The sequence below is a fragment of the Syngnathus acus genome, chromosome 3 (genome assembly GCF_901709675.1).
Source record: "Syngnathus acus chromosome 3, fSynAcu1.2, whole genome shotgun sequence".
Classification (NCBI taxonomy): domain Eukaryota; kingdom Metazoa; phylum Chordata; class Actinopteri; order Syngnathiformes; family Syngnathidae; genus Syngnathus; species Syngnathus acus.
Genome location: NC_051089.1, coordinates 11,997,445 through 12,066,845, shown reverse-complemented (window position 1 = coordinate 12,066,845; position 69,401 = coordinate 11,997,445). Strand labels below are relative to the sequence as shown.

The 69,401-nt window shown below is 40.9% G+C and overlaps 5 protein-coding genes and 1 long non-coding RNA gene across 10 annotated transcripts; 2 read left to right on the top strand and 4 right to left on the bottom strand.

Moving 5' to 3' along the window:
- Window positions 1-3,956: 3,956 nt before the first annotated feature.
- mapk6 (mitogen-activated protein kinase 6) lies at window positions 3,957-16,802 on the bottom strand. The gene is given in 10 exon segments (XM_037247161.1): window positions 3,957-6,120; window positions 6,351-6,468; window positions 6,598-6,793; window positions 7,169-7,333; window positions 7,491-7,635; window positions 10,693-10,971; window positions 10,973-11,011; window positions 11,414-11,434; window positions 11,436-12,239; window positions 16,595-16,802. Coding segments are annotated over 9 exon segments (2,262 nt in total). The 5' UTR covers window positions 11,652-12,239; window positions 16,595-16,802; the 3' UTR covers window positions 3,957-5,037.
- Window positions 16,803-31,658: 14,856 nt separating this feature from the next.
- Window positions 31,659-37,849, bottom strand: leo1 (LEO1 homolog, Paf1/RNA polymerase II complex component). The gene is made up of 14 exons (XM_037246903.1): window positions 37,709-37,849; window positions 37,191-37,339; window positions 36,705-37,003; window positions 36,345-36,553; window positions 36,048-36,152; window positions 35,862-35,956; window positions 35,567-35,715; window positions 35,379-35,463; window positions 34,895-34,989; window positions 34,676-34,810; window positions 33,743-33,878; window positions 33,142-33,334; window positions 32,403-32,500; window positions 31,659-31,962 (listed from the first exon to the last, which is right to left on the bottom strand). The coding sequence occupies exons 1-14, from the start codon at window positions 37,764-37,766 to the stop codon at window positions 31,804-31,806; spliced, it is 1,965 nt and encodes a 654-aa protein (XP_037102798.1). The 5' UTR covers window positions 37,767-37,849; the 3' UTR covers window positions 31,659-31,803.
- A 714-nt stretch (window positions 37,850-38,563) lies between these two features.
- Window positions 38,564-50,084, top strand: tmod2 (tropomodulin 2). Of its 3 annotated transcripts, none has more exons than XM_037246904.1 (10): window positions 38,564-38,704; window positions 42,376-42,603; window positions 42,676-42,832; window positions 45,046-45,168; window positions 45,380-45,454; window positions 45,640-45,770; window positions 45,857-45,964; window positions 46,041-46,184; window positions 46,485-46,629; window positions 47,864-50,084. In XM_037246904.1, the coding sequence occupies exons 2-10, from the start codon at window positions 42,478-42,480 to the stop codon at window positions 47,893-47,895; spliced, it is 1,041 nt and encodes a 346-aa protein (XP_037102799.1). In that variant the 5' UTR covers window positions 38,564-38,704; window positions 42,376-42,477; the 3' UTR covers window positions 47,896-50,084. The 3 variants fall into 3 exon arrangements, with proteins under 3 accessions (XP_037102799.1, XP_037102801.1, XP_037102800.1); XM_037246906.1 differs by having other exon boundaries at window positions 38,595-38,702; window positions 42,373-42,603; XM_037246905.1 differs by having other exon boundaries at window positions 38,597-38,704; window positions 42,383-42,603.
- A 2,605-nt stretch (window positions 50,085-52,689) lies between these two features.
- LOC119120636 lies at window positions 52,690-53,663 on the bottom strand. The gene is made up of 2 exons (XR_005097556.1): window positions 53,550-53,663; window positions 52,690-53,399 (listed from the first exon to the last, which is right to left on the bottom strand). It is a non-coding gene; the product is annotated as an uncharacterized LOC119120636 (long non-coding RNA).
- Window positions 53,339-57,488, top strand: lysmd2 (LysM, putative peptidoglycan-binding, domain containing 2). The gene is made up of 3 exons (XM_037247704.1): window positions 53,339-53,776; window positions 55,033-55,379; window positions 56,294-57,488. Exons 1-3 carry the CDS (start codon window positions 53,525-53,527, stop codon window positions 56,343-56,345), a joined length of 651 nt encoding a protein of 216 aa, XP_037103599.1. The 5' UTR covers window positions 53,339-53,524; the 3' UTR covers window positions 56,346-57,488.
- scg3 (secretogranin III) lies at window positions 57,013-69,139 on the bottom strand. 3 transcript variants are annotated; one of them, XM_037247701.1, is made up of 12 exons: window positions 68,731-69,138; window positions 68,109-68,167; window positions 67,996-68,038; window positions 67,247-67,450; window positions 65,576-65,718; window positions 64,826-64,972; window positions 64,544-64,754; window positions 64,034-64,150; window positions 61,951-62,034; window positions 61,258-61,365; window positions 60,318-60,407; window positions 57,013-57,716 (listed from the first exon to the last, which is right to left on the bottom strand). In XM_037247701.1, the coding sequence occupies exons 1-12, from the start codon at window positions 68,825-68,827 to the stop codon at window positions 57,598-57,600; spliced, it is 1,422 nt and encodes a 473-aa protein (XP_037103596.1). In that variant the 5' UTR covers window positions 68,828-69,138; the 3' UTR covers window positions 57,013-57,597. The 3 variants fall into 3 exon arrangements, with proteins under 3 accessions (XP_037103596.1, XP_037103597.1, XP_037103598.1); XM_037247702.1 differs by having other exon boundaries at window positions 64,544-64,751; XM_037247703.1 differs by lacking the exon at window positions 61,258-61,365 and having other exon boundaries at window positions 68,731-69,139.
- Between the last annotated feature and the right edge of the window lie 262 nt (window positions 69,140-69,401).

The following is a 69,401-nucleotide window of genomic DNA, read 5'->3' as shown; positions in this document are numbered from 1 at the left end:
CACATCCTCCACTAGATGGCAATCCTCTGGCATCCAGTCACACTCCTTCACTGACAACGCTTTGGCCTTCATTGTCTTAGTGTGCGAAGAAAAATCAGGTCGTGATTGTGATGTGCTGTGCTTTCATCAAGAGCACGGTAGATGCAATGCCCAAAAGGGTGGGTGGGTTTGCTTGCCTCCCTCCTCCTATAGGATGACTGCCAAAGTGTGTCCTGTACAAAAACATACATAGTGTGTTTGGTGGCACATGGCGGGTGATCTCCTGGGACCCTTGTGTCCTGGCAACCAGTGAACATAACAACCTGTACGCCAGGGAGCTCCCATGGCACCATTTGGCACCATGGCTGACTCCTGGGTTTGTGTTCACTTTTAGAAAGACATTTTAAAGTCACACTCCTTTCCATATTTACATCAATGAAAAGTGAATGAAGTGTAATGAAAAATCAACAGTCACTCAGGTCAATGAATGTCTAGTTTTTCTGAAGTCGTTTATGGTCCAGTTGCAAAACATAAATCATTTCCACGGTTAATGTGACTTATAACTTGTAAAACTCAAATAGAGCTACAAACCTTGGTGATTTTGCATAAGTGTACACACCCTCTTATCGTTACAGCAAATATATGGCAAACATACAATCAATTGCCAGAACATTTGGTATGTTTGAAATCATATCTATGAAATAAAAATGTTCAACTTCTATGAACCCTTCTGCTTCTCTACCGAATTCTCCATCTGGTGGCACAGGTTGGACTAGTTTCAGGGTTGGACAGCCGAAACCAGGCTTCTCTGCCTCGTTGTTTTTTTCTGTTGACGGTTTAGAAAGGTCTTTAAGTATTCCTTAGATGTGTGACAGGCCGGTTTGTCTGTGATCATTCTCTTGCATAAATTAAGGTAATTAAGGGTTAAACAAGTAGGAATCTTTGTGAGTCAATTGATCTCACCGCTATGATTTTGCATACTTTCAATCATTTCCCACAACCCAGAGTGCACTTTTGTCAGCTTGGCTGCAAGGGAACAAATCTGTTTTTAAACAGGTCAATATCACTTTGACATCCTCACCAGTCGTCATTAAAATTTAGCACAATAATAAAAATCTAAGGTCTGCAAGATAGACATTTGCTGTTTACTTCCTTGTTTTTTTTGCCCCGGCCGACACGCATCTTAATTTGGCTGTCCATGCGTCATTGCGGTGTCTATTGGTGTCTGCTGTCGTCTCGTGATTACATATGGACCAATTTCCGCCATCTCTTAGGGCCAACAGTCAGCAGCGACTTTCTTCCCAAAAATATATTATACTTTGTAGCCTATATTTAACTGGGTTACACAAAACACAGCAAAAACTAATCGAACAAATGAAATATAAAAGGTTTCTGGTTAATGAATGAGCTAAATTAATCCATTTATATGGGGGTTTTCACATTACAATAAATGTTTACAACACTGTCAACATAAAAGCCAACTACCAGGTCAAAGAGAAAGCACTACTTTACCTGCGTGGCCCAAATCTTATTGTACTCACTCTGCACACTACAATCACTTTTTGTCTGAAGACTCAGGTGTAAGTGTTAGGGCTAGACCTCTGGTCATTGATTCAACTCTTAAGTGAAAATGAAAAAGTTTTTTTAATGTATCCAATTGGTCAGCCTGCAGGTCACTGACAAATCAGACAGAACGATGAGAAGGTCTGAGCAACTCTGTGACCTTAACACTGGTCAAAGTCTGGTCAAATATGTGAGAACCGTTGTCTATTTATAAAAGCACTTTGTGTTCTAACTTTAGCATCCACGGCTGCTACCCTGCTCTCAATATGGACAGAGGCTCTTGACACGCTCGTGTGGCTGTAGTTTTATCGTCTCTTCGTCTCCTTGTTCATTCAATCATGCCACTGCACTTTGCATCCAGTTTATGGAAATGTGGGTACAATCATTTGTAGCATCTGAATTTGCATTGCACACTGAACTTCACAATTGTGTTTGTGTATTCGTGTGTGTAAAACACTTAAAACATGTAGATTTCCTTTTTATTATTCTATTATTCTTTTTTTATGTTCTTTTTTAATTTCTTAGATATATTGGAGTTTCAAACTTGGGTTCGGGTTTCAAAGTTGGGTTTCAAATTTGGTTTAGCGTTTTTGAGTAGGGTTTTAAAACAGGGTAAGTGTTTGAAATAGGGTTTCAAATTAGGGCGTCAAGATCTGTCACAGTTCGTTTCCTTGTTTTACTGTTGTCATAGTTTCGGTTTGCGTGTCTGTGTGCTCGCCCCTCCCCTCCTGTGCCCTGATCAGTGTGATCACCTTCGCCTGCCTCTCGTTACCTGTCTTGTATTTAAGTCCTGTCTGCCCCTCACTCCTGTCGGATTGTTTGCGTCTCATGTCTTCTTGTTTCTCTAGTTGCTTGTCTGTTTTCGTCTTGTTTCGTCTTTCTGTTCAGTTATTCTCGTTCCTAGTCGAGCATCTATAGTCTGTCTTTTGAGTTAGTTCAGTAAACCCTGGTCCAAGCTCCATTCACGTCATGACATAGGGTTAGGACTCTGAAAGAAAGTTTCAAGATAGGGTTGGGGTTTTCTAAGTAGGTTTTCAAACTACGGTTAAGGTTTCAAACTAGGTCTAGGATTTCGAATGAGGTTTTCAAATTAGGGCCAATAGTGCATGAGAGATTTCATCATTAGAAATTTGCTATATTATTCAGAATTAAATATAGCTATTTCTGCTACTATTGCATTTGCACCCGATGATGCATGGTGGTGTACATGTGGTGCTCTGAAGGAAAATTACATGTGGTTTATCAAAAAAACAGTATCTGTTGTACACTGGATTAAATTACCATGCATACTATTGTTTCATCCACCTGATAACTGAAAAACTCCAAAGCAACGTCAAACTTTGGACTGCGTTTCTGTCCTGAGGTCAGAGCGTCGTATAAAATACAACATACCATAAATGCGGACTGCATGTTTTCCAGCTAGTTGGCCTTGATATCAAACATTTTTATTTGTCCCACTAAGGCACATGTGTCAAACTCAAGGCCCAGGGGCCAGATACGGCCCGCGAAGACAAATTGTGCATCAAATTCGTGTGTCATTACTAGAATTGCAAATTGTCTTCACTTTTTTTAAAATATTTGACCAGTTTTTACTCCTCTGATTTGAAAATGAGTTATTTGTCAGTTTGTTTTGTTTTCCAAGATTCCCTCGTTAAGTGCACCTGTGTGAAAAGTTAGGCTCCTGCAGAACGTGAAAATGAACCGATCTTTTCACTCAGGTGTGTTTAACGAAGGTAACTTGGAAAACATATTGGAACGCGGCCCCCGAGTACTGGAGGTCGACACCCCTGGAAGCTAGGGTTAGGGTTTCAAACAACTCGTCTGATTTGAAAACGAGTTATTTGTCAGTTTTTGTAGTTTTGAGGTGCTCATACATTTATTTGGGTTGACAGTCATAATGGCCCTCCGAAAGAAGCTATGACTACAATGCGGCCCGCCCAAAAAAATGAGTTTGACACCCCTGCACTAAGGCAAGTCCTCTCATACATATAATTGGAGAAGATATAAAAACAATACTTTGATATTCATCTTCCAAAATAAGAGCAATATGTGTTATACACAAGTATATGTGAAGAGAACCAACAAATTCACTTTTCATTTAAATAAAAACCCTATTCAAGACTTGTCTTGAGGGGGCAAGCAGTTTCCACATTTTTCAAACACCATCTCAAGTGTAACCATCCAAGCAATTTGTAGTGTGTGTATCCCGTGTTTCTGTACTTGCCTGAGTGACAGACAAGCAACGCGACTGTTGCTTAAGAAACCTGTTAAATCTCAGGGTGAAAGGTTGTGCAATGCTAATGTAATCTTACTTGTTCCTCTGGTTTGAAGTCGAAAGTGTTGACCCATGTTAATATATTGACTAAAAAAATATCCAGAACATTACAGCACTTGGAGCAATGAAGAAGCCAGCAAAGTGTTTGCCTTTAAGTTTATTTTTGATATTTTGTAGAACAGGAGAACCGATGATTACAAAAAAGTCCATGTGTTCTACATGCTACACATTAACCTAACTAGCATGCTTGTCTGAAAAAAGTACATAGAAAAAAGAAAAAAAAGTCATACAATTAAAACTGACGTACAATATACTTACTATTTACTTTAAATGTACCTTTCCTCTTGCCTCCATGCACGCAATGTTTGATACATCACATTGATTTAAAAAACAAAAAATTAAGACTTTTAGGTGCTGCCCCCCTACTACAAACAGAATGCACCTATAAATAAAAAAAATTGATATCGATGGAAAAATGGAAAGCTTCAACACAGATGAATTTGCATCCTACCATAAAAACAAAAAGGAACACTTGGACGCCCAAATAGTGCTGAAATGAAAATGGTCTTACCGACTCCTCGCTCTTCAACAATCACATTGAAATGACAATTTTTCGATAAAATAAATATCGCACGTGCTAGAAATAAATAATGATCACTGAAAAACACCTCACTATGTTAAACGCTAACATGAGAGAGATTTCAACTATGAGACCACTTCGTTTCATGGTATGAGGATGGTCGTGGTGTGTAAAGCACTAGTGCGGCTTCGAGTGTCTCTCGCGGCTGTTACCTTGAGGTAGATAACACGATACATTACGCCTACGATAATGGTTGCTGCTGGCATCATGTGTCACATTTACAGTATGAAAGGGCTGTAAAGGAAGCTTTTGCTCTTTTGCCGTAAATCAAAAACCCATCAAATCTTTTTCTGTCACACCCCAACAGCCAAATTATAAAGCCGCCGAAACCTCGAGCGCCGTCCCGATGCCTATTTTCCGTTCGTCTACAGTACGTGAAGCCAGTTCAGCAATGAGGGTGTAGACATGAACCCATGAAGGCCTGGGCGTCAAGGCGACCGAAATTCTAAGAAATCATCCATCTGCACTCTTAAAATTGACTTTTAAAACAACAAGAAAAATTGGTATGAAATGATTCAAGTAGAAGAACAAAAACAAGACAAAAACTAAACAGGCTGTCATAGAGAGGACATTGCTTTTTCTAGTTAAGATGTTTGAAGATGCTGCTGTAGGTTTTGTGGGCGATCTGTGGCGAGCATTTGACAGCACAGGGGGTGAGTGACGCCTGGATGGATTTCAGAGGCAGCTCGTCCGGGCCCAGAGAGTCCAGCTGTACGTTTAGCACGATCTCGGCGCTCCGGGTGAGGAAGTCCTCGCCCGACTCTCTCTCCCTGGCCTCCGGGATCTCCATCTCCGGGTCGGACTCCGCGACGCGCTCCTCTGTCCGGCCAAACAGGTGGTCCAGGTAGCTGGTATACGTGCTTTCCTTCTGGAAGTGCCTGTCCCGGCATGCCTCGTCGATCTCGGCCACTCGTTCTCCTGAGCCAAAGCCCTCCCAGGGATGTGCAGGCCGGGGGACTTCGCTGCCGACCAGCGCCAAGCCGCTGCCTCCCCCCAGCTGGGCCAGGTTGACCAGGCACTTTTCCTCTTTCTCCTGACTTATAGATTTAGACATGGAGCCCGAGCGAGGGGCCTCCAGTTGGGAGACTGAAGAGTTCAGCTCGTTGAGGAGGCCCACCTTGCTGAGCAGGCCCACCTCGCTGAGCAGGCCAACCTCGTTGAGGAGGCCCACCTCCTGACAGGCCTCGGGCTGCAGGCTCAGCTTGATGGTACTGGCGATGAAGGAGTCAAAGTCGAAGCCTTGTTGGCCGGGTGGCTGCGTCTGGTGTTTCTCCTGCTCGTGGTCCTTTTCCGCCAAGCTCTGGGTCTTCTCAGCCTCCCGCATGGCAATCTGGGCCTTCACCAGCCCATTCTTCTCGCACTTGCTCTTGGCCTTGCGGTCAGCCTTCTCCTTGCTTTGCTGCTCCTTCCAGTTGGAGAGGTCGATGATGAGCTTGGGCTCGTAATAGTGGTTGACTTCGCTGTCCCGCCAGATGAGGTTGTCCAGGTAAGAGGGGGACACGGCCTTGTAGTTGCACGTGTGGCTACACTGCAGGTCGCAGTATTTGTTCTCGTGATGCTCGTCCGGCCACGACCGCTCCGACGAGAACGGAGTGGAGTAGTCGAAGGAAAGCTCGTCCAAGAGCTTTTCCCGATCTCCGTCGGCGTATTTCCGAGGGTCCACCTGAAACACGCAACAGGTACAACTCAGCTCGCAATTCTCTCCCCTTTGTTAGAACGGCGGCGTATCTCAGGCTCAGAAAGTAAGCAACAGCTCGTAACCGGCAAAGCCTGTAAATTGGCGCACGAGAAAGTCAAAGTCTGCAGTTAATCTTCATGCTATCTTTTGAACACTGTCACGATGGCACCAGTAAGAGAATGTTTGATAGGCAGTTAATCTTCAAACTCGCGTACCTGAACCACTTCCTCATCCGTGACATCAGAGAGGGCCCTCGGGTCCACTTGGACTTCTTCTGGGTCGTGAATGCTGTGCAAGTGCCAATCAGCCTCTGACAACTGGCTCTCGTGATACCTGATAAAGAAGGCCAGGGCACAGATAGTCAGAAAATAAGCACTGGTTCACAGGCAAGGTACCTGCTGAGCCTGCTAACCAACTAGCATTCAGCGAGTTAGAGAGAAAGGAAGTTTCACACACACGCACCTGTCCCATGTGTGGCTGTGGCTCTGGTCCATGAGCAGGATATCGTCGACTTCATCTTCAATGTGGAAAGGGTGCAAAGAGATGGGCTCGTCCAGGGGAAAGGAGTAGTCAGCCATGTAGGGGTGGGCCAGCGCTTCTTCCGCAGTTAAACGATCCATGGGGTTAAAGGTCAAGATCTTTTCTAGGAAGTCCAGGGCTGCACATGAAGACAAGAAAGAAAGAAAAGATAGGATACATTTGAAAGACGCTAACCGAATGGCAGTGTAACTCGTGAGTGTGAGCCTGCAGCTACATCGTAGCGCCCCCCCCCCGCTTTATCATGGATTTTAATTTAGGCCATTTTGACACAAGTCTGAATTTAAAACGGCATGTCCCAGGGTAGTACCACATTATGCCACAACAAGCCTGGCAGCACTGAGTTCAGCTGGAAGAGATGCTGTGTTTTTAAAAACAAGAAAAAGAGGCTGAGCAGGCCCACAATTACTGTGGTTCCCACACTGAAAGGAAAAAAGATGCCTGACGCATCCCCTGCGATAAATGGGGGTTCGCTGTATTTCCACTAGGTTGATACCTTGAGGACTGACGTCAGGCAGCAGCGTGGTGAGTGGTGTGTGAGGTTTGGACATGTCGTTGCGGATGAAGATGGGTATGACGCTGTGGAGCTCCTGGCGGTCTTCCTCTCGCAGTACCGGGATGGACTCCAGGATCAGCTGCATCTGCTCCAGTTCATGGGCCCCTGAGCAAGGAGGCGAACGTTATTCAGGAATATTCAACACTTGGCTGAATTTGCTCCGAGCGCAGCAGAGGTGTTGCTTTCTGCTCAGCCCAGGCTGCTTAAACAAACGACAGTGCCGCTTTGCAAATATGGCATGACGAACTACGTCAACGTTTACCCGCAAAGAGCGTTTTCCCAGTGAGCATCTCTGCAAAGATGCATCCGGCTGCCCACATGTCGATGGCTTTGGTATAGTTGTTTGGCGAGAGCAGCAGGCGGGGAGACCTGTACCACTTGGTGACAAGACCTTCAGACAGGTGACCCTGCAGCAGCAGCAGAGAGAGAGAGAGAGGGAACATTTAGGGCACTGAGTATGAAAGCAGCACACAGAGGGTAGAAACAACAACAACAATCGAGAGTTTCATAATGACAAAAGCTGGTCCTATGGTGTGTGCAGCGTTCGAGTGTACAGCTCATGCACGCGGCACAGCAACAGGACAAAGAGCGCATAGAGAAGAGACAGTTGAAAGGGTGGAGAGCCAGGACACGTGGAGGCCATGTCAGCACTCTGAGAGCAGGATAATCCCTCAGGGTCACACTCGCACCAATCTGCATCAAGGACCGTGAACACAAAAGGAAGTTGGCCTCTGAGGGAAAACGACACCTTCTCTGGCCTCATGCTTTGGTAGTGTGCGGCGAGGCCAAAATGAAATGCTCAGCTCACCGCTGAACAAGGCTCCTGTTTCTGCCCTAATTTAGTGGCAAATGCTCATTGCCACGCTATCCTGAGGCCTGTCCATGCTCAAGCATGCTGGCTGGCTTTTGTAACAAGATAAGAGCTCGCTGAGCATTGAAGTGATAGGAAGTGGGTCATTAGCATTCATATTAGCATTTGCATCTAGCCTCATTGCGCGAGTGATCAGCGCATATGAAGAAAGCCTTCGATTGCTACAAAGTTTCACAACGAGCAAAGGCTGGGTCAATGGCAAAACTAGCAGATGAGGGCCACTCAAGAACTTCTTGCCAAACCCCCAGTTTAGTCAAGTTCAGCTACAATGCTTGGGGAACATGAGATGAACATTTCAGGTCCACTCAAGCCCCACATAGCCACGGACTCTTAAGAGAGTAGATAGAACAGGTCTGGGCAGAAGCATGCCAGTGACATTCAAACCTCAGACATTTTTTCAATTCCAACTTAATCTAGCACATCTCTGACATCAATTAAAAATAGAATTCATCACTGCGGTATCACAGGCCACGTGAGCATGATTTATCAGATAATCCACTCCAGGAAGCCCATTACTCTAAACAGTTTACAAACACATACAGCCTTCGGAAGTTCAAGTTAAAGTAAAAAAATCAAAAACAAAAAAAAAACCTCAGCTTCTTCGGTGTGGTTTGGCTTTAGAAATGATCATTGCTGTCTGAAATATAGGTCAAGTGTGTGCGGTTTTGGTTTGGAAATTGAGCTGGATTCTTGTGGCAATCCCTGTGAGCCCTTGAATCCCAAACCTAAATTCTTGCCCTCGAGGCTACAAGTTCACCATTATTTTGGATGTTCAAACTGTTTTTGTTCGGGGGGCTCGGCCAATTATTTTACACATGCATGCGTACCCTTAAAATACAATATTACAATTTTTGAATGCTAAAACTACAAATTTAGTCTAACTGAGGGGAAATGGAACATACAACTTAGTTTTGGATGAAGTTAAAGAAGTGCACGAGTCTCTTTGGAGGACAATCTGAGTGGTTAAGGTCAGATGGTTGCACGTGAATTCCAGTTCATTCTTGACGTGGAGCCACCACAAGGCTAAACACAGGGTTGGTTTCCACTCACATAGCGTGCGTTCTCAGAACAAAAGGAGCGATCTAACGCTTCATGCCAAACCCCATTCATTCCAAATAATTCTAAGGGACATTAGTTTATACCTCATCTTAACTTTATCAGATTCAGCGACCCAAGGTAAATGCAAGTTAAAGTTGAGAAGTATTTTTAACAGCACTTGAGGACCAAACGAGCCAATGTTAAAGTGACTCCTTTACATTAATAATATTAACATGCCTGTTTTGGCTCACTTTGAAAAGAGAAAAAGTACAAAAGTGGTTGTCAGCGCAAACTTGCAAAGGGATCGAGTTGAACTGGCCAGCTGACACTAGCACACACCCAGCGGCTGCAGGACAGCTTAGTGCAGTGGGGTTCAGGGGGTGATGGGTTCATTTTCAAGTAAGCCTGGTTCAGTCTGAAACACGACCCCTACTATCAAATAGCTGCTGGTGCCATGTAAAGGGTAGTTAGTGGGTAGTAGCGATATCGGCATTCTGTGTCTCTACCTCACTCGCAGTACTATTGTTATCACTCAGGAGACAGACAAAACACAGCAGCTCTGTTTGGAAAGAAGAGCAGCCAGTTCAAAGTCAGCCTGACTACATTGACCACAGCATTTGTGACCTTGCTGGAAAGTCAGCAGACAATGGCCCGAGCACAAGAAGCCAGACCCCCAGCCCTTCAATTAAAGAGTCTATCGAGGCCAAAAGCTCACATGGAACTAAGCCAGAAGAATGCTGCGGAATTAAAACACTTGAGTGAAACGCATTTCTTCCCTTCTCACAGTGTGACTCATGTGAGAACACATTTGTCATAGATTTACCATGGACGTGGCAGTTGGCACAAAAACAATGAGCAGTTCTAACGAGTCGGCACGGGAAAAAAAAAAGTGGCAGCCGTCACGATTCTATCTAGCCTTGCAATGAATGAAAAGGCACCAGCCATAATGGTTGAGTCACGTGGGCCCGTCAGACAAACCGATGACTAATCTGAGTCACGCATGTGTGACAATGGTGAGAGCAAGTAAACCTCCCCGGTCCCCCACCTATATTTTAACATCACGCCACCATATGGGCTTCAAACAGAATTCCCTCATCCCTTTTATAAGAGTGACGACACACACAAGGCCAATACAAAAAAAACTTCCATCTGGCGATGATACACGGGGAATCACGTCCGCTGTCATACTACTTGCAACCTGTTATTAAAGCTGCAGACAAGAGAAAACATGCTCTTCGTGTTTTAATTTTCAAATGTAACCAGGATCTTATAAGAAACCAAAGAGACATCAATTCTGCTGTTAAGCCAACAATAGAGAATGTGTGTGTGTAAATTCAAAAATGATTGGCAATGTGTTTTTCAAAAGCTTCACTTCTCCTGAGAAGGGAAACAGAGGCGTTACCTCACGGAACCGCATCCCATCTTGTTGACTTCCTGCTCTGAAACTGCGTCACCCCTGGGATGACCACATTACTGTGCGATCACGTAAACACTACATGGCAAGGGGAAGCACTTAGCCTTTTGGTCCCAATGACTGTACACTCCTCTTTTCTACCTTGTGGGAATAGTGGGGGTCCATGATGCGGGCCAGACCAAAGTCGCCAATCTTCAGCACCAGGTCCTCTGTGTTGACAAACAGGTTGGCGGGCTTGAGGTCGCGGTGGAGAACGTTGGCAGAGTGGATGTATTTGAGCCCCCTGAGGAGCTGGTACATGAAGAGCCTGGCGTGGCCCTCGGACAGAAGGCCGCGCTCCAGCAGCTGACACAGGTCTGTCTCCATGTACTCCTGCACTATGTAAACCGAGTTGACCTCGGTCAGGGACACCACATCCTCTCGTTAGCCTGCGACCGCTGGGGCCCAACGTTTCAAAAACCTAGAAAGGACATAGGCAAGCAAAGGGAGTTATTTGGGGGGGTTGTCAGTCATCAAATCATCTCTGCTTGACATCCAAGTTTAATTTGTTATAGTCCCATATATGTATTCTAGTCTTTTGATTTTCTGATCATAAAGGGCCATAAGAGGCAGATATCGGCCACTGTCACAAGTACAGATACCTTGAAATAAGGCTGGTGTCTGTACCGATACCTGGTATCGATACTAAGGTTATGGCTACTCTGCCCTATGCTTCTTTTGAGTGTTTTCATCTTGTACGAGTGGCGGTGTATCTGAATCACACTTAGCTCATAAAATAAACAAACCCAAGCAACTGCAAACTTGAAATTTCCCGAGTTTATGTACCAACGTATATCACACTAAATCGAGAGTACATACATACCTTGACTATATTGTCGTGGTCCCAGGCGCCTTATAATCTTAATTTCTCGGAGGGCATGCTTGACACTTTGGGGATCAGTCAGGATAATCTTCTTCACCGCCACTCGCTTGTCACAATCGGTGTCAACCGCTGAGAAAACCAGGCCGTTCCCTCCATAGCCGAGAGGCTTCAAGTCCATGTAGCGAGAGCCCAGGTCGAAGCCGTGGATGTTCATCAGTGACTCAAACTTCTCGGCCATAATGACTATTACTTCGAATGTTGTCTCTAGCTTGCTTTAATCTGTTTATGCTAACAGAAGACCCCCCCACCCCGCCTAAACTGCCTCAGATGCTACACTAACAGCCCTCCAAATGCAGTCAAACCGCTTCCAGGTAACTAACTCCCGTCCCTGGTGCAGGCCGTAACTGTCAGATTAAATTGTAGTTTAAAGTTCTTCATCTTGAGTGAGGACAATTTTGAAATCCAACACCACTCCTGGTGAGTGGCTTCACTTAACAGAGCAGTTCTTAAAGAAATCAATGGAATGGACGTTGAGGCTAATTAAAAATGCACTGTTAAGCGCTAAAAGCACACGGTTGCATTCTCACAGTGGTATACATTCAGTGTATAACTGGTCCTGAGCAGCTTCATGGGAAATGTGCCAATCTTTATGCTTTTGTTTCCTTTTTTTTTTTTTTTTTTCTGAATGATTTTCCTAATAAAAAAAGAAAAATTGTGAAGACCCTGGCCTTTAGATTGGGGTGTTAATTGTGAGCCTCAGTGATCAGGTGGCTCAAGCTCGCCACAGTCACAATCGAAACAATCCTCCATTTTAATTGCCTAGAACCTGAAATACAAGGGGAATCACAAAAGAAAACATGTAAATTACACAAGTATTGACACCGCTGCTTGAAATTAAAAACATAAAGGTTCACTCAAGGACAGTAGTGAAAAAAGCACTCAGCGCCTATGCTATACAGTTCTGTGCTACAATAACGCGTTAGCAATTAAATCGTACTTAAACTCACTCACCCTGTAATCAACTGCAAAAGAAAAAACTCTAGTCAACCACAAAAAGTACAGGTACAAGTAAAATCAATAAAGAATAAATACAGACACCTGAAGAATCTACTAAACTACAGTAAGGATTATTTGTACTAATTGTTACAACTCAATCGCCATTAAATCATTATTACAATATAGTTAAAACACTTTGCAACATGTTACGATAAATGAGCCCGCGGTCAACAATGTTTAGTGTATATAGTATTATACTTCGTTACTGTTGTCATTAATAGCAGGGAACTCTACCCACCCGCTATAGTACGGTTGACCTGTTTAACATACACCAAGCAACCTCAAATTAAATAATAATCGTGGGAATAGTGGGATCCAAAAAGACGGTATTTATTGATTTTTACACCCGAACGTGACATTGGCGGTGGAAATGAGACCAACTGACGGAAAAGGGAGAGGTGAACATTAGCTTGCGTGATCGTAGACTTGCCATGCGTAGAAATAAACGTCGATTTATGGATATAAAAGATCCCCACAGATCCAAAACACATTACCAATGTGAAAGAAATATTAAAAGTCGCGTAAAGACAACGAGTAGGGGGTTATTTTAACGGAAAACCTCACCGCACAGACAAAGGGGCCGTTGTTGGCGAGGCGACTGACTACGTGGTACAAGCTGCCCCACCAGCACAAAGCCGACACAAGAGACTCACAAGACGGTCCATCGAGGGTCACAGCGACAATCCGAATGAACGCGGAATACTCACAGTTCGTATTCGTCGCATTGGAATCGATAGGGATGAGATTAATCAGACCCGGCGGAGGTTCGAATGGGCTCCGCTCCCGGAGCTCGGCCGATCTAATGCAATCGCCATTTGGCACAGCACAGACAGACGAAAAACGAAGCCGTGACGTCAGTTAGATGCCTTCCCTGACTGTAGGATATTTAATAATCACTCCGGTTCACCTTCGAACATGCTGTGAAGGTAAGCTAAGTTTTCAAAAGAGAGATGGCTGCAAAACTGTGTGAATTTTCAACATTGTAAACTTTCCATAGGAATTGACCGACATAAATAGAAATAAACATACTGTCCTGCATGTTTTAGCATTTTACAATGCGAATGCCTCTTTGAAGACGGTACAACTGACGCATGATAACGGTGTGGCTTTGAATTTGCGCTCCACATTTCCGATTCGCAAGTTTCAGGATATTTGAGTGGCTTTGAACGCAACACTACGGATGGGCTTTGAGTCCACGTAACAACGCCTGATTCAAAATCCAATGGGAGATTCTTTCCACTTCAAATTGGAGCAGAAAAACATGTTATTTGTAAACATACAAAATCTGCCTTCAGCCAGTATAATTATACTGTTCCATATTAAACTATACTCCCCTCACATTGAATGCAGTCTTTTAGAAAGGCAACAGAAGATACATGGTCGCTATTTACATTATTTTTTCTCTTTCCAGTGGATTATGTCATATAATATTGTAGTAACACAAATACAGTGGTGATTGGGGAAAAATATCTCACAGTAATCACAATAATGTAAGGGTGTATTTAGTCATTTGGGGACCCAAGGCTAGCTCAGTCACGGGGCCCTCCACATAATGAACTGACAAAAATTTGATTTTAACCGCAACACAAAATTAAGTCTCTGAAACACATCTGGGGGATTACTATTGAACACATAAAGCATGCAACACTTTTACTCTAATTAATAAGAACATTAATTAATCATCATTTAGTAGTACACTTTCAACCGCATTCATTCTCACAAAGATTTTATCACACCTTGATAATGAAAAGTGTCATTTGTGTCACTTGGATGTTTTTTTTAAGTGTGTGAATTAGGACTAAAGCAGTTATTGCTTAAAATTATAGAACATTTTATCAATATTTTTTATGTGGCTCAGGCAATTGCTTACAGAGTATTTCCCTAATATTAAGTCATATATTACGATTTGAAATATGTTTGTTCTATAATTTTGGAGACGTTCTTTTTCTGTTGCAAAAATAATGCCGCAATGTGCTCCCTTTGCTGTTCCAAATAATTGGGGTTCAAAAGATGTTTGATTTGCTTCTCGCTGGCTTATAACTTCGTCAGCCGATTAAAATGAAGCAGTATTGCATTAGCAGTGTGTCAAAAAGGAAAATCCCCTTGCATGTCTCACATATTCACACACGCAACTCACTGCAGTTGGCGGATTTACAAAATCCATCTGGCAGCATGCACGATGCGCAGGCTCTTTCTCTTCAATCACCATTCAATCCAAAGGTTAGGTCCACCGAGAGCAAATATGACGAAGGGCAGCCTTGAGTTTGCTCGAATCATCTTTCATTTCATTCACGCTGCACTCACGACTGTGTGAACGCTGTGAATGGCCGGACGGACGCGCACGGGGCGGGATGGAAGGGAGCGCACATCACAGTGCAGCATCATCGCCATCCGCAAGGCACACCATGTGAGCGAGCATGTGCTCCACAATGCGGATGCCTCAGCCTTATACAGGCCGGGATGGGCTCGGCTCGGCTCGGGCATGCCCACTTGATGCTGTGCGGGATGCGGCACATCTTATTGGTCCCTGATAAAGCAATGTTAAATACTGCATGTGTTTAATTAGTCTTACTATTAAAATTAGTTTTCCACTATTAATTGCCTTATATAGATTATATTACTAATCACTTTTTTTCCATGACTATATTAATTTTTCTGCACACTAGTAGGACAACTAAGGCATATTATTTGCTAACTGTGTGCTAGTAGGGGTACTGCTAATGACCTAGAATTAACGTGAACGTTCAACACTTTACTATTTATTAATTAGTAGTTGCAAGCACGTGTCAACTAGTGCATTAGATTGGCCTTGCTAGTAAAATGTAGTTGTCATATTGAATTAATGGTGAAACGGCTTTCCATAAAGCTGTTGGAGAAATTATTTGATATCCTCGATAGTCACCGCAAGGTTGTATTAGTAGGCTGCAAATGACACTGGCAGTGGAATACTGTCGTTAGTAGGAAAAGACACCGTGAGCTTACTAGTCTGCTGACTTGTGTTACTAGTGAGGACAAAGAATAGTACACTAAAACATGGACCTTAGAGTGAATATCAAGATTATGGAATTAAGGTTCATGCAGTGTCCAATAATTAAATGCATACAGCGCCAAGTTGTGTCTAATTGGACTGCAATGTTGACTGTATACTTTAAGCTGCTGTTTAACCTCATCTATCTACTGTATGCATATATGCATCTACCTACGATCTATCTATCTATCTATCTATCTATCTATCTATCTATCTATCTATCTATCTATCTATCTATCTATCTATCTATCTATCTATCTATCTATCTATCTGTCTATCTGTCTGTCTGTCTGTCTGTCTGTCTGTCTGTCTATTTATCTGATTGTCGAGTATCTGATTGTCGTACTTTCCTTTCCCACTTGTTGTCAATCTGAATCTAAGTGTGAAAGGTTAACTATCTCTATAGTATGTGACCTGAGATTGACCCAGTCTAGGGTGAAAACCTCTATTTTGTACAGTTATCTCAGATAGGCTTGGATAGAAAAAGGATAGATGGCGTAGCTATTACTGTATGTGGTGAGGATCTCCTTCCCTCAAGACAAAAACTGATTAGAAAACCGAGAGATAATGGCATACAGATAGTATGGTAGTATTATAAGTAGTACTGTAGTAATGTAGATTGTGTGTCTGGCAGTGAAACCTTGGTTGTAATCGGGACGGGACTACATAAGCAGAATTGCTTCAACCCGCTTCACTTTTCGACAGGTCGTGTAAAACAAAATGTGAAATGAAGTTCTAACAAGTGTGTTGTACTTGCCCAAGTAAACAAAATCAAATCAAATTACAGTTTTCTCAGTTGCTTTAGTACATTTCTCAGATCAGTTGTATTTAACTTTTAAGTCCAACACATTTTGTGCCCCTGTTTGATACCCATACAAAATATTAGTACTCCTCTTCAACGTAGGGGCACAAAGTGAGCTTTTTGTGTGACACTGTTGACCAAAACATCTTTATCATTTATTGCCAGCAGTACTGTCTTTAGAAAAAATATACAAAGCGTATATGAACCTTTTGCATTATAATTACACTAATATTCCTTAATAATTCCACAAATTAATATCGCTTCACTTTCATTCACGCCAGATATTGCCACTTACCAAAGGTGAGACTATCCCGATGTGACCGACGCAATAACATGATCTCCCAGTGTGCGGTCCACTTAAAGTAATGCATCCAACATTGCTAGTAGGCTGTTTGACAGGTGCAGAGATATATCAGTATATACGTATCTAGTAAATATATGAAGGTACTGTCAGAGTGTTGGCGATGTGTTATCCTACTCCATGTGCCTCTGTTTGTGAGGCGGAGCTCATTGGAGACTTAATATAGGCCAGGCCAGAGAGGGGAGGAGACTGCTCTCTGTATGGCCTGGCCTGTCAGTGTGTCAGACCTACGACCGTTTGTGTTCACTGCCGCATTTCCACTGTGCCAATGAATGGTTCACAACCTATATTGAGTCAAGGGTCACATATATTGTATTAAGAGAAGGCACACCTCAGCACCAGTAAAAAAAAAAAAGTATAAATGGGTCATTCCAGGATCACAGGACAATTTTAGAAAATTAACCATTTATTGTGATATTTTTTGGTTATATTGATATAAACATGGACAAAATATGAAAAATTGAAGAGGACTTACCTTGGGCCTACAAAGTACTTGTGGTCAGAGCAACGAGCTTAATGATGTCATTTCTCCTGAGTCGTGGAGCTCACTTTTTGTGTCTGGCCACTATTAAACTGGCAAAATCCACCAGATTGTATCCATCTCAGGGGGCGGACACTTTAACACTTGCTGTTGACTGCAAATGACATCGCAGTTGCCAGGTCACAACCAATTACAGCTCAGCTTCTGAAAACTGGTTTATCTCAGGACAACAGGAATTTACACAAGTTTATGCATCTACTATTTTTGAGCATGGATGTTTTGAAATTTGATGATGGTTGGGGAGGTACACCATGACTGGAATAACTCATTTTCTCTACTAAAGATGATCATGTCTAAATTTACTCACAAATGTACTCAATGTAAAATCTGGAAGCTGTTAGGCCACTATAGTTCTTCATGACTCATATGTTAAATCAGGATGTCATAAGGATGGGAACTAATTATCACATTCCCCAATCATGGAATTGTCATGTTAAAATTCCCTAGATTAAAAAAAAAACCATATACACCACCACCTTTTTTGTTAGAAACATGTCAAAATATTAGAAAGAGCTCACAAAATTAGATTTTTCATTTCTTTGTCAGCTACCTGATTCATCCATTGATCCATAAGTGAGTGCTCCACGCTCTTTGATATTCATTTTCTTAACCTTGCATTTCTTTAATTTTTATGCTACCTACAAAAAGGTTTTAACTTTCAAATTCGACCTACAAATTGGATTTCACCCCTGAGTGGGTCGGTTTTGGCCCACGGGCCTTATGTTTGACAACCCTGATTCATTGATTGTAGAGCAAGCCTTAGAAAGTAGCCCCCGTGAGCTTGTTTTAATGATCATTATTGATCTAGTGCTGATTACCCCAATTGAGAGCAATGAGAGAGCATTGTGTAAAAAATTGTCAGTCAGAATGAAGCACAATGATCTCTGATTGATGGTGTGTTACCATTCCACAATGGCTCTTATATAACATCTCATCTGGGTGGCCGATGAGCCAAGGTGCGGAACGGTCCAAGAGGGCAGAGCGCAATTTCTCCTCTCGATATCAATGCTCACACACCCTGGTCAAGGAACATACCAACCACACGACTCTGGTATTTCACAGTGTTGTGAAAGAAGCCCTTTCACAGAACATTTTTTTTCTGCACTCTGAGCTAAGGTAGAAAAAGTATTCCCATTCTGTACAGCAAAACAAAAAAGACGAAAAAAAAAAAAGACTGAAAATTACATCACAGTGCCAAAGAGCTTAGGGAACAACTAATCATGGCTCACCCGTGTCCTGGGTTTGGACATGTGATGTAGGCAAGCTGAGCAAATGTGATGTTGTTTTCAGTCCACAGCAAGTGGCAAAATGTCCGCGTCCCGAGATGAATAAAAACGGTCTGGATTTGGTTGCTTTATTCGTATTCAACAATCGCAATCAGTAATCAGACTATCATGTATAAAATTAGTCGGACTGCATTTAAAAATATTAAAAAAAATAGTAAAAATATAGTTTTGACTTGTCTTTTATGTAGAAGTATGAATAAATAAATAAATAAATAAACGAATGAATGAATAATACGCCATACATAAGAAGAGGTGTATGTACAGTATTTGCGTTAAAAAAAAGAAGACTAGTAGAAGTAGAAATACTTAATTGAATCCTGTATATAGTATATAGTTCAGTCATCCATTCATCTTCAACACCAATTATCCTGCACAGGGTTGCGAGGGGTGCATCACTCCCCTAAACTTTTTCTTTGATATCCACTTTCAAATGTTTGTGTTTGTATACCACGTCAACGATGATCCCTGATGCAATAATCTCTGCTTCCAGTAAGTGTTGATGAATCACACTTTGCACTAATCGGGGAGTGGTGACATGCGAAAAATAGGAAAACAGGGTGAGCCTCCGGCCCAAATGATACATTATTGATTTCATATTTTGACACAGATTTGGAACCTGGAAATTTGCATGTTGACAGATTTTTTTTCCAATCATTTTTTGGGGGATTATTTCCTCATATCCCCATGAAAAATATGTATTGAATGTTCATCAGCAATTTGTAAAGAATTATTTTGTGAAGAAAATCTGCATGTACGTATTTAGACAAGACGTGACAATAGATGTTTGAGGAAGCCTGTTTTGTTAAAAAAAAAAAATCACGGCAGAATCATGCAGAAAGAGCAATGAAAGCAATTAAAGGTGTTTAAATTCTTTACTGCCTTTTAAACTCTTCTCTCAGCTCATTGTTTTATTTATTGCTTGGCATGTTTCAACCCGTCACAAATTTGTTTTGAAAGTTTTCCGTCTGGCAAGTCCTTTCTTTCTAACTTCCTGAAGCTGAGCCAGATGTCATTCAACCTGCTTGTGTGTGTCAAAGACAGCACAAAAGTCAGTGTTTGGTGACACGAGAGGAGGACTTAGGTTCTGATCTCGTTCAATCTAAACCGAGCCCTGAGAAGCACACGATTACACATGCAGAATAATATCGCAGGCATTTTGCTCACGTAGCTGTCCATGCATAGTACAGTAAGTAACGGTATACGGCTGATCCATATCTATCACTGTGGCAAAAAGTGCCAAGAAAGAATCAACAGCTTCTATCATTTCAAACGGAGACTGGAGTGAATCCACGGCCATTCCTAAATGACAAGGGTTTACGTCACCAAAATATCTGTAATCAAAAACACACCGCCTCAATCGCCTGAAAAACATAATAAAATACTGATAGCTTTGACAAGAACATCAAGTCTATAATATTAAAATGAGTTCAGAGTATCAGGTCAACAAAAGATGCCCATAATAAATGACATTGTCTGTGTGTGATAACATCAACTCAGCACCTTTTGTAACGTCACTCTATTTTATAACACGCAAGGCCAGGTTACTCATAATATTTGGCATTAAAATAAGCTCATGGATGTCTTGTGTAGTTATTATCAGCAATCTGCTGACTGAGCATATTTCATAAGTTGTCACTTGTATGCTGTTGATACACCAGAGTATTTTATAATACATGGGAGTCAAGGTCGTAGTGCTGATACCAAATTTAGGTACAACATTAGGTACATCTGCACAAGTGAATGGTAAGTCCTAATATCAAATCATCAACTTGCTGTTTTTGGTTCTCAAGCTGTCTTGAATTTTGTGAATCTTTTGAATGGTATTAGAAATGTAGTGAGTGCAGTGGTTCCATTAAGCATTCACAAAATTACATAACCTTCCCCATTATCTATATTTCCACTCACCAATCTTTAACTGCTCTCTGCTAGCGTCAAACCTTTTATCCCGCAACAAGTCCCTCTATACCATTGATCATCCTCAGCTTTTTCCATTCACTTGCTAGCAACCTTTTGCTGAAAGTAAAAGTCACACAACCTTTTTACCTCCATCCTCAGGTTCAGTCATTTTATGTCACTGCAAAAGTGAATTGCAACAAAATGGACTGACATAAGAGGAGCCATCAGGGAAATCATTCAGTAGTGTCTGGGAGCATTTTAATCGTGTCTGAGAAGTAATGGTGAATTATGTCATTCATAGCGACAGTAGCATGACATGCGTTCTGCACTGGCATTAGGCAGGAGCCTGTTGTTTTCATGTGACAGCAGGCAGTTAATGAGCCTAAATCAAGCTACTCACTGCAGCACTTCCTTTAGCTTTTCCGACTAAATCGCCCCGGGTCGATCAGGCACGTTTTTCAGCCAGTTCCCAGAATGGCAGATTTAATGGGGTGCCTGTCTGGCCAGTGTGAGTCTCACCCTGCCAAGTTGTCACAGTGTGCTGCCAGCCACTGCATCCTAATGATTGGATAAAATGTTCTCAAAGACTCTCCTTGGGTAGCTTATCTCATCTTCGGGCTGAAATCACTGGCATCCTAAAACACTGTGGGTATATATTTGAGACGTGTCAAGGTTTAGAGGTGGCAAAAGTACTCATACTCTACTTAAGTAGAAGTACGGATAGTGTAAAATATTCTAAGAATAAAAGTATTGGGGTAACTCCTATATTAAAATATAACTAATAAAAAAACAACAGGCTTTGTGATATGCTGCAATTAAGCACAAAAGTAAATTTGATTGTCACATATACAATAGTTCAGAATCAATATTTATCTAAATAAAAACCAAAGTAAATACAATACATCATTTCAGTGAGTTCCAGTGCAGAGTTCCAGACTTTCCCTGGCTTTGCAAGAACGCCTGCTCTAAAAGGTCACTGTTTTCATCAGTGCTGGTATGAGCACTCCTTTCGCTACCGTCAAGAGCAGATCCAGTTTCAAAAAACTTGCCATGGATGGTGAACTATGAATTGGAGCAGTGTGGTGGTTATTAACAGATACGGAACTGTAGTCAGAAACAAAAACCTCTTGCCAGGCATCAATGTTGCAACAGAGCTCGAGTGTCAATTGGCATGCAATGGGCAAGTGAATGACATGTTTAAGAAAACTGCAAAGCCTGAGTGATACAAACGTGAAAAAAAAAAGGAGGTGTATAGTGACCTTTGGGAAACCTTCGATCTTGAAAGATACTGACGTTCAAAAGGGATCATAACACAACCTCATCTGTCCTCTCCTCTTACTGACCCACCTAAAATAATTTGCTTAATCACGCCACCATTTTTTCATGTTCCATTTTTATAAGGGGAAGTCAACCGTCAAACTTTCTTTGTAATTATATTTTCTGTGCAGCCCAACAATTCGAAACACAGTGTTCTGATTAACGTTTGTTTTTGGAATATGAATTAAACAGGCAAATGAGTGGCAAAATGGCCAACCCCTGAGATGGATAAAGTCAGATGAATTTTGCTGCTTAACTCGTATTCCACATTTGCTTGATCCATGGGAACCAACATTTACTATATGGAGCTTTAAAAAAATACAAAAGGAAGCACTGTCTCATTGGGCTTCTTTTTTTGGTAGAAAAAATGGTTGTGGATGGCTGAATTGTGCTGAAGAATATCAGTCATCAATTATCCAATGTCAACTCAACTTTCATCACATTATAGTCAGCTACAAAAAAAGAAGTGTATGCGCTTGCTTGGCATCCTGCCCCTCAACACCAAAACACAAATCTGACAGTGGGATTTTCCAGCCAGACGATAAATTGGTCAGTAGTTGACTATTGATTGTCCTGTGCAAAACATCAATCATTAACACAGTGTTACTATAACACGGTGCAACAGGAAGGGAAGTGGAAAAACACCTTGCAGGGACAATGAACCAACCCAGGTTTGTATTGCAACAACATGTAATCCTCCACCGAGGTATGCTCCGTCCCTTGAACCGTGTGAGGGCCAAGCTGTGTGTGTGTTTTTCCAGCTGTACACCCTACGTGGACTGATAGGCCCTAGCACGGTTTTCAAGCAGTGGGTCATTGTAGTTCACCTGTATCATCATCATCTGTTCATTTGAAGTGCTGAGAAAGACATTGCATAATAGCCCCAAGTCTTAAATTATTATTATTATTATTATTATTATGTACTTCTTTGTATCCCTTTTATCTCAAGGAAACAATAGGTTGTGAGGTTAAAAAATATGGGCCATTCCATGTATGGAAGACAATTCAGGCATCATTTCTGAAAAACGGACAATTTATTGAATCTTCTATTGTTTCAAGAAAACCAGGTAATAAACAATTGGAGTATTTGAGTCGTCCACTTCAACCATTGACGGTAGTGTACACTTTTTTAGCGTTAATATATAACGACAAGGTAAAAACTGAACCATATTGTGTGTAGCCCACTTTTATTTTCTTCCACCAGATGACTAAAAAGAGCTTAGTATTATGCATTATGAGAGTATTATGACAACTATATATGTTTGTGATCAAACTAAATGTTTTAACAACTACAAAGAAGACCACAGAATTATAGCCCTCCTCCAAAAAAAGTTGATTTAACACTTGTTCTAATATTTAAAAATCACTTTTACTACAACTACATTTACGTTTCTCTTAGGGCAGCTATAACTTATAGAACAAGTGCATACTTCTGTATTTATTGGACAGATTATTTAAAAATTTACATTGGTGACAGGAAATTGTGTGGACGTTCTGTAACAACCTAAATAATGGCAAATGAGAGCATCTTCTATGTTTTCACGTGGTAAACATTTCCAGTAATAAATGAGACCGCTCAATACACAGAGCGAGTCATCTTGACGTGTAAGTGAACATGCATGCATGGACCTGTTCTATTTATATTCAGAAATGAATGACTGTGCATACAAATACTATATTATGTATATATATTGTCTGTTTTGAACATTTTATTTCCCATCAGAGATTATGCAAAGTAAGACTTGGTTGTATTTTCTTTTATTTTGTAGAATCACAGCTAGGTCTCTAAATCTTTGGTTCTTTTATCTAACAAAACAAGCTGCCAGCAAACAAATTCCTGTGACAGAAAATCAAGAATCAGATTCAACATATTATTTAGTATGTATCAGGACACAACAAATCAATTGTAGTTTTTTTTTTCTTTAATTGCATAACTGGCCTTAGTCATGCATGAGCAACCAAACTCCGTAGGCTGTATCTGCAGAGGAGAGTCTCACGCAGAGACAGCTCAGCTTGCCTTCCAATGTACAAATAAACCAACGTCATGTCCAAGTGGGGATCATCACTTGCACAACCATGTGTGGAAACTACACAAAACAATACCTTGGCACTAAGCTGTACCTTATACTGTCATCTAATAACCCTGCTGTGATTGTCAATGTCTCAGAATTCTAGTCAAAAGCCTTTTCTACTCTGATTTTCTTTTTTTTTTATGAGAAAGAAAGAAATCTGTCTGGCTTGAGACTTGGACTGCAAATTCACAGCCTCAAAACTCCAGCCAGTCATTTTTATTTTGAAAGCGCCTAATGTTGGCTGATATTACAGTCGGATCCTAGAAAAAAAACATTGCTTAATTGTTTAATTGTTATACAAGTGAGGACAAAGAGCGCACTAGTGCATGGACTTTAAGATAGATAAGAAGGATATTCAATAACGCTCCAACTGATTTCCATATTACAGGCTGTATTTACAAAAGAACATTGAATTACTCATGTTAAATATAGGTACACATTGTGCCTCTTGGTGCAGTCGAGACAAAAGTGGAGTGACGCTCTGAAGCTGCATGAAAGCCTCCAGTGGTTACATAATGCAAACAAATTCAAATGGACATTTTCGCCTCTCATCTCTTTGTGCACAATGTCTCATTGTTATTGCAGAGAGCAAGAAAGGATGGGGATCATACATTACATGAAAAGTATGTCAAAGGAAGCATATTGATTGGATATTATTAGTGAAAAGAAAAAGGAGGAAATAACAAAATTAGCACTGTGCTGTTGAGCTGCACTTCCCTGTGTTTCCACCTATAGTCCTCGACTTCCTTGACCATTATCGACCATACCAATTGTTTGGCCATTTTAGAAAAAAAAACCAACAACAAAAAAACAAAAATATAAGAAGCACGAAGCCAACAATTTATGCAGCGAGAGAAAAAGCACAAACATCTGAATCTTCCGCTACGATGTCAAGATTGAACCGAAAATAGTACAGTATGTAACCTTGGGTCATTTTTCTTTCAATTGTTTTATTTATAAACTGGATTGTTTGTAATATGGGTCCTTTCTAAACAGAGGTTCCAATATTGTCACTAGTATACAATTACTCAAGGCCGTTTGACTTGAGTTGTATTTAAATAATGGTCAAAACAAACACATACCAGTTACCGTAATTTCCGGACTATAATCCGCACCTGAATATAAAATGCACCAGCTAAAATGAGGGGAAAATTTTTGTTCATATACAAACCACACCAAATGAAATGTCCTTATTTATATTACCTGTATTACCAAAACAAATCATAAAAATATCATAAATAAATCGTAGCAGACTATAAGCCACAGGGTTGAAAAGCAAAAAGTAGTGTTTTATAGTCCGAATATTACGATACTCCCCCCGATTTAGCTAAATCCAGTAATGATTCCAGTATTTTCTTGAACTGAAAAGCGATTTAACATGACTTGATCTTGACCTGCAGCCCCTCTTGATCACCTGTCCTGTTCATGCACAATGGTAGAAACATCCCAAAGTACTTTGGCATCATGTCAAGTGTCACAAACTACACAATGTTTGTTGCCCACTCTCCAATAGAAAAGACTGCAAATGTTTCCACATGCGCTGACACAGCAAAACCACCACTGTCCCCCTCCTGCAGCTACAGTATGTGTACTTTCGCCCCCTCCCCAACCTCCTATAGCCTTCTCCACTGCAGCATTGCCTCACTCTGTTGGCAGTGGCGACGCTTGGGACCTTTACAGTCCACATGCCATGAGAACAAGGAGAGCGAGAGAGTTATTTGGAGGAATAAATTTAGCACCATTACTTCCCGACTGTCAGACATGTTGGCGCTAAAGACAGTAAGTCAGCGGTAAAGTGGCACTGAAATTTCCATGGTTCGTTTACTAGTATGATCTTTGTCCTCACTCGTAAGACAATTCAGCATACTACTAGAACAACTTGGGCACTTACTAGTCATGTTTATGTGCTGTTGAGAAAACATTGCTGTATTTGTCGGACAACTACGTTACTAATGAGGCAAAACTATGAGTGGGTATTACACATGCCAACTAGTTGGGCCTATTAGTGTTACTAGTGCAGCACAGTAGTTTGCTAGTGATGTGAAATTGTGTCCCAGTAGCCCAAGTAGTGGCACTAGTAGTGGAAAAAAACGTAACTAGTAAGACAAAGTTGTTTTACTAGTGCACTGATTGTTTTAGCAGTGATGATGAAGGTCTTACTGGAATTTGACTGGAAGAAAAATAATTGAGGCAGATTATTACAGAGTGGTTTATTTCTAGAAAAATAACAACACAAGTGAATTTTTACCTCAACTGCTCCCCAGCTCCACTTTTCCTCATGTACATTTTACACTGCAGCTTTGTTCATTAGATGTCGAAAGCGAAAAGTAGAAAGGTATGTAAGCTCACATATCAATCCTCTTAAAACTGATTAAAGCCTTACCAGGGGTCGCACTCCATCACACTGGTCAGCTGCCTGCTGTTATGCAACAAACTGAGTTCGGCGTATTCTGACTCTTGCCGCATTAAGATTCATTATACACCCATCAATCATTGAACACGGGAGATATTTTTCAGCTGCATGCTAGTAAACTAAATGGAGTGTGATGATTAGTTAAAAGGAGCAGCCGCAGTCTGTTTTGATGGATCACTTTCATTTCTTCAGTTACTTTACGTCTAAATTGAATTTGTCCAAATTTGCAGTCATCCATCTCGGGTTTTTTTTTCTTCTTTTTGCCTGGTGAGAAGTGGGTCAAACAAAGCATGTGAGAGGCATCATTGTCCCCTCGCCCCAGGTATGACATTTGTGTGTTGTGTGCATGTGTGTACTTTCACTCTAATTCTATTTGTGGACGTATCCATGGTGATAATGATGTGAAGTCATTGAATGGGGACAGACAAACAAGTGGATGCCTCAGTTTGGTACAGATGGGTATTAGCTGCGCTTTTCCTGCCAGTCTATTTGCCCATTGGAAGTGAACTAAAGGATACTCAACACAAAATGGAGCTCAGCCAAGGTAGAATGGTCATTATGTCATGCGCATTCGTCACTGAGGAACGGAACATGAAGAGAGAAGTCTTGAATAAAAGAAAAATGCTATTTTATTATCAGCACGTAATATACTATTATTTACAATATTGGACTCCGAGGTAAATTGTCATCGGCAGGTTGCAGCAGAGAGACTGAAAGAGTCAATGTATGGCATAGGCCTTAGAAATTAAAATTCAAAGACCTGTTGTGAACTTTGCCATTCAACTCCTTGTTAGAGAATGGCAAGAACTGAACCATTGAACGGTCACATTCAAAAGTTCTGGGTAAGTCGCTGGAGAGTGAAAATAAATACATTTCACAAACAGAGAAGAGCCAAATTTAAATACCTAAATAAAATGGCAAATTAAATATATAAAATGAGACTTTTTGATTGTGAAGAATGAAGTTATTATTTTAGCTGCTGATTGCGTTAAAATCGCTGGATTTTCTTCTCCAGATGGTTTTTCCACCACCTCTTTGTGCGGTACTAATGACTGACAATGAGGCACTCCATGCAAGTGTGAAGCCCCTGTCCATGAAGTCCATGAAATGTTTCCCTCATGGAAATTAGGGTTACAGATTATTCCCCATAATCCTACACGTGAAACAAACAGTGTTGAAAACATAACCTTTTTAAAGTTACAGAATTACGGAATTACAGAGGTTGAGGGACGGTCAAGAGTTGAGTAAGAGCTCGTGACGCATTGAGGCACATATTTGTACATTAGCGACACGTAAGGCTCTTGTGTTTCTCATTCCGGGTGTCAGTATAGTCCACGAGGTTGCATAACTGGGACCCAGCATCATGCACTATTTCCAACAATGTTTACACATGTAACACATCCATCGTGGAAAGAGTTATCGCTCAAGCACTAATTGAAATATACAAATACCTAAATCGGCACAGCAGATATAATCGTGCTACAATGTCGCCCCATTATGATACCGTACATCGAGAATGAGACTTTCTCACAGACCTCCACCAAGACCACACAATCCTTATTTGGATTAGAATCACAGAAGGTGCATAACAGTGCATGCCAAAATGCAAAGATAGCTCGAGTCCCTATGCATGAGCGATCTTGCTGTGTGGATTTACCTAAGCAGGGTAAAGAAACATGGGTGACACAGCTATGGACGTGGACATGAGATGATGACAGAGAGAGAGACAGGTGGGAGACAATTTGGCTTGGTGCCGACAGGCCGGTTAAATAACAAAATAATGAGGTCACTCAGGAGCAGTGTGTACTATCTCAGCGGGTTCTGAAATACTGCAGGTTGCGGAGAGGAGGGATGAGTTCTCAGGCCACTGCAAACTATAATACTGTTCCAACTCTCCACCACAAGACTCTGCACCATTAGCTCATTTTCTCTCTCTCCTGCCTCCTACATACTGTGTTAAGACGTAATCAAGTATTTTACTGCAATTTGGATATTTTCACTTCCAAGCCACAAATGATCATAATATATAGCCACAAATAAGAATAATAAGCCACAAATAATAATAATAATAAGCCACAAATGATCATAATATATCGTAATGAACATTTGTTGCTTTGTTGCAAAGCAGTTTAGATATTCAATATTGAGTTTATTGTGTCATACAAGCTGGAGCTACGCTGACTACTTTACATGGAGACTCCTGAACAAACACATCACACAGCAATATTTTTGTTTCGTGCATGCTGCAATGTTCATATTGTGCAATACTTGTGCAACCTGCAACACTTGAATGTCTTCACCTTTGCACATCACATACATATTTCATGGGCAAATTTCAAAACTACTTATTATTGGTGATATAGCAAGGTGTGCAGTGCACTAATTTTTGTGATGAAAAAATGTAAAAATGTGTTGAACAGATGAATTCCACCCTTATATTTCCGGTGATTATTATTTGTGTAGACAAAGTCAGTGAAAAATCATGCAACGGGCCACATGAAAAAATATTGAGGGTCAGATTTGGCCTGCGGACCTTGAGTTTGACACCTCTGTGCAATTTAGCCCTACTGTGGTAAACATCGACTTAGAACAATGCTTGTTAATTCCTGACCTCCACAGCGGTGCCGCTTGCTTGTTTTTGTGGCGTAACGGGCGCTCGGAAGAGCTCCTTACTGGTGCTAACCAATTGTTTACCGATTAATCTCTGCGTTTTGAGCTGAACAGGCTGACCCAATTTGGTAGGGGTCAGCAGCTCAGGAAACAGACAAGACGCAATTGTTATAAATGTGTGTGTGTGCGTGTTTATTATGAACACCTGCTAATACGTAAGGGAAAATGTTTTCACAACAGGGCCAGGTTGCAGTACGAGGATCTGTGTCATGTGTAAGTGTTTGAGGAGTATTGTGTTTCCCTTTTATTTATTAGTCTCTTATATAAGCATCAGCAGGGAGAAGGGTCGTGCCGAATCGGGTAGCAAAGGCCACCAAGATGTCAGAGTGTATAGTCTGACATCTTGTGCATATGCTATTTGAACAAGCTCTCGTTGTTTGAATCGTTGCCGTGATTACATTGTCATCTGTGATTTAGTGTTACGTACATATGTGAAGAAAAACAAAGGTCATAAAATGGAGCTGATGTGTTTTCAGTATCCAGTTTCATTTCGAATTTGATGACACTCAGCAAGCACAAAGCTCTGCCTGAGCTTAAAGCTCCCCAGAGATGGTGAAGTTAAAATCTTAAAAAGGATTTTTCCACATTACATTTGAATATAACTACCTAATGACTTTTCATTTGCTTTCAAACAAAAAGTTATACACATTGCAAGCATTTAATATTTACACTTATTTTACTAGCTTTCAAAATTAGTTATCCATCAATTTGTTGTGTATATGTGAAGAGGTAATACATTTTTATAGGGTCACAGTCATAATAGCCCACTGAGGGGAATCATAATGTGCCAAATGTTATTCTACTAATGCACCTTAGTCATTCCACTCGTGTATTTAATTGTCTCACTAGTGTGAATGAAACAAGTACTAGTACATGGAGGGACCGAACACTAGATATCAAGGATGTTGACTAAACGCTCAACAGCTTTCTCTACATGTTTGCTTACACACGTGCACATACACAGTGGTCAAGAGAAGGGAAAGTGGAAACAAATGTGTATTTACAATAATTGAAGAATCCTCAAGTGAGTGCTGTACCTACGAGTTAGCATAGCAAACTGTCTTTCTTTGCACAAAAGATGATGTAACATGGCGAGTCCAGCTTTAGACGGGCCTGTGGGAAGATGGGGGTAGAAAAAGACAGAAAAACGAGGGGGGGGGAAGCAAGGGGAAAATGCTGCAGCCCCCCGATCCGCCCTCTGTACTGACAGTGGAGTGCTCCCTCCCCTTTTGCTTGATAACCACCACAACCCTTGCCTCCGCTATGCTGTGTGGAACAGGGTTTACATAACCCACTGCAGTCTGCAAGTGCAGCACATCACTCCTGACATAACCTTCACTTTGCAAGACATGAGCCGTGCAAATTTTGCATCATGAGGCAGGGCTGCTCTATGAAAAACCATATGCATTGCATATCCTTAATATGCAATTTAAGCTCCATTATATACGGTTATAAACCTGGATATTAAGATTCAGGAATAAATGCTGATGCACAGGAAGATACATAGGCCGGCCTAAAAGTGAGTTTGCTGTTAACAATGGGAACATTTTGCCCTGAGCCATAGCTGTTTGACATCCCAGGTGACTAATGGCATTTGGTGGGATACACCCTTTGCTGGTTGCCAGCCAACTCAATTTAGGGGCACACACAGCATTAGTGTAAGTTGATTTTTTATTTGATTGTATGTAGCAACAGTAAACACACACCATGATGTTGATTTTTGAGTTGTTTTTTTTTACGTTTTATTTTATAGTACAGAATAGAGAAAAGTCTGAATTGAATTGTTGCCTAATAACCGAAACCTTTTAGAGTAGAGTAAATGAGTGAGTGAGTGAGTGAGTGAGTGAGTGAGTGAGTGAGTGAATAAATAAATAACAATGCTCGATCTTCATTCATTATTTTACTGTATTTTTTAAATTAATTATTACATAATATTTACCAGTTCTAAGTTATTTCAGTGAGTGAGTGAATAAATAATGCTCGATTTTCACTCATTATTTTACTGTATTTTTTAATTAATTATTACATAATATTTACCAGTTTGAAGTTATTTCAGGGACCATTATGGGTGTGTCTTTCTTTCAAAATCACCAATAATTTAGCCTAGGTGTGTGCTGGCTAGGTCAAATGAATGTATGTCCTTGTTTGTTTCTGTGTGACACTGCGTCATTATAGTGGATAAGCTTGAATTAGTAACCAGTTCTGTTGCTGCATTCATTCATTCATTCATTCCTGTCATACTGCGTATCGATAGAGACAACCTCGTGTGACCTTGCCTGCTATCAAGGAGGAGGAACATTCACATCACAGGACTAATAAATGAAAAGGGGATTGCACCTCACTTATATTACATAACTCACAAAATTGCCTTGTTAGCCTCAAAATGTTAAACAATAGGGCACTATATATAGAAAGAATATCAATATTGCAATATTGGCCCATGTGGTATGCATATAGCAGACATGCAAGTTTCTTATGGAATTGTATGCTTTAATTTAAATGTGACCAGTCAGATGCAAACTTAATGCACATTGCCATCCAATAGTTAAACAGTATGTAATATAATTGTTGACTTGTGTCACTAAGTTGTGGTTACTGGAGCCTAAATATGCCAAAAGTGATATTGGCATGAACATTGTTTGGGAGCTTTAGTACTACTAGTATGTGTTTGCTGAACATATATTTAATTCACTGAATATGAATTTCGATGAAAAATTGCAATTTCTTGGTTCTTGGAAGAATTTCATAACCTTGCTGTGTGACTCATGCATTTGATTCACATTGTTAGAAAAGATGGACAAAAGGCTTTAGGAATGTTTATTACATAAGACATTTATTTCTCACTTCAGCTGTACACAACATCAACAATTGTGCACACCTACACGGAGCTTTCCTTAAAAATATATACAAAACAAGGGATGGATGTTGGGCCGGGCACTGAGAGCGTTTTATTCATCGTCTTCTTCTTCCTCCACTTCTTCCCTTTCTTCCTCCTCCTCCTCTTCTTCATCTTCATCTTCCTCATCACTGATTACATATTTCTTGGCCTTCTTTGTGGCTATTTCCTCTTCGTCCTCTGCCTTTCGTTTGCCTAACCCCTCACCCTCCTGCAATAAACACAAATAAAAATTCAAGCACAATGAATGGAATCAAAGCATTAAATCGTGAACAAACTGTTTCTTCATTCATTACATTCTGTTTATTTGCAGTAATAATCAATGTTTTTGTGTGCAATCATATAGAATGCTATTGTCCTGATTAAAAACACATCACCAATGTTTGTTGTTTTGTGGGGAAGGGTGCCCGGAACAGATAATGTATACCAATCTATGATATAAATAAATAAAAAACAGGACAACTGTTGAATGCATGCACACTGTTAACCGCTAGTTGCACTTCTTTCGAGTGGAAAACACGAGTATGCACTTTTACTCTTGCTCGTTTTTTAAACGCTCATGCAGGCATTGTGTTTCAAAGTTGGATACTCAGCCTTGCACTGGTCGGCACCACATTGCCACCTGTGGGCAGAGTGGCATATGACACTCACCTCATCACTGTCAAGCTTTTTGGCCTTCATCAGTCTCTGGGCCCTGTCGTCATCAGAGCCTTCATCGCTGTCTGATGAGTATATCCTCGCTCGTTCCTCTAAGGAGTGAGACAGAGCACAACAGTTGGTGACCTCATAAAATAAACATTCTTTGAATTAATAGAAAGAGATTTGGAACATCTCCATTATTGCCACAGATGGTGAATATAAATCTGATAATACTAGTACAAATTCAATTTCTTTACCGAAGTAAAAGCATTTGAGGATGAAGGACCAATACAATTTATCATTACACAGACAACAGTTGTTATATAAATAGCCCTGAACATTTTTTTCCTTCAAGCTGGTATAGCTCTCATTTTATGTGCCAATATTTATTATACAACATCAGAGCCTGGCTCCAGAAATGAGGTATTTCTCTGTTTGACTATTTCTATTTCACTTGTGCTTTTATTGTATTTGAGGATAGGCCAATCTGTTGCCTCATTGTTATGCTCCCTGATTCACAATCATCCTTGTCGCTGTTCTCCCTGTTTTCTCGCCTTGAGATTTCAATCAATCAAGATTTGAACAACCGTTGACTTTCTCTAGTTACATCACATTGTCGTCTGCCTATTTTGAAAAACAAAGCTTCAGAAAGCACGGATAGCACCAAAACAAATACGTGCCATTTAATTATAGCCGGAAAATTTACTTAGGTACAAATATTTTGTTACCTTCCACCAGTGTCAGAGCTCACCTCTCAAGCCGCCTCCTCCTTTGTATTTGCCCTTGATGGCCGCCAAGCTGATGGACTCCTCCCCCTCTTCTTCATCGTCGTAGCGATCGGGCTCTAGGTAGCTGCTGCTCAGGCCTCTTTGATGCTGCTTCTCCCTCATTCTCCTCTGTTGCGACTCTCTACGGATAGACGCTCGCAGGCGCTCCTCTTCTTTCTACATTGACGGAAACCAGTTGGAAACTAAATTTAAAAAAACTTCGAATGTAGTATTACACAGCCCATTGCGGCAACTGTACACACTGAGTCTGTCGTTGTATTTTTGTCTCGTTTCTGAAAAAGTTAAAAAATGACTTAGGTGACTTAACGCTATTAGCCATGCCCAAGAAAGATTCTGTGTATAATGGCTGCTATGTTTGAGTTGGCAGCAAAGACATAACCGGCCCCAGAGTCTTGGTGACAAAATGTTGCCAACCACAGTCCACCATTATTATGTAAGCGTGTCACGATGTCTCTTTATGTAAGCAGCTGTGTTGTGTGTATAATACACACCATGGGCCATTTGGATTCTTTTCTGGTGGTGATAAGAGCGTTTTGAAAACAGAAACGGAATAGAACGCCGCACCTTAATCATTTCATTGCGATGCGACTCTGGATCTCGTCCAGCCATCGGGAGGATTCGGATCTTCTGTGTCTTGGAACAGCGGTCAGCCAGAGACAAAGTCATTTTCCTGTGTGTGGCGCTGTCAGTGGAGTGAGGCCTGGCGAGGGAAATGGACAACATCAGAAATCACAGCAAACCCCAGTATTTCTCACACCCTAACATTATTTCAGATTTTTTTCCCCCCATTGTTTCTTAGTATGGTAAATCTGAATTTAGGGATTGTCCTTTCCAGTGAGCATCACATGCGAGGTCCCCAACTAAACTACAGTCACTAATTATAAGTTATATAAATATAAGCATCTATCAATCTATGAGCGGTAGACCCAAATAATGAGTAATCACTCTGGTAGAATATTTATCACAATCACACATCGGGTTACTTCTTAATTGTCAAATCCCTGTTGATCGGGTCAGATGAATTTTGCTGCAACAATTGCGCTTATGCAGTTTCATATTTCTTAAATAAGGTTTGGTAACCACTGGGTTAATCACAGCAGAAATGTGAATCAAAACACGCTGCCACAACAAAACTAAAGGCAATGTCTAATTTGGCAGAGTGAGGCACTGTTGTGCACTAAATCAGCTTTGGGTTGCATCCCACCAGTCCCATGTGGTCTGAGAAAACAAAACATCAGGTGGACGAGTGGCAGCTAAGAGGATTACACAAAGTTGGGCAGCTTGCACAAGCTGATTGAAGTACTTGGAGCACATTTCTCAATGAAGCACGAATAGAGGCTGCCATGGTTGCTTAGAGTAAGATTTAACTTGGGGCTTATTAGCGGAATACACAGCAGAGGACCTTGCAGCATTTCTTGAGATTTCATATTTTACGTTTCCTGCCTTTACCAAGGCCTTGATTTATTATTGATAACCCACAGAAGAGTGTTTGAGTACCTGAATGTGAGCTTGGTTTTGAACACAGCCTGTCCCTGCAAGCCAGTACCCTGGCGGATGAACAGGTGGTTGTGGTCTCCTTGGAGTGGTGCTTTGTAAACGTCAAACACTTCATTCCCCAAGTGGAGGGACATGCTGCAGCAGAAAGCAAAACGCTGAGACTTGAGAGACATTCGGAGAGCAATCAGACAAAGAGATAGGTCAACAGTTTAGACGTACCTCCCGTCGGACCATTTGACAATGCGTGCGTTGCTTTCGCGTGTTTCGATTCCCTCCTCGTCGCGCTTGACTCGCCAACGAATGGTATTCTCCACCTGGGAAATTGAACCTTTTACAGTAAGCAACTCTGACCATGTCAAGTCCTAACTTGTAATTTTTCATGGCTCTTTTTTTATGGCTAGCAGATTGTGCCCTCTAGCGCAATGGCTCTCGGGTTACGCAACAGGATAACGCGATAAAACATAGCAGTCAGTCGACATCTGAATGGCACAAGACAAAATAAAGGTTTGTGAGGGGCCAGGTCAAAGTTTAATCGAAGCGAGTTGCTGTAGTTTTGAAGAGAGGGAAACAATTCTTCCTGAGCAACGCAAAAGACACATTGGCAGTAAGCGCAAACACTTCCCTTCAGTTAATGATGCAATGACTGACTGACACACTCAACCACATTTAGTTACACAATAGACAAAGAGTGCAGTGGACACACCTTCAGCTTCAGCCTGGTGCGTCCTTCTTCATCCAGCATTTCCTCATCCTCAAATTCATCCTCATAGTACTGTGGGTCAAAAGGCCTACAAAGGGGGAATTCAAATCAACTCCGATTGATCATTCAGAAGTTATACTTTAACACTGAGTACAATGTGCGTCTGTCTAAAAAGTGTAATTGGCTCGAACCTGGGCTCCACAGAGAGAAAGTTGGGCAGCTTAACAAAGTAAAGGTCAGAGCCAAGGTCAGTGCTGACTTTGGGGATCTCGACTTCGATACGAGTCTCAGGCACAGGCTCCTCCTCTGCTTGCTCCCCTTCCAAACCATCTTCCGTATCCTAAAGAGAACAGCTTATCAAACTCCGCTTCATTGAGCCATGATAAAAGGGATTAGCAAAACGAGTCTCAGCAAGATGCTCTGAGGGATACATGGTAATCTTCTTCAAAATGACAGAGACAGTAATGAAAAAGTTGAGTTGGCTACCATGGGCTGTCCTGGGGTCGGAGGCTTTTCTGCATCACTGTCAGAGGAGATATCGTCAGCTTCGCCGAACAGGTCATCCGCTACAGCCTTTTTGTCTGTGTGGGAGCAAAGAATGAACAGTCTTTTAAACTCTGGCAGGAAAAAAAAAAAAAAGTTCTGTGAATGGTACTCATTAGGGTACCTTACTTTCATTTCCACCAATGTCACTGTCAGAATCTGAGTCTGAAGCAGCTTTTGTTTTGCTTCTCCTGTGGAGGAAATCATCTTCACTATCGCTTCCTTTCGCAAATTCTGAAAAAAATACGAAACATAAATTTACACAATACACCTCAATGCGTCTTTTGGCCCGTTTCACTTGATCTTGTGTGTATATTACACAAACCAGCTAAACTATTAATCAGTCATCTGTCGTAATAAAAATGGGCGTCAATATACATAGATTAGAGCTAATCTCGGACCAACCTGGTCCCAAGTCCACTGTACCTGACTTTCTGTTCCTGGGGCCTTCATCGTCTGAATTATCCCTTTCTTCGTCCGAGTATTGCCGTTTCTCCTCTTCGTCTTCTGATTGGTCACTCTTAACCCTGCCGTCCCACTTCTCATCATCAGAATGATTCTCCTGGCCTGACCCTTCTCCATCAGAGTGAGGGGTGGCCCCACCCGACCGCGGGGTTCCAAGGTCACTGTGAATGCTACAACAAAAGAAAATGAACAAGGTACATCCACATTATTAGCTACCTGGACTACATGGAGATTTCACTTTTTCAGAGATCACAATCCCTATCAAAAAGGTATAAAATCACAAATTGTGTCAAAGTCAAAACATTTCATCAGAATCTGTACCTTCTGTCAGAGCGGATGCTGCCCCTCTCAGAGCGAGGACTCCCCCCTCCAGACATCCCACTGCCTGCCGGGCTTCCGCCATCTGAGCGGCGGCCTCCATCTTCCTCATCCTCCTCCTCATCGTCTCGATGGCCACGCTCCGAGCCACTGTGCTGCTCTGCATCAGAGTGTTCGTTCTCAGCCTGATCCGAGTGCACGCTGGCGTCGGACTGGTTGCCCGATCGCTCAGACTGGTTGTCGCTACGTCCGCTGCCACTGTGTTGACTGTGCTCTTCCTCACTGTCGTCTCCAAACAGTTCCTGGGAATAACAAGATGTACAGTGAGCCCTGTCAAATAAAAGATGAACTGCGATATAGCGAGGATTCGCTAAATACAACAGTCTTTCTACAAGTTAGTGTTTTCTTACTAGTACTTGCCTCTTACATTGTTAACCATGTGATATTTCTGAGTCTCCTTTTAGCCAGGTGTCAAACAGTGGCACACACCTTATTTATACTGGGTTTTCCACCCTCCTGGCCTTCATCTTCGTCGTCGTCATCTCGTTCTCTCTCACTGTCACTACCACTGCCAGATGCGTTGCTGGCAGAACGAGGTCGCTCTTGCTCAGAGTCAGAACCGGAGCCTGAAGCAGAATCTGTGGGACATCGATCACAACATTAGGTACACGTGCACTTACAAATGATTTCATAGAGAAAATATGCATTAAAATTCTGCCTAATTATTGCATTTAGAGGAGGCAGTAATTTACGTATTAAATAGTAATTATAATGTCAATGGGCTATCAACTCACACTCTGCTGTATGTTTTGCATACTACGCAGTAAACCAAATCACACAGTCGACAGTCGTTAATTGTATCCTGTGGTGTTAATGTGTTAGCATAAGTGCTAACAAATAAGTGTGCGTTACCTGTTTTAGCCTGGTAAGAGCTAACTTTTTTTTACTAGGTGAGCATGCTAAGGTCATACAAGTAGCAGATGAAAGGTTCAAATAGAGCTCCATACCTCGTTGATCATTATCGCTGTCTCCATCACTACCGAATAGTTCGTCCATATCCGCCATTCTTCCAAAACCGTGGAAATGTGACCTACCGGAAGTATTTAGGAAGACAGATTCAACTTCCGTGGTCACGCTGGGGACCTCAGGCTGTTGAAGTGCAAATAACACTAGGGAGCGGTAAAACGCAGGCCTTGATATGCAGCTTTAATTTAGTGTGTAAAGTAGAACTATTTTTATTATTGGTTACGTTTTTTCCCCACTAATGACAGTTATGCCAACTAGTAGGGCAACTCTGACATAAAAGGACAACTACATATACAGTAGTAAGGTAAAACTCTGCTATAGTTGACATTCGCAGCAACTCGTACAACTACTGAATAATATATTTTTTAATTATTATGTCATGATATATCATGTGGAGCATACAATTTTCATTTAATGCAATAGTTTACCTCACTAGTAATATGTAGTTTTCCTATCAAAATTTCTGCCATAATTGTGCTTAGGACAACTAGCATACCAGTACATGAACGTCAATATGGATCAACAAGGATGACGCGTGTACACGAGTTGGGCCTAGTATTGTTACTAGTTCAGCACAGTTTAGCAGCACAAGTGGAGCTGGTCAAAAGTGGCAAAATTAGTAAGGGAAAAAAACATGACTGTTGACTAAGTCAGACATTTCATTCGTGCACCCTGGTTATTTTAAAATGAAATTAAAATAAATTAAAAAGCACAAAATATTCTGGAACTGTATTTCATTCAGATCATTTCCGCCTGACTTGCAATTTTTTTTTCCCTTTGGGGTTGGTTCTTTCTCACCATTGGGCAAAAATCGTGTAACAGCGGTGTCGATTGGTTAAATTGTACGTCACTCAGTAAATCTGCGGCACTCTTTTCCCTGTTGTACCACCCTTGGGCTGACGAGAAATTAAATGCACAAGACACCGTTCTCACAAGGAAGTCAGCTCTTCACAACGCCTCGTTTCATCATCACCCAGGTAAGACCTGCGAGAGACATGCGTTCACCAAACGAGTATTTTTTTTTAAATTGTATTTATCGATGAGCTTGCTAGAATAATTGGACTTGAACGAAAACTACCACTTGTACGTGTGCTCTCGAGCTGGATGAGCTAGCTTTTTAGCACTATTGCGCGAATGTTAGCCTGCTAGCTGGCTGCTGTCAGGCTATTTCTATCTGATACCAAGTTTCAGTGGATATTCCAAACAGTCTTAATTTAACTGCGGATTTGCTTATTCCACTTTCATGTACGGATTCTAACTGCCGCTAAGATCGTCATAAGCATGTCATGACGAGTTAAACGCAGGAGATGAATGAAATTCTTTCTACGAATTTCAAATGGTTATACAGCATTTCCGTAAACTTTCCCACAGATTGTCACCCAATGGGCGTGTTGTTGCTCGTAGCACAATGACATCCAGTTCTTCTGGTACCTGACAAAAGTACTCCATCTATGAATGAATTTCGGTTTCAGGCAACCGCAGACACACGTCAGTATTCGAATTGTTCCAGGGTGACTCCCATCTTCAATAACAGCACGGAAGGGAGAAGTGTAAAATACCACGTACAGTCAATAATTATGTGCAAGATCATATAGCTGCGTTACTGTACACTCTTCACATTCTTCATCTGAGTTCACTTTAGGTAGTCTGTTTGGTCGGCATGGTGAATGCAGGGTGTGGCTCTTGTGTTATGGTGCATGGTTGCTCAGGGAAAGTGAGCTTTCAGCTGATCGTCTTACAAGATGCGAGGTCGTTGTTGTTTATACCTGCACGCTGACATGACATTGGTGGTGAAACCTACCGTCTGCCACACCTACCCGATGCAGTGTTGAATTGCGGATAAACAGGCTCTGCAGATAGGATTTGGTTGCATAGCGAAAGCAACCTGCTCAGAAATGTGGATAGTGTAAATACCCAAATATGAAGCGGATTGAATACATTTACCAGACACAAAAATAAATGTTTGAAAACAAGCAGTTTTATGAGTTAAAGTTAAATAACCCCATTTCATTATTCTAAACTGCCATTCTAAAGCGGTCTTTCTCATAGAACATAATTATTCTTATACGTTCATGCTTTCTCATTTAGTCTTGGCCAAGCTGAAACACCGGAAGCTCCTTGAAAGCTTCTCTTATTATACTTTGTACAGCAATAATGTAGTTTGTGTCTCAAGTGCGCAGCTTGAACGGGGGGGGGGGTAAGCAATCATGTGTTATTTCGAGTAACACCTCATTTCCTGCCTTGTCATTGCCAAGTCTTTAGGAGAGCCCATTTATTATTGAAATGTGTAAATTCTTTTTTATTTTTGGGGAAGTCACATTTCAGATGATCTTTTCACCTCTGTATTTGGCAGATAAAGACAATATGTATTCTGCCATCTGCCATCATCAGTGCAGTGCAGTGTAGTAGAGGATGTACAAGATGGAGCGAGACAGTGTGGGAATGAAACAGAGCAACGCGTGGGATGAGGGAGCTGGGTAATTCTAACTATAGTCTTATGTTAGGGCGGTCTACTATAATAAGGGAATAAGACGAAAGGACATCCTGTTTATCTCCCTGATGTATACTTTCCTCCATTAACACTCTGAATATCCATAGATTTTTTTAAACGGAAATATATATATAGTATATCTGTGTGTCTGTTAGTACTGGTGAGGTCGGTGTGACAAGGTGAGCTGTGTAGATGGGTTTGTAGCATTATTGGCTTAGTGTCATTACCTGTATGTTTGTGTTGAAGGATTAGCAGAGATGAGAAGGACAATGGAATTAATCAGACTGCACTAACGGATCCTCTTGGTGCAGTGTTTGAACCCTTTCAACCATTATCACTGTCTACATTCACAAATATTTTTCCGTTTTACTGGGCTTTCTTGGCTGCTGTTTTAGAAAAGAGGATAATATCGTGAACGGTGTTATTTCAGGCTCATATTGTCATAAGAGCATTATATGTGTGTCTTATGTTTATCCCGGCTGCACTTTCTCCAAATCCTGACCAGAAATATCATCACGCCTCTCAACCCATCAGCATTTGTAAACTACCAACTGACATTTTGAATAGGGATGCGCTGATAGCACTTTTTTTCTTTCTTTCTTTCAGAGTATGACTACAAGTACCTACAATTGTGCACTCGCCATTGCAGTTTTGATGAAAACATGTTTGATTTAAATATTGTTCACATAGACAAACTCGGCATACATTTAACTCAAACATCACACAACAGCAGTTGTCGTGTCTCCAAGGAATGTTTCTGGCTGAATTTCTCTGATATTCATTTAAAAATTGAATTGTTTACGCTGTTGTGAAAGTTTGTTGTTTGTTTGAGAATAGAAACACAGATCCTACTGTATTCAGTATAAGCAACCTATTAGCATCCAAGTCACTATTATCTGAGTGGTATTATTGCTGTTGATTAAAGCCATCAGTGTTGACATTTCAGTTCAGCCCAAGTTATCTGCTGGTGCTCAGGCTTGTAAATGCCCCTGCTGTGACTCTTACCATTTCTCCCTAATGTCTTTGTTGTGGTAGCTTAATGGAGCAGGCAAGGGGAAGAGTTAAGAGAAGGACAGAGATTGAATTGTGGAGGCGAGGGACTGAACTGCACAAGGTAGTGTTCAGGAAACCCCTCTGTAGTATTTCTTTCCAGCTGCGGTAGTAAGACTTGCTTAATGTTCACTTTCTTGTGCAATGAAATAGCCCAAGAAACCATAAAGGAAACTTTAGGGTTAAATGTCTATAGTTTGGGGGAGGGATTAGGACTAACTTCAGATGTGGACCACTTTAGCGGAATCTGGAAATGATGAGGTCATGTTATGTTCCAACTGTAGCGTGGGAGAGCGATCAGAAAACAGAGATTGCATCACCGAGTTCCACAAGATAGACAATTACCAAATGTCTTCACTTTGCTTCATGTTATTCACACACATTCTATTTGTTTAAATCTTCCTGTGAAGGCACATATGGATTTGAAATAATATGGTAGCGACAGAGTGATTTTGTTTGTCTCGGTGGTTAAAGTAGCCTGTTTGGTTCACCGGGCGAGAGTCTGCAGTCTTCACAGGAGTGGTCAGTCTGTTGACTGAACAAGTTTTCTGGTTCCAGCTGCGTGTTACGTCATTGCAAAGCTTTATGTGCAGCTCAGGCAGCTGTGATCAACTATTGTTTCAAAGGATGACATCAACATTGGCGTCTTTGATTAAATTGGTTTTGTTTTTTTTAACAAGAGTTTGGCATCCACTTAGAGATGAGTCAAGGCTAAGCCTGACTTAACTACAAAAATAATGAGTCTTTAAATAACAATGTTTTGGTAATCATTTATTAGGACACACCAGATGAATGATTTGCACGTCTCCTTCACACTTCTGAGTGCCGGGTTTTAAACCTGCTTTGGCTTTCCTGTGTGCCGCTTGCAAACTTTCCTTGTCACCCGTGCTTGTCTGGGTCTCCAACATTCAAAATGGATGTGACTGAATAGTTTCTGTTGTTGCATAATTGTAGTTTAATCTTTTTTTTTCCAGATCACATCAGAACTCATAGCACTCAATCGTAACCGATCCTTGGGCAAAAAAACAACAACTCATATATTTTACTCATATTCCAGCTGTCAGAAAGTCATATTGTTTGTTTTCTTTTTTTTTTTCTTTCTTTTAGTCTTCAGGTAGCCTTCTCTTCTGTGGAGCGACAGGGCAGAGACATTGAAAGTGGGGCCGCAGTCTGCCGTTCGGTGTGGTCGGGAAAGCAACAGTGAGCATCATGGCGTTGCCATTCAAAAAGGACCTGGACAAGTACAAGGATCTGGATGAAGATGAGCTCCTTAACAGTTTGTCGGTGGATGAGCTCAAACAGCTGGAGACGGCCCTGGAGGAGATGGACCCAGAGGTCAGAGCTTATTTCTGAGTTAACATTTCTTTTTTTAGGTTGCTTCTAATGGGTGTCTTTGGTCCCTCTCAGAATGCTCTTCTTCCAGCGGGTTTACGTCAAAAGAACCAAACGACAAAAGGAGCCACAGGAACGTTTGACAGAGAGGGTCTCCTCAAATACCTGGAGAAAGAAGCCATGGAGTACAAAGACAGAGAGGACATTCTCCCTTTCACTGGAGAGAGGAAAGGTGTGTAAAACAAACTGGGACAATTTGCTTCTCAAAATCCAAAGCACACTTACTACGGCACCACAATGAGTGACGATGAAATTTAAAAAAACGAGAGATATCTTATTTGTAATGTGAACTGGGATGGAGAGCTGATGTGTGTCAATGGGTTTGTGTCTGTAGCAGTAAGGCAGTTGAGACACAGCTGTAATTACTCTACTGCTGTCTTTGCAAGTATTACTAATGCTTATCCGGTCTTATGCAACATGATGGCGGAGTGCGTGGGAGTACCACCGTTGTGCGTGGGGCGAGTCGCCAGAAGGGATATACAACAGTTTAACTGAAGTTGACTAGATTTTAGAAATCAGTACAGTGGTGCCTTGATTTAAGAGAGTGTTTCATTCTGCCAAAAGCCTTCTATCTCAAATCAATTCATCCTTTATCCGCACCACTTGTCCTCATAGCGGTCGCGGGCGGGCATGCTGCAGCTTATGTATTTCCTTATTGAAATGAATGTAAATGCCAATACTGTAATCGGTGTGTGAGCTTTGGCCACCAGGGGCAAGAGACTATTGACAAACAAAAACAAGTTTCACAATTGAGTGACTCTAAAAGCCACTGTAATATTATTAACATATGCCTGTGAGTATTGTCATATTGTCTGTTCACATGGTTTGCTTCACCGTTTGTGTTCAAATACTCTTTAGAAATGGCACTACATGTGTTGGCATGATTCATAAGTGTGTCGGTAACTATGTAACAGCGTTCCGTTTATCATTCCAATCTCAATTGAGTAATAACAACTCGCATGGTCCAAAGGCGTTCCCCTTGTCAGGATCTTTTAAAGATAAAAATATTCTTTCCGCTAATATGAAGGAGATGTGAAACTGACATCTTGACATCTACACTGAACCCTCACTGGCCCCTTAGCTGTAATGTATCCCATATGTGTATGTGTGCAAGTTCTATGACGACATGGAAAACTTGAATCATTGCAGTAATTATGTGGAATGTTGCAGATTCCCTTTCCCTTCTTCTTTTCACCCCCTGCTGATAAATTAAAACAAACAACCTCCAGTGCTTTGGAAACCCCTGCAAAGGATATCAGGCCTTTAGCGTTTTCATTTTTTTTGTTTTCCTTTTTCTCGTTGAGATTTTCATTCCCAATTCCTTTTCCCTCACTGCCAACCTCAGAAGTTTGAGGTTTGTAGAAATTTAACAGTTATTTGCGTTTTGAGACCATAAACCACATCTGAAAATTTCTATGGTTTTGAATAAATAGGCGCAGGATGGAGCCTGATAATTGTATTTACTGTTGTTGGCTCCAGGAAGTGCCAGAACTGCCACCGGGGACCAGTCTGAGCAATTTGATTGGCTTGACTGATTGGAAAGGGAGGAACAAGTGAGAAGCCCCTGGTGTTTTTTTTTTTTTTTTTCAGGCATGTAGCGCTGGCATTCACAGGCTGTGACACCGCAGCAGCGCAGTCAAGATTACAGTTCATTTATTGTTCATGACTTCCTTCCCTTTCCCCCCTTTTTCCCTCAGAGTGGTTACCATGGCACTACCATGCGCGCTGTTTAGTCTTAGTTTGGCACAACTGAGTATTGTGTGGAATGTTGTAGCAGAAGAACACATGGAGCCTAACCCTTTAAAATTTGCACTTTAAATCGTAACGGCCCAATAAGCCGCATCAATTATATTGTCTCAGACTACCAGAAACTGAAAAGGAAGTTGAGAACGGATTTTAAGATTCATGAGCATTTCAGGAAAGCAAAACACAACGGGCTGCAATATGATGCCGTATTGTTTGCCGAGAGCACAGGAAGCAGTAGGTCAGTGACGCTCTCAAGCTGCTGCTGTGTGTTGGAGACGAATGGGGGGGGGAAAAAAAAGTGATTTGAATTCTTTTGATCAGTCGCTATCTAAATCAATAGCGAATAGTATGAAATAAGACCTAAAACCTTCCTAACAGCTAACCGAAATAAGAAAGGTCATTTGAACAGATGCATTACAAGTATCTGTATCATCCCACAAGGGAAATTAAATAGTAAGCCTATTGAAGGCCAAGATCCACGACTGCTGCAGAGTTTTATGAGAGGATGTGATCAAAAATCGAGCAAAACAAAACTTTGACTTGAACCTACTCGTACTTGAAACTGTTCGATAAGCACTTTAAGGAAGGAATTATCTCCTTGTGCTCTTTCCTCACCGCTCTCTCATTTTGTCTCCCCAGGCAAAGTATTTATTCCTAAGCAGAAACCATTGGAAATGCAACAGGAGAATGTCACAACTCTTGACCCAGAATTGGAGGAAGCCCTGTCCAGTGCCACAGATACAGAACTCTGTGATCTTGCATGTAATTGGATTTACTTGTTTACATCTGTTTGGGCTGAAGGACCAAAACTCCTAGACAGTCAATTCCAGTTAGCGCTCATGATTCCATTTTTATTGTGTACAACTAGTCCGAGTCATACCGCATGTGTTCCAAGAATGCTAGTCCCAGAATGGCCTTCACTATTCTCGGTCATCTGTGCCTGCAGAGCCTCATGTCCTCCTTTTGTTTATAGCAATCCTGGGTGTTCACACGCTTGTAACCAGCAATCGAACGTATGACGGAACTGGAGGAAAAGAGGGCTACAACGGTATGTAAAGCAAAAAATCACACTACTTTGCCTTTATTTAATACAGTACACTAACATAGTTGATATGGAGTTGGCAAGCTAAAATCTCTTATTGTTCCTTATTGCCCCAACCATGTGCCTTGCTGGGTAAGAGGCCCGCTCCAATGTCCGCCACAAACTAACAAACTCTTGTTATATTTCTCAAGATGTGGTTAAGGGGGAGAAGATGATCCCCGTGTTTGATGAGCCACCCAATCCCACAAATGTAGAAGAAACTTTGAATAAGATCAAGCGCAACGATCCCTCCCTAACCGAGGTCAACCTGAACAACATTAAGGTGCAAGACTCATTCAAAACCAACATGCTTTTGAGGTTAGTATAACAACTACCTTTTCAACTTTCAACCAAATGTCCTTTTTGCAGAACATCCCAGTCCCCACTCTCAAAGACTTTGCCAAAGCCATGGAGAAGAACACCCACGTCACCCAGTTCAGCATGGCAGCCACACGGAGTAATGACCCCATCGCAGTGGTGAGAGATGCTGGTCTCAGAGCTTTCGTCTCACAGAGATGCTCTGTGTTCACCTTTTGAAATGTTGCCCGTCCAGGCGTTCAGCAACATGCTGAGGGAAAACAAGACGTTGCGAAGTTTGAACTTGGAGTCCAACTTCATCACCAGTGCCGGAATGCAGTCACTGATTGACGCATTGCGGGACAATGACACGCTCACAGAAATCAAGATAGACAACCAGGTAAATATTCTTATTATTTTGCAGTCATATTTCATGTTTGTAACTTCATGAATGCCTTATGATAATGTATGTTATGTTGTCATTATTCCATCTCTCTCCTGTCCAATGACCCGCTGGCTTTCGCTGTAGGACTCGACAAAACCTTTTCCTTATTTAGATGCCTGACAATGTAAATGGCAACAGCTTACACAATATTTACCCATTTGTCATATTTCCCTTTTGTAAGTCCAACTATGTGATCCTGGCTTCTGTGAAGTGCCCGATATTGCAGACATTTGAAGATTGTGAATTGTGTTTCAGAGGCAACAGCTGGGTACCAATGTAGAGATGGAAATAGCTAAAATGTTGGAAGAGAACAAGAGTATAGTGAAGTTCGGCTACCACTTCACCAAGCAGGGCCCACGCTCTCGAGCTGCCACCGCCATCACCAAGAACAATGACCTGGGTATGCTGCACTCACGCATACACGCAACACTTGAGAACCTGTTAGAACCTGTACTGAATCAGCGCATAGCCGAGGGTGGGTCATGTCGTGACAAATGTGTGACGTACCCAGTGGAAACATTTGCTTGTCAATTTATCATACATTGACAAACTCTTGTCTGACACATTTAAAATAATTTAACTTAATTGCACATGAAAATAAATCCGTGACAAGAATTTTAATAGCGCCGCAGAGTTCTACTCGTTTCCATGACGTGCTTGTCTTCTGGCCAGCATGCAAATGAAGTCGAGCTGTTTTTATTCCTCCACATCACTTTAGTGTTGTCACTTTTGATCCAGTCTTGGAGATGCCGGCTTGAGACACTCTCTTATACTGCTAAAATGAGCAATTGTTTGTAGAGAATTGTGACAAATAATACAATATCGCCTATTCTGCGTCTCGCCAGAGAGTACACCGCTTACATTTTTCGAAATATTTTTGTAATTTTTTTAAGTATATCTTTTTAATAGGGCAACACTGAAAAAAGACACATGGCTATAATGTAAAGAAATCAGTGTGAAACTGTAAATTTACAGTCCTCTCAAAATAACTTGAGTCAGACCCTAAATTAAAGTGACATTTTTACCACCTAGTGATGGTTGGTAATATTACAGCTTAAAACTTAGTCAACTCCTGCATATTCGTCGTTCGTTATCCGCAGATTCGCAAATTTGTGGAATTTGTTTTTTCATTTTATTTTTTATATTTTTTATTTTTTTCAGCTTTTCTATTATTTCCCCCCATTTTTCCCAGAAAGCATTAAGAGTGTTTTTACTGCAATACAGTGTTACGTTTACTGTTCTATTCCTGCTTTATGTATCTTGTACCTTTAGTTCCTGGTTACTATTTTGAATGTTCTCAACTTCTAGCCTGCTCTCTTTTTTTTTAGTTCCTCCTTCCGTCAGAGCTGCAGTAGCACAGGTCTGATGCATGGGTTGTGCTCAGTGCAAGTTAACAGTGACTTCTCTTCACAGTGTCCATGGGACCATTTGCTGCTTTAAGAGTGTGGCGCCAGCATAGTTTATTGTGCACTCACTGATGCACGCTCTTGAAATGCGTGTGAACTTTGACCACGTGCTGACTCACATGTGAACTAACAAGTTGTAGTTAGCATGTAATCTTTCTGTTTTACTTTTCCATTTAGCTTTTGCAGGAGGAGTAACCAAATTAAAAACAAAAAATTCTTTCTCCACAGTCCGCAGGAGACGAGTGGAAGGGGACCAGTAGAGGCGGAGTTCCGCCTCTCTCCCAGCCAATCATGTCACTTCATCTCGCCATGTGGAATCACTTCCACCAATGCCCTGATCTCATCTCACTGTGTGGAACAAGTCTTGTGCCAAACTGTGGGGCGAGGCGCAGCAAGAACATACATCTGAGAAGAAGAGAAATAACTGGAATGAAACGCCCCCCTCCTTCACCCATATATGTGTTTATCATTATTATTTTTATGCTGTCATTGAAGGTGTAAATCGAGTTAGTTTTTAGTCTTTCCATTTCAGCTGCTCCCTGGTTTCAGCCTTGAACTAATCTCTCCTGACTTTTTATTTTCCTTCTTTTATATCGATATCACATGAAATAATGGTTAGCATGACATAGCAAAATAGAAATTAACCTTAACATTCAGGTTCACCTCATGGAACACCAGGGTCACACCAGCAGCTCACACAGCAGGACCGCCGCCTGCCTAAAAAAAATCCTCCACATCCACCCTGCTGTCCGTCACTATTTACAAACTTTGTTGTAAACCCAAGTGAAGGCACATGTAGGCTGATGCAAACAAAGCATGTTTAGTTAAGTCAGTGCTGACTTGGTTGCTGCAATCAACCTACTAATAAAATAACTGCTGACTCGTTCCCTCTAGTTACATACTGTACCCACTCAAAAGTACCATGGCATAATGTTTTAGATTTCTCCACTGCTATATTTTAACAGTGTCGGACAGGATAGAGAACAGGATATTAATGTCATTCTGTAGTGAAAAGGTTTAACAGATGAAGCCATAAAATTGTTAAACCATGCCAAAGACCAACACATGCATTGCTTAATTGTGTCATTTTAGAGTTTTGTCTTAGACAGTCTCTTTCTCATGGTGTCATTTCATAAACATTCCTTGTGCGTGTGTATTTTTGCAATATTGGCTTTATTTTTTATTTTTGGAATAGAATTTGTTTCTTAAAAGGTCAATATGAAGTACACAACAAAGGAAGCGAGTGAAATGACTCCCCTAGTATTCCCAGATGTTTTCAAATCAAGCTACTTCTTGGGTACTTATTGCACAGTGATATAAACCTGAAGTATTCAAATTTACTCAACTTTTTCTTAGGTTCTGCGAGATCACTGATAGTGTTAATGATTTGTCACAATAATGATCAATGGTTTGATTAAATAGGAAAATGCAACACTAAGTCAGGAGGGATAAAAGATGAGGGAATAATGGACACAATATTTGAATCAACAGAATAATTAGTCTCTTTTCTATAAATCAACATTTTTAATGATCAACCCAAGAAAATCACAATGTCCAGCAGGAGTGAGCTATTTTTTTTTTTGTAACAGCCACTATTGTAGTGACGCCTGCACTAAAAAAATACTCATTTGACCCCCCCCCCCCCCCAAAAAAAAGGTTTATTACCTATAAATGCCAGAAAATGGCAGCAAGTGCTACTTCTATCAAAATGAAGCTCCTCAACTCACGCCAACATAATTCCTTGGCACTAAGATAATGGCAAAGCACAATTGTCAAAACAAATGGCACTAAGATGGCACAAGATTGGCCTAATCATAAAATCCACATTTGCAAATACACAACCTGTGCGGAGCTTCACTGTCTACTGTATAAATCGAGCTTTTCAGCCAAGTTAGCCCCACACACTTTCACTTGACACTCAGCAGGTTCTCCCATCAACATACCATTCATTTCTTAACATGCTGTGTGCCTCAAGCCAACCTTCTCAAGGTACACTAATCTGCTATTCAGATGTCTCAGATGAGTTCCTTAGATTTTGTAAATACTTTCTTGTCTCATAGGTCCTCTATTCTGTCATAGCATCTGGTTCAGATGTTTCTGTTGACCAACAGTTCTTTCAACTTCAATGCCACATTACGTCAACATGATTTGTATCTGAGCCTTGTTGGGTTATTTGCATGCTCACATCCTGTAGTCTTTTCACATAATGCGTGCAGGTGGACAGTTAATGTGCAGCTTTGTTGATAATCTGTAACTCATGTATATGAATTGTAAAATGGCATCTCAAATGCGTTGTGTATGCACTCGCCAATGTGTGTACAACACAGATCTGCACAACTACTGTGGCTATTTTTTGTATATTATGTTAAAATAACAGGTGCCGACTCGACATGGTGAAACGGCCTGCTGAATATACATATATCTTCAACAATAAATGTTTTTACATTCAGTCTCTCTGCTATTCTTTTCTTCTAACGTCTATTTTCTAACGATAGTAATTATTTTTGGTGGGCTTTGTGGTTTGGGAGTTCCTGTGCAGCCTTTAATCAAATTCGGTTTCTGTGATTGTTTGCACATGCCTGGGAGATGATGTCATTCATATGTATGACATCATCCACATGGGTTTCACAGGGCGGGCCTGAAGTGCACAGATTTGTTCTCTGATTGCAGGTGAAGGATGTTTGTTGTTGCCATGTCTCAAAATGAGAACAAGATGACTTTTAGGTCATCAGATTATGTTCAGGTGTTTTGATGTGTAAACCCTGAACAATGCATTCAGTAAGCTTACCTTGGCGGGCACACAAAGGTTAACACAATAAAAGAGGAAAGAGGGCCTTAAACGACATTTAGAAAGCAGTTAAAAAAAGTTAAGTCACCTCCTGCATTTTTAAACTGAAGGGAAACTTTAAAGCATAAAGCAGAACCTCCTGATGGGATTGGGAGTTGGAGATATTTTTGCAAATGGGGCAGTGAGGTATTTTGTGTATTTTTAGAGATCACTACAAAACAGGCCAAAGCGATGTATCATGAACCTGTGAGATTTACTGTGCAACTCCAAATAAGATGTTTGTGTTAATGTCAGGTGCCTGTCAAGGAACATACTGAAATTTTCCTACAGTCTTGAAAAAGACACCCCTCTGCCCCATGACGACTGAGTTATTTTTTCCAACTCAGTCCCCCCCATACATATTTAAAAGTAATTACTCCTGGCTTTAGTGAACTACTTTTGCATTGCCACTCCCAACTACAGACTGGAGATTATTTTTAATAGTATCTTACATTGATGGAAGGATTCCTTGCGCCATCTAGTGCTCGAAGTAATGTGACAGCTAAGGTGTCACGCCTCATTCTTCCAGTAGGAGTCGTCAGAGACCAAATGGTCGACTGTTGGTCAGTGTGTACTATAATATCCATCCATCCATCCATCCATCCATTTTCTATACCGCTTGACCCCACAGGGGTCACGGGCATGCTAGAGCCTATCCCAGCAGTCATCGGGCAGTAGGCGGGGTACATCCTGAACTGGTTGCCAGCCAATCGCAGGGCACACAGAGACAAAAAACCATTCGCACTCACACCTAGGGACTATTTGAGGTGTTCAATCAACCTACCAAGCATGTTTTTGGGATGTGGGAGGAAATCGAAGTGCCCGGAGAAAACCCACACAGGCACGGGGAGAAAATCCACGCAGGCACGGGGAGAACATGCAAACTCCACACAGGGAGGGCCGGAGGTGGAATTGAACCTTATGAACTCTGAGGCGGATGTGCTAATGAGTGCGAGTGGGAACTTAATGGGGAAAAAAAAAGTGACAACTAATTATTTCAATGGACCCTAGCCCTTCAAAGTATTACGAAAGACTGCGAGGACCATGACTGAGGGGCTGATGTTTAGAGGGATATTGCATTATAATCTTGGCTGTCAACATCTGTGCGTGCAATCACATCATCAGGAGGCAGCGCAGGTGTTGTCATGGTAACGCTGGGACTATGACTCATTGTGCTCTTACTCCTTTTTTCCCCGCTTTATGTGAGAGGGCGGCTGATAAAATTCCTTTTGTAAGATGAACAGACATCCTTGAGTGCTCTGCCAAGAATTCACAACAATAAAAAATGTTCTTCTAAAAATAAACAACAAACGTTTTTACGTCATAAGCATTCCATAAATATACTGAATAAGAACATACAGCAGTGGCATGAATCGATGACATTTAAAAGAATTGAACCGTTTTAATCACAGTCAATTGAATGCCCATTGTACTACTCTTTCTGGTGTGCCCATATGGGAAGGCCCAACTGGGAAGGGTATAAGACAGTGGGAAAAATACTATCAGTTCGTCAGTACAGCATTAATATTAGTCGGGGGATAAAGAATATATGACTGGGACTACTGTAATATTATCTGCGTACGTGCACTGTTTGTTTAATGTATTACTTAAAGGCTTAAACTGTAGCACTGCAACACCGACGCTAGATATGTTAGCATAGTGGACAGAAAGGCTAAGCACTGCTACTGCCGTGGCGGTAGTTTAAAGTGCCCTGTAAATCGGGTGGAGTTGAAATAATTTCAACTACATGGATGATATGGATATGGATCAATATGTGCTCCAATTAATTAATCCCACCTTCATAAATAATAAATGAGTTGCAATTGTACCCCTCTGCCTGGTCATATGCACAACTGATTTCCATTTGAAAATGTCAGCAAGTGAGATTTTTCTTATGTTCGTATATCCACTGAAATAGATTCACCATTTGATCATCTTGAATGTTGTAACCCAATAGTTCGCCCCACAGATAATTAGATTTCATTGTTTACATTCTAAAGCAGCACCTGCCCTCTTTGTGCTCCAGGTGAATAACACATTTCATCAGCACCATCCAGTGTGGTCAGATCATCATTGTGTACAGCCCCTTTGAGTGAATAAAGGATTCGATAACTTCAGAATTCATTAATTCAAGAGGTAAAACTAATTAGAAAGTGAAATCAGTGATTCTTCAGTGTTTTAAATATTCATGGGACAGGCAAAGCGAAAACAGAGACAAGAGGCAATGGAAGTATTGAGATCATTAATAAAAGCGTGAGGAGAACATTTAGACATATGAGCCTCTCCCTTCATGGATTCACAGTGTTCCAGAAACAATTGGATTATCTAGTAACTCAACAAATGGTCTTTACCTGCACTTCTACAATATTTAACTGACCTGTGACTCCTCGGAAAACCAGTACAGGACAACATCAGGAAATAATAAAATATTCATTACTTCCCCCAGTTCACATAAGAAAAACACAAATCGAAAACATTCAGTCAAAAGCTTAAGATAAAATGGACTAAGGATAGCATTAAAATGTATTTTAAAAAATACATTATTGTTATATACATACATACAGTATTGTTATATGTACTTGCCGTACTGTTAAATGCAAGATAACCTGGCCTAAAAATTAAATAAATGTGCTCCAAAAATTATTACATTGAAAATGAGAGAAAGAAAACAAACATGAATGCTAAATAACTTTTATTGATTTATTTATTTTAAATTTTGATCAAAATCAAAAGCGAACTATCGAAGCACTTACAACAAAATAAAATCAACCGAATCGAGCGATATGATTTTATTTGAGAAGTGTACCGGAAGTGAGTGGTTGTTCTTGTCGCTGATTGGACACGTTGCTGCTGGCTACGTCATCTCGTCAAGTGACGGCCGTGTGACGAAAGCGACTTTTGAGGTAGTCCACCCCAAAACATGTCTCTCGTCCCGGGCTAGCTAGCAGAATTACACCGGCAATCTTTGTGTACCTTGACGCTGTCATGTTTTTACCCCTGGCCACGCAAATCGAACGTTGACATTCCCCGAGGTCACAAGTTCCACATTAAATCCAAAGAAAATGGCGGAGTTCTCGCCCGTCTTACCTATGCGGGATGGAGGAGCACGAGGACGATTCGGCCAGCCTATCTTTCCTCGCTCGAGGTCCGGTTCCGAGTCGGAGAGCGAACTCTCCCAAAGCCTGGCTCGGACCAAGATACGTTCTTATGGAAGTACGGCGAGCGTCACGGCCTCCCTGGGAGAGAAATTCATAGAGCATCGGGTTTCAGATAGCGATACTCTGCAGGGGATTGCCCTCAAATATGGTGTAACGGTAAGTTAACTCTGCTTCCGCATCTCCATCGTTTGCAGAGGTACAAAAGATACTCTCACTGCTAAATACATAAAGAGCAGAAGTGCCGATTCAATTCCTCTACTTAAAATAAGAAGTACAAATGTCAAATGTGCTTAACCGCAAAAGTGAAATGATTTTTAATGACAATTATATACGAGAGGGCATTTCACCCTGATTCGGATGCAGGCAACTCTGGTGGCATCATTTGTAACCAAACTCTTTCACAATTGAGAAAACAATAGGTTGATTGACCAACCTCTCAGGACATCCATTCATCCATTTTCTATACTGCTTGTCCCCACGGGGGTCGCGGGCGTGCTGGAGACCAGCAGTCATCGGGCAGTAGGCGGGGGACACCCTGAACCGGTTGCCATCCAATCGCAGGGCACACAGAGACGAACAACCATCCGCACTAACACTCACACATAGGGACATTTTGGAGTGCTCAATCGGCCTACCAGCATGTTTTTGGGATGTGGGAGGAAACCAGAGTGCCCGCAGAAAACCCACGCGGCCACGGGGAGAACATGCAAACTCCACACAGGAAGGATTGGAGGTGGAATCGAACTGGCACCCTCCTAACTGTGAGGCGGACGGGCTAACCAGTGCCCCACCAAGCCGCCCATCCTCTCAGGACATTAAAAAAAAAAAAAACATCTTGATACAGCGATCCATTTTAACAAAACAAACCCAATTGATGGTATCTAAAAAATTTATTTTCTCTCTGTTGTCAAGAGTCCAGACTTTCAAAATACTAGATGACAATTTTGCCGCATGGCTGCAGCAGAATGAGGGAATAGGGACTTTTGCAAGACTTCTAAGACATATTCAGTGTTCAAGAGTGCTGAAAGACAGACCAATACTTTGGGAAAAATATACATTTTCTGCCCAACATGTCAGCCACAACTGCAAGACATCAAGTATTTGTACTTGACATCTGCGAGAACTCAAATGTCATGCAGTACTTAGACTGGTTCCCTTTTTAGAGTAAACTTTCAGTTTTGAGTTCCTGGATTATTCTTCTGAATCCCTGTAAATTCAAATGGAAAGTTTCTAACTATAAAAACTCACATAATTTTGCAAACCCAGTCGGTAAGTTTTAATATGTAGAAAGTATTATAATTTCCAGATTTTACTTGATAAAGTCATTGTAAATGTATTTGGTATGCTGTGACTTCTCCTTCCTTCTCGCTATTAACACTTTTCTTCGTATTGGTTGTCACGTAATCTACCAGATGGAGCAAATCAAGAGAGCCAACAAGTTGTTCAGCAACGACTGTATCTTCCTCAAGAACAGCCTAAGCATCCCGGTGGCGGTGCCCAAGCGTTCCATTTTTAACGGACTGTCTTTGGAGTCTCCTGACGGGGATATCGAAGCAGCGTGTCAGGAGATGGAGACTCCCTGTGTCGTGTCGCAGGACCTTGAGGGACTTTCACCGCCATCCTCGCCGCCTCCTGAAGACTCCAGAGCCTCCCGGCCCCAAGCGGAGGAGCTCTCTGCCAAAGACTTCTTACAAAGATTGGACTTGCAAATTAAACAGTCAAAGCAGGCAGCGCGCAGGCTGAAAGAAGAGGAAATAAGGTGAGGTCTAGTCAACAAAACCATTGTTATTGTTATTACAAAATACATCATTTTAGGAACACTATGATAAAAAGACTCATAGAATTTAATGCATATGTTTTGAACTTAAAAGTTAAATACAACTAAAGTGTACCACAAAGGCTTGTGCTAGAAACATGATACTTCCTGCAAATGTCAAATAGTTTGACTTGCTGAGTCAAGCATGAGCGTATCTCTTATTCCTGCTTCCCACAAAGTCCCACACTTGAGACAAAATCGCACATCTGTTCAACTGTCAGCGCACCCACTGGCTAACCAATCGTATCTAAAGTTTTTGTACTATTCCAGTGATACGGCAGTGATCCAATATCTCCCTTTCATTTCATCTTGAGCAGCTGGTTTGGCCCGCATCACACTGGCTTGCGAGAGTTCCCCTTTGTTTAAACAAACACACACATGTGCAAACATGGATTGTGTGCCCATTTAGCTTTTATCTTTAAGCAGGAAGAAAACCACCAAGCATTTGTGCTCTTTGTAAAAGTAATGTGCACTGAATAATGGCTGTAACAATATGCTCACTCTACACAATGCCACTTTACTCGTACAGTAATGTATGGTCTACTACCGTATGTAATTTCCTCGTTGTAGGTAGTCCTGCTTTATGTTGCTGTATGCAGCAATTTGACCCGGCTCATGCAAATTGGCCACCAGTCCTGCTATTTCATTCGACCTTGCCTAAATAAAAATACCTGGATGGGGTAGGCTACTGTTAGATACACAAATTAATTTCCCGGTTACATGAGCTGGAGCCGCACCTGAGACTCATTCATGATTCACACAAGACGCACACGACCTTGTGAGCAGTTCAGAGGCTGAAGTGTTTTTTCCACAGTGGAACATTTCCGTTAAACCTTGTTTGTCTTCCTTATTTGCAGGAGCAGTGAGGGGAACTACGCGGCCCCCACCACATCATACCAAGAAATATGATGGACCATTGTGTTTACCTTAACCTCGCTTGTTTGTTTACCTTCTTGCTTGTTTTGTTTGCCTTTTATTTATTATGAATATGCAAGCGTTACGACTTGTATGATTGTTTTTTTTTTTGGTACGGTTGCCCTGGTAGACAGTCAGCACAGCTTGCATACAGGTACTATCGAACTATTTATGCGCTGCTGCTATATAGACCGCCCCCAGCTGCACATGCGCTCATCAGTATAACCTCAGTAAAACATCAGATAAGAGGCTAAAGTCTTCATATTCATTTCATTAGTTCCCTAAAAGCCTTTTTCACAAATTCCGAAGGGACACCTCTATTTTTGGAGTGCATTATTTATGTGTGTGGAGATGTTTTTATGTGCTGCTATATTTTAATTATTGTTAGGCCAGAATAAATAAGTACATTGAGCAAAAAATAGAAATGCAACTCCTTTTGGTTACATTGTTCACAAGCTAAACTCACAGAACTGAGTTTTATCAAAGGAAAAGTGCTTGTGAAAAATGGCAGCAAAAACAATTATTGCTTTTATATTTTTGTTCAGTGTATTTCAACCTGATTTGTTGTCACCCCAATGATTGTCCTTGCTTGTGTAATGTTTTGAGTGGTAATTTACTTTTACCATTATTGCTCTATTGGCCTATTAAGCACACTTGCAAAGAAAAGACAATGTTTTAATTGCTTTCACACTCTAGGAAGAAAAAAAGCACATATTTACATTTTGAATGACCTCATCTTGTGTCTACTCAGATGAAAATGTTCATGTACATGAAGACGAATGATTGACACATTGCCCTCCTGTGGGCCCCAGTGTTATTACAACGGTTCACTATAATGTAATACACAAATGTCTTTATGACAGAATAATATCTCACATATACACCGACAACAGAAAAAAAGAGTTTACATATGAGAGAGAAAGAGAGAGAATCAAAAGACTTCTACTAAATTGTCAGCTATTGATCTCAATATTTTCCAGAGCTGTATATCTGTTTTAAAAATATAGAAATGTCAATGACGAAACAATGGGTTATTACTCTTCAATCTTGCCGTGCAAATAGTAAGAAAATTATTTTAGTGCTTTGTTTCATCATTTTATTACATCCTTTACCCCAAGATGATGATTGTAACATGAAGGACAGTAAGCAATTATTATGAATACACTTTACCATGCCTTGGGGATCAAGTGTAAGTGACAAATGAATGTTCCCTTAGTATTTCAGTTCAGTTCTATCGAGGATGACATCACAGGCTGCTGTAGATTCTTTTGATGGTGTCCCCCTCATCCCTGGCTATGATGCCCTTCTCGATGTAAGCGTCCACCTGCTGGTCCATGAAGTCCTTCAGTTTGGACAGGTCATAGTCTGGCACACAAATACACCACAGTGATTACATTTCTTAGCCCCGATTAAGCCCCTCCAGTATTGTATTTGATTTACTCAAATGTATTATAGATCAGTGATCATCACGACACCCAAACAAGATGTAATCTGTGCTGTTGTTATCATTCGAAGGGATTGAGGTCAGTCTAAGTATGTGTGGAGAAAGGAAACATAAAGGAGCCCACAGCAGATGTTGCATTTCCCACTATTGGAGTCATTTTAGAATTGGAGGAATATTTTCTGTCACACCCAAGACATTTTAAATAACCAATGCAGAACGTACAAAACAAATGCACTTGTTGAGCTGTCCTGAGATTAAAAAAATCTAGTAATTTGGATTATCAAATATAATGTTACCAAGTCCTGTCTTTATATTCTTTCAACATTTTCAACGGTAATGCAGTGTTAAACAATCAGAGCCCTCTTACTCATTATCTGGAAAAGACATTCATATTTTTAATATATTTTTTAATTATCTTTGCTTTATTTATTCTATATTTGTCCTACAATTCTCAAATGACCCATGATGTATTTCCCCCTGCTGATTAATAACATTTTTTACATTTTCATTTCCCTTGCCCTTTTATTCATCCCCATAATGTCACAGCAGTACCAGGTTAGCTCCAGAAATGAGGTCATTGTTATCAGTCCTGGAAACAAGACAAACACTTTCCTGACACTAATTAAAGAGGCAGCTGGCCTACAATATGAATTTCAATAAAGACAGCCTGAGTTAATGGACCCAACTCCAATCACGATACTGTTGCCGGGACACGGTTTGCTGATGACAAACATGACGCGTGTCAGGGATTTAAATGCAACGTGATTAGATTCTTTCAATCTTGACCGTGAGGAGCCAAAAACCAAAACCAGTATGTGGCCTGTGCTTCCATCTGCTCTGATGCTTAATCTGTGTGTTGTGTAGGCATAAACACACACGCTCGCACACAAACACACACGTTTCCAAACAGCCTGCCAGTTGAGATTGTCCTAATGGCCACGTCTGGTGGAGTAAACACAATAAATGTTCACTGGCTCTGTTTCTATGACACTGGCTGAGGTCAAGGAGGCCTTTGTTTGCTCTTCTTTTCTGACAACAGGGAAAATTCAATATAATTACTGGGCACTTCATTAGGTACACTTACACAATCTAATGAGCACTGCCTTTTGAGCATTTATTTGATATCCGTGATATCCAGGTTAAGGTCCAAGTACTCGTAAGGTCTCTGGGGCAAAACTGATACATGCTACAGGGAGTACTAGTGACACAAAATTCTACTAATTGACATATAGTGCTTTACTAGTACTACTAAGAGCGGCAACATATGTACTATAATTCACCAAACTGCAGCTTGTTGTGAAATGAATTGAGTTGCATTCACAGCCACAATATCTCACAGCTTTCATCTCAAATTGATGCTCACAAGCCAAAAAGTGGCCAAATTACAATTCATATCTTGAAGTTGCGTGACTCAAATCTCAAGGCACCACTGTACTATTACATTTTAAGATGAATATCAAGAATATTGGAATGCATTCTTAAAATATCTTTCCATAGGTTGAGATGTTGAGTGATTGTGCCACTTTGAGGAAAATTGGTCACTGTGAGTGCGTTCATTGTCGCTCTCCTATCATCAAGTGTGTGTCTTCTTTGGCCAAACAGTTAACAGGCAGGCGGGGAGGCGGCTGTTGTCCCAGACAACCATCCCACAACTAGAATACTAATGAAGTGTCCCACATGCAAGCTCGAAGAAGAGACACTGTTAAAAGCTTCCCTGCTGCTCTGGCCTCTTATAAATTCAGGCCTGTCAAAATTCTTTCAATGTTTCTTTTAAAAGTTACTCGGGCATTTTGTTTAACAGCACCTGCCTCGCCGCACATGTTGAATAAAGCCTCTGAGCACCGCCCACTGTAAAATGCAATTTTCACGCAGCTATCACATTCTGCTGTTCATGGCCTGCACAGCTAGAGCTCATTATCGTTTCATTTCCTGCTGCCAGATGAAATACCGCTGGGTATTGATTTTTAGAGCAGCGTGCGTCAATCAATTTTCAAGGTCGCTAGTCACAACCAAAGAAACAAAGTGTTGCCAAACAACGGAAATAATAGACCTTTGAAGATGAAGACATTTTCTTCTTTGTTAAAGTGGAAAATTCTGTTTCATCTTTGTTTCTGCTCTCTTGTGTCCTTTTTAAATGTAATGTAGTTTGGACAGAAAAAAAGAGCAAGCTGGCATGAAAGCACTGTCAGAAAGGGTAAAAATGAAAGAAAATATGATGGGCGAGTTTCAAAGGTATATTGAATGTCGAGGGACAGGAGGAGAAGTTTACCAAACAGACCTTTGTTTCTGAACAAGGCAGTCGAATAAGCAGTAATTGGGACAAACTCATTGAGAGTAATCCATATTCATTAGCTGTGGGGCAAGCGTCTAGTCAAGCATCCCTCAAGCACTCATTTCAAATGCAGATTAGGGACACCAAAAAGAGTTTAGAAGGTTTGAGCTTCTCTGTGCCTCAGAACTGCTTGTGACCCACCACGATTCTCGGAATTAAATGGCCACATAAATTCCTTCGTTCAACTCACCGTCTTTGCCTTCTTCCTTGTTGTGTTTTTTCAGCCACTCGATGTTCTTTCTGATGGCCTCCAGATACGTCTCGGATTCGCCGGGCCGATCTGTTGAGAAAGGTCAAAGCCTATCAATCAAGAGTATTGCTTTTGCTCAGCAAAAATACAATATCCTGATGGATCATGTAACACAAATGTTCACAAATGACGTCATGTTCCCAATATATCAGTATAAACAAAACAGAAGTATTTATTGTTGAAGTTAATCCCGTTTTACTATCATGCGAGTACAGTGCAGTGTTCAGGAACAGGAAATAACGGTATCTGTGACAGGCTTTTGGCCGTCACTTATTGGACTGGCCTAGTTCTGGGACAAACACGGACGCTGTGCTATGATTGGCTTGGCCGGCTGTTCTGCCTTTATTTTCTAATTTATTCATGTCCCGCTGGCTCTGCTGAGCGGAAACAAAAAGTTCTGCTTTGTGTTGTAGTCAAAGTAGGACAAAGGAGAGGTTTTGATTAGTTGACGCATCATCGCTTAGTTACAGTTGAATTTGAATCATTTGCAAGTATTTAACATACTGTTCATTCATTTTCCATAAACACATACACTGGGCAAAAATTATATATTTATATTATATTATATTAATTGCATCCATCCATAAATTTTGCACATATAGATCTTGAAATGTTTAAACTACTTGTTCGACAATAATAAATTGCTGCTTAATCCTTAACGTTTCAGAGGACTTCTATTCCTTATGTTTAAAATGTGTTAGAATCCAATTTGAGGGTGATAAAATGACAATGAGGGTATTTTGATTAGTGTCAAATGTCAAAGCAAGTCCAATTTAAGGGTTAAAGCATACAATGAAGTTATTTTGCATATTGTTTTTTTTATTAAAAAAGTCTAAAGGCAATGTGTTGTATGTTCATCGCAGCTGCTTTGTGGACTGACTGGTTGATGGCTGATCCTGTTTGGTGGAGTCCTTCAGGTTCTCGTACTCCTTCTGCATCTTGGCGGCCTCAGCCTTGGTGTTGTCATCCTCGTCCAAATTCTTCCCCGCTGCCCGAAAACATCACACTCGATTAACCCCCAGCCTTTGATTGGTTTAGCTATCCTTTCAGCTTAGTAGTCGTGATCAAAAATACTTTGACTTCAAGATTTTACTGTTTTTTTAATTTATTTTATTTAACTGCTTACCACTTTTAAATACCAGTCATGAGTAGAGAACATCAATTTTTACTTTTTATTTTTTCAACCATCAAAATGTAATTTTTCTCAGCACTATGCGCGGATGGGAAAACCTAACAGCAACAATAAAAACAATGGAATTTCTATTTTTGCAGAGGACAAGCTGCTAGTTGGCAATTCAGAAAATAAGAATAAAGATTTTTTTTTCTTTCATTACATTTGTATTAACAAATGTAAAATGCATTTAAAAAAATGAAGGGAAATGGACATAAATGGCCAGCATAGAGCCCAAAGGGTTAGTTAAGAGGGCAATAAAACATCAAGTTGATCAAAAAGAAAAGGCGTCGATGATGAATCGGTGTAAATCAATATATTCTCGATCGTTGACTCATGATTGATTAAAATAATCACTGTTCCATAGAGTTTGCAGGTGGTTTGCTGGTTTTGGTTATTTACCGTTAGGTCCTACAAAGTCTGACGGTCCAAGAGCCTTTCCAAGCTTGTTCTTGGTCTGCATTGCAATCATAGCGTCCAGATTTTCTATAGAAGTGAGAAAAAAAAAATGTCACTTGACTCATTCCACGATGAGTTCAAGCTCAGCAGGCTCGCTCTCACGCTACAAAAGCTACTATACCATGTTTTTAAATTTAGTGTTGCACATTTTAAATTTCGTTCCAGTGCAATACATTTGCATTCATACGGTTTGTTTTAAAAAAAAAAAATCTAAAATATTTAATGAACTTTTATGTGTTGTGCATTTAAATAAAATCCACCCATCCATCCATTATCCAAACCGTGTATCCACACAAGGTTTGTGGGTGTGCTGGAGCCTATCCCAGCAGTCTTTGGGCAGTAGGCGGGGGACACCCTGAACTGGTCGCCAGCCAATCACAGGGTACACATAGACGAACAAACATTCACACTCACACCTAAGGACAATTTAGGGTGCTCAGTTTACCTAACATGCATATTTTGGGGATTTGGGAGGAAACCGGAGTACCCATGCAGGCCCAGGGAGAACATGCAAACTCCTCACAGGAATGTCATACCCCGAAATCGAACCCACGACCTCAGCAATGCGAGGCGGACGTGCTAACCAGTGGATTACCGTGCTGGCAATTTCAATAAAATCTAAAAACTAAATGAAAGATAAATACTATTTTGAATTTTCCTAAAAGCACAGCATATTTTAATTCAAAATGCTTTAAAGTGCATTGTAAGCATAAATCTTGTTTTCCCTGCTCCTGTACGGAGTCACAGTAAATGTAGGTTAATGTTATTCTTATTTTGCCCCGACGTGATCCCTCATTTACAATTATGATATCTTACTACTACTTCGCTCTTCGGCTCTCATTTTCTCCTCGCAAGTTCTGTCTGTGTTCACACCGCCTACTACCACCTGAAGTGTGGAAAATTGCTTTTTTTTTTCAGCCTCCTTCCCAGCATTGAGCATTCCAACATACTAAACACTGTTTTTCCTGATCCTTGGTGTGCTATTTTTTTTAAAAAAAGACTTTTGTTTTTGTTGTGTGCTCACCTTGCTGACCCAGTGGTCAGTTGGGGGTGAGGGTGGCTCAAGTTAACATGTTGCTAAGTGACTGTGGAATTCTAACCAATTATCCCTGGTGCCACCCCAAACAACCATATGGCCAAGGCCAACAGGTTGCCATGGCAACTCACATCATGCGTAATGGCTGTTTTGTTCGGCTTTACATGGTCACTATTGGCTAGCTGCTATTCAAGGTCTTGCTGAAGGACTCTAACATCAGCCTCCATATATTTTTAAATTGTGAAGATTAACAACCAGTGAATAGATGTGAGCTATTTCTGAGGAACTTTTCATGCTCATTGAACAACACAATAAATCCTCAGCGCTTCAGATGAGTTTTTATTGATTTTTTTTTAAACTCAATTCCAGCCATTTTTTTTTTGGTCTGCTGGTCAAATTACCTCTATCGTAAGCGCCCTACTTTAGACTGGACCCACTCGCACACTCACTTGCATGCATTCAGAAACGTTCACACAAAACTGTCACACACACTATTACATACATTCACACACAAACCCAACCTCACACATCTTCATGCAGTCTCATTCTTCTAAAAAAAAAACGGTTCAAGTTTATTTGAGCCGCTTAATAATTTGACTACTCTGACTCAGGTCTAATTTGTTAATTTTTGTTGGTTGACTTTGACGTTAAAATTTTACATCTGTCTTAAATAAAAGGAAAGATTACTGAGCCAGAATAAAAGAGAAAGTTAAAGGAAGGAAAAAGAGGTGACAGCAGTGCTTGACGTGAAAAACCTTTCACTGATGTGATGATGAGCCATAAAAGCAGGCTGCTATTCAACCCTTGACACTAATCTGTCATTTCGAGTTTACACTCAGCTGCACCGACTGATAAGAAAAATGTCCTAATCCAGAAAAACGGGAAACATTTACTAAAATAAATCTAGATTAGAGTTCATATATTCAGAATTACTAGAAAAAAATCATTTGCATTAGTTGTAATGAAAGATGTTTTTTTTTGTGGTCTTACCCAGATAGGAGACGCCTTCCTCGGGCGTGATGGTGCCGTACTTGACCATCATCTTCACAAAATCAATCAGCGTTTTCATGATGGTGATGAGCGTCTCTCTTTCCTGAGCGTCTTGATCTGAGACAGTCACGAATCAATCAGGAGCAGTGACAGGAAGTAATTTTCAGGTATCTTTACATTACTTGACAATACATTTATTTATAAATGTATTTATACGTTTACTTAAATACAGATTGTGAGTATACTTTTGACAGCACTACACAGAGGAAGCATGTTTTGTGTTGGCAGTAATTGGTTGCCAGTGTTCACATTATCACGCGGTGTTTGGCTGCGGGGATCTGGAAGATGGATTATGAATAATTACTGATGTGTTCATGTGTGTTCCTAGTAGTCAATTTGCAAAGGTGACTCATCGCGGAACACCTGATTGCCATGACAACAACATGTTCGGCTCTTTGTCTTGGCTCGGACGTACGTGTGTGTGATGTAAGATGACCGCGTGGTGCTTACCGGAATTGAGGCTCCTGAGTAGCCGGTAGAAATTGGGAAAGTACTGGAGATCTTGAAGGCCGTCCTCTGGGCTGACTTCATTGTCGTCCTCGGCGTCATCTTTGTCCCAAGTGTTATCTATTGTCTCGTCCTCATTTTCAGCATCCCTGTCCACCTCATCCATAATCTCGTCGTCATTGTAACGCCGACTGGGCTGCTCCCATTTGTCCTGCTGATGCAAGAAGCATTTTTATATGAATTGAAATCCCCATTATCCCTTCTTAATTGTGAATTAGAGATTACCGTGTTTGCTGCCTGGCCATCTTCCGCATCCCCGACTTCCTCTTCATTGCTCTCCTTGATCTCGTTGTTTTTGGCATTTTTGGTGATGAGATCCTGCAGGGCCTCGGCCACCTGATACTCCAGCGTATCAGCCTGACTTTCCGTGATCTAACCGGAAGACAAACAGCCAGATTGAACACCACTGTGGATTGTATAATATTGATCCATGCTAGTCAGAGAAGCTGTGGACCGCTGGTGTCATATTCGTAATACACAGGTGAACAAAATCCAATTCACACATTTCATTGCGTTTCATTTCAGAGAGACAGACATTTGTTCCTGCAGTGTGAGCACAGATATTCCCTCCATCTCACAGGAAAGCGGAATATAAACTAGGGCCCAACCGATATCATTTTTTGAAGCTATATTAAGCAGGGTAACATTTTGATTGCCGATTAATTTAAAGAAATATACAATGAATAAATGAATATCTTTTTCCAAAATTAAAGATATAATTATCAGGTAGAACATTTTGCTGTTTTACAATATTTTGTCCTAATTTGACTGAGGATAGGCATAAACTGTCTATTTTTCAACCTTTATTTGTCATGCATTATAATGTGTCATTGTGTGAAAACAAAAAACAATTGGTCAATTTTTGCTGATTTTAAAAGTAATATCACTAAAGTATTCGTAGGTGGTTGCTTACTTCCCACCACTGTCTACGAATAAAAGAAAGCCTCATGTACTGTCTACTACTGTCAAACCTACCAAACCCAGTTTGAGTAGCTTGGACACGATTCGGTCAAAGACACCTCTGTCGTCCTCCTCATAGATCCTGTTTGCAATCTTCTGAACAATGTCCTCCGCCGTCAACGGAGTGCCGTCCACCTGACGGAATGTGTCTGTCTCATCTGAGAGAAGAGAGGACATCATTTGTGTTAGTTAACTGTGTTGCACTCTGTTCATTTGACAGAATACACTGCAGCTGAATCACAGCAGTCTTCCAGCCACCCTCAAAGGAAATTTCATTAATTTATCAATCAGGACGCTGCGGGGCGTATATGGAAAAACAGAAGGGCCCACTTTACCTTGTGTTGATTTATGAAGCACGCTAAAACCATTTTTACAGCATGCTGAGCGAATACAGCAGGATAGCGCAGAAAAAAATATCTTTTACCAAGTAGCGAATTGCAACAATGCGAAGGAACACTGTTCATTTTTATTTCAAGTAGGTGTTTTGGCAAGCGTCCCAGTACTTTGACTACGTCGTGTATATTTTCTTGCTCATGCTTATGAGAGATGCTCTTCATACAGCACAACTCTTTTACCACTCCCGTGCCTCCCACAAAGGGCAAGTGAGTTCTGACTTATTGGATCATCTTCAAGCTATTATTGTCTCACTCTGAGGAACAACAAAAGAATATCCACAGTGTGCTTTGCAATTGTGATGTAACGTAAGAAGACGAGAAGCTCACAGATGCTGGGCCATATGCAGGAAGTGATTTGCGTCACCTCAAAGATCCTATTACGCTGATTCATACAGTAGGACATCTGTATTTTAAGATGTTCTATCCCTTGATCAAATCTGATGTGAAAGCATATACTGTATGAGGCAGACTGGAATCCTCCTGGAATAATCTGGCAAATGTGTTTTTATGTTTTCTGGTGTTGTTTAGTACAGTACTTGAGGGGGCATTTTGAGCCGTATAACTAGATTTAATTTCGATTTGGATTTCTGTGGAAATGTTTAAATGTTGACTTTATACTTATTTCTACACTCTTGCATATGGTTAAACCAGTGGTTTAATTTAGATTGGGCTACAAATGACTTAAAATTATTTGCATTAAAAAAATAAAAATCAACAATACTTAAATAAATAATAAAATAAATAAACAAAAATGAACATAGTAAAAAATCCTATTGAAACCCTGACGGTCAAAAAGACAGTTTTGACTTTTGTGGAGTATTTTTGAGGCATTGTATTAAAAAAAATACAACGCTAGGGCTGGCACAAGAGCATTTTGGAGATAATCCCACTGACATCCACGTGTTCTCTTTCATGTCTGCCTACAGACGCACGTGGCATGTTCATAGGTCACCTACTCGCAGACAACATGACGACTGGATGAGCCTCAGCTGTACATGAATATAAATGCTTTGTTGTGGACCAAAGTTGATTTTAGTGGATATTTGTACGGTACTTGATCATTTTTGTGAGGGGCGACTTCTATGGACAGAAGTCAAATGAACCGCGGTTGAGATTTACGGGTTGGAAAAACAGACGGCAGCGTCAAAGACAGTTTTTACGGGTATTGTATATCAACATAATTAACAGTAAAAAAGATAATAGTTGAATATTGAGTATGACTTTTATCAGAGTATTTTTTGACGTAAGTAATACTTTAGTATAGAGTGTGAGTACTCTGTGTTGGACTTGCCATTCTCCATCCCGTTCTTGGTCGAGTCATATTCCTCAGCCAGGCGGCGACTCTTGGTGGAATCAGATTCATCTGGAATGTACTCATCTTTCTTCTGCTCCACCTCATCAGTGGTCTCCTTGGATTTATGGCTCTGGGCGAATGACTTCAGTACGGTCGAGTCATCACCGTCCGGCTCCTTGGAGACGGCAGGTCGCTTGCTCTCTGATAGGAAGCGCAAATGAAAATCATTCATCATTGTGGAGGAGAGGTGTGAGCTGCAGTTTCCACGTATTTTCAAAGTTGGAAACTTTTCATGGGATGAATGGAAAGGGATTAAACAAGGAATTTACTAGATTTGATTCAAATGCTGGCTTTTAATCAAGCTTACACCAGGGGAAAGAAAGGCTTAATTTTCAATTACATATTTGGTAAAAGGACATAATCGCACCACCATTCCTCAAAAGTAATCAAATATGCTAGTTTAACACAGTTTAATTATGTGCAGTAAATTCAAAAGACTTTTTTTTCAGTGAGTGCTTTTATATCCTATTCCCATGAATTTCCAAAACAGTTCCAAAATCCTCCATCCTTAACTTCTCATAGATATTTCTTGGAAAATTTCCAGCAATTTGTAACCTTCAGTAAAGCCTTGAAATTTGATTCGTTCTAGGTTCTCCGTGCATTGGTGATGCATTTTCTTACTGGCAGTGCTGAAACCTGAACTCAGACTGTCTCATTAATTGATTAGCAATGCGATTTGCTCTTACCAGCTGAATGTACTGCAGTCTTCACACTGTCCGCCTCGGCAATCTGAGGAAATGACAAGTATTGTGTAAATTATTGATAATTCATGTTTTTCTGAGAGATGAAAGCACCTCACCTGCTCTTGGAGTGGTCTTTCTTCTGTCAGCTGTCGATTGTACACTGATTTATCTACAACTGTAATGAACCAAAGAAAGAAAACTTAAATTTCTTTGCATCTCCGTGAGCATTTATTGGCTGAACTGATAATTTGGTGGCAGTCTATTATATTTTCCACAGCTGTAGGTTCTTTCTAACAGAACTTTGCAAGTTTTGTCAACACTTCCGTTGAAGCTTCTGGAGACATATGAAAGCTGCTGCCCTCCCACTCTCCCCACCCCTCTCTTGGTCAGACCTTAATCGGATTACCAAACAAAAGATTAAACTGAGTCGAAAATAGACCACAGGCCTCAACAGCCGCTGGCGAGCTGCAGCTCAATTTGCTGTATTCTGTTAATGAGCAGATTTACAGCTAAATTAACAGACAACTGCTGGAAACAACTACAAAGAACCACAAATGTGAGCTAGAATTAGTCTGGTGTCATCAATTGTTCATTGTGAGCATTTCTCACCCATGTTATTCTATTGTTGAGAGATTCTGTGGTGTCTGTTACAAGTAAGAATGTGTCACTGAAGTTTGTTCATCTGCAATTAACGTGTTTTAATGCTCTTAAATATTGAGCCTGTAAAACATGACTCACCCTCGCTGGATGCTGTCGGTGTAGGAAAGGCAGATATTTGGTTTAATAGACTGAAAAAGAGAAAATGGAAAACGATGCAAAGGTGTTTGGACGCCATCCTCACGAATAACAAAAATGTAAAAACAGATCGGTTGCTGGGGCTCCAAGCGCCGCCACGGAGACTACAATATTGCTAGTCGCTTGAGTGAATCCCTCGGCTGGCCTGATCTCCGCTTGACTGTGGAGCGAGGTGGAGCTGTCAGCCGGCTGCGGTGCTGAAAGCAGGTCACGTAAACGCTTTGCTTCTACAAAGGATGAGTAAGGAAGGCTGAGCAAAACCCCGTGTGAGCCACAGCATCACTGGCCAGAGGATGTAAAACAGCTCAGCACAACAGGACCTGCCCCCTCACTGAGGAGGAGGAGGAGGAGGAGGAGGAAGAAGAGGAGGAGGAGGAGGAAGAGCAGAACACTGTAAAAAGTGTCTCACTGTACATGAACAAAGTCCACTCTATGTGATGTCTCGGCGTAAAACACCACAAAAAAGCTGTATAAAGTCTGCTTTTATTTAATATCATTCACATGATAAATACATCATTGACAAATTAACCAATCTTGTGATTGTGTTTTTGCAACTAAGCCCACACAGTCGTTTTTTGTATGCTAAGGTCAGAGCAAAAAAGAAATATTACTTT

Bases quoted from the DNA above. Each gene is read 5' to 3' on its own strand.
- lysmd2 (XM_037247704.1), top strand. From the start codon at position 53,525: ATGGCGGAGTTCTCGCCCGTCTTACCTATGCGGGATGGAGGAGCACGA. The intron at 53,777-55,032 runs GTAAGTTAACTC...GTAATCTACCAG, and splicing joins CCCTCAAATATGGTGTAACG to ATGGAGCAAATCAAGAGAGC. The intron at 55,380-56,293 runs GTGAGGTCTAGT...CCTTATTTGCAG, and splicing joins CTGAAAGAAGAGGAAATAAG to GAGCAGTGAGGGGAACTACG.
- scg3 (XM_037247701.1), bottom strand. From the start codon at position 68,827: ATGGCGTCCAAACACCTTTGCATCGTTTTCCATTTTCTCTTTTTCAGT. The intron at 68,039-68,108 runs GTGAGGTGCTTT...TCATTTCCTCAG, and splicing joins AAAGACCACTCCAAGAGCAG to ATTGCCGAGGCGGACAGTGT. The intron at 64,151-64,543 runs GTAAGCACCACG...TGACTGTCTCAG, and splicing joins ACTCAGGAGCCTCAATTCCG to ATCAAGACGCTCAGGAAAGA.
- leo1 (XM_037246903.1), bottom strand. From the start codon at position 37,766: ATGGCGGATATGGACGAACTATTCGGTAGTGATGGAGACAGCGATAAT. The intron at 33,879-34,675 runs GTACTCAAACAC...TTCCCTCGCCAG, and splicing joins AAAACCAAGCTCACATTCAG to GCCTCACTCCACTGACAGCG. The intron at 33,335-33,742 runs GTGCGGCGTTCT...CCGTCAATGTAG, and splicing joins ATCGCAATGAAATGATTAAG to AAAGAAGAGGAGCGCCTGCG.
- tmod2 (XM_037246904.1), top strand. From the start codon at position 42,478: ATGGCGTTGCCATTCAAAAAGGACCTGGACAAGTACAAGGATCTGGAT. The intron at 42,604-42,675 runs GTCAGAGCTTAT...GGTCCCTCTCAG, and splicing joins TGGAGGAGATGGACCCAGAG to AATGCTCTTCTTCCAGCGGG. The intron at 45,965-46,040 runs GTGAGAGATGCT...TTGCCCGTCCAG, and splicing joins GTAATGACCCCATCGCAGTG to GCGTTCAGCAACATGCTGAG.